Here is a 72,089-nt window from a genome sequence, read left to right as displayed (position 1 = left end):
GTTTGTGCTTCTTGGACAAACTTTAAAAGTTACATGAATTCCTTTGTATTTTAAAAGCTTTCCCAAAAAGGTACATATATGTTTACATTTTTAGGACTATTAGACCCTTGGTCCCCCCAAATGGTAGCCATAGTAAGTCATTGCTGGTGAGCTTGGCCCTGTGTGTACACCAGAGAGGACATTGAGCAGGTGAGATCAGTCTCCCTTCCAACATCACAGCTCAGCTGGAATACAATGCCGCAAACAGACTAATTCACATAATTCAATACAATAAGCCTAATATTCAACGCTCTCTTTGTTACGTTGCAATTTCTCAAAGATAATTGCACAAAGGCCTTTAGCTCTTTCATTCAGCTCCATATATCAATAGTAGGAATTGATGCGTTAAAAAGGACCTTTTTTAATCTGTGAACTTCCTCTAGTCTCACCGCTAAACAGCATAATTCAAAGTGAGGATACATTTCATGGTAAAAAAAAAAACAAACAAAAAAAACACCAATTTGCTTGAACGTGAAAATAAAATAATAATAAAATCAATAATAGTTGGGTTTTATCCAGATCTGCGCGCACAATCAGCCCCTGAGCTCAATTTGCGCTCGTTTCCTGATAAAGCAGAGCCTCCATCAGACCCCCGAGACTCACAACTGTTGCTCTAGCAGCGCTCCCGACTCAAGCCGCTCCTGCTCAGGCTGAACAGGTGGAGACGAAGAAAAAACCCCCCACAAAAACAAACAAAAGCTGGGGGAGAAAAATCAAGCTGAAACTCACATGTCTAAGTTCCTGGATGCGGTCCTTCATGGTTCCTTATTTCCACCGATGTGAATCCTCGTGCTGCTGTCGTTTTTTTTTTTTCCTGCTCTGGATCGGCGCTGATGATGGAGCGTAGGGGCGGAGACCGACCGGATGATGCGAGCCGTGCGAGGAGGTGCGTCTGGCGGCAGGGAGACGCTCAGAGCCCCCTTCTCTTTACTAACAGGGACTACTTTCGTGTGTAAAGGTGAGACAGAGCCTTCCGCCGATTACCTATTAAATACACACCTATAACTCACCCTTCAATACATCCGCAAAAAACAAAACAAAAAAACAAAACAAAGCACACTCTGTCACTTTCCAGTGAATTTTGCGCCAGCAGGATGTGGGATAAGGTAAAATGAACCAGCACTGTATGTTTGCGGAACTGAGACGGGAATTGGTGTTTGCTCAGGTTATCGATTGAGCAGGTTAAAGGATAACGCCCAGGTGTCTTCTAGTGAGCAACAGCGCCCTCTTTCGGGCAGAGGCGAGGCCAACATCCAAATAGAAGCCAAATCAAAGGACCTCACTAAAAAAAATAAAAAAGTGTGTGTAGATATATATATATATATAGAGATATATATAGATATATATAGATAGCTATATATATATATAAATATATATATATATATATATATATATATAATATATATATATATAGATATATATATATATATATATATATATATATATATATATATATATATAAAAGAAATAAGAAATTACTTTTTCCTAGTAAGGACTCAAGAGTGTGGGAAAGTATTTATACACCTTTGAGTTTTTTTTTTTATTTTGACACATTAAGACCATAAATTTCAGTTTGTGTTTTACTGTGATTTAGTGTCATGCACCAACACGGTGAAAATTTGTAAAGTGGAAGAAAAAGGTTGTCAAAATGTTATACAAATAATGAAAATCTCAAAAGAGTGCAGGCATATGCATTCATACACCCCCAAGTTAACGCTTTGTGGAACCACCTTTTACTGCAATTACAGCTGCGCCTCTTTAGGGTTGTGTTTCTATTAGCTATAGACAACTTCTGCTCTTTCTTTGCAACATAGCTCATCAGATTGGACAGACATTCTAACAGAGCTTTGCTCTGGTCTCAAACATTTCATTGTAGCTCTGGTTTTATTTTTACTGTTGTTGCCCTGATACAAGGCTTCTGTCTCATTCTAAAGCACCTTTCAACAACTTTGTTCCCTTGGATAACTTTTATTTTTCTCAATCTTCCCATCAACTCTGACCAGCTTCCCTTCTGCTGCTGATGAAAAGCATCCCCAGAGCAAGATGATGCCACCACCATGTTCTCAGAGTGTAGGCTTTTCATCATCAATGTTTTGTATGTAGCCCAAAATGTTATATTATGGTCCCATCTGGCCATATATCACTTTCTTACACGTTTGAGTTCACATATTTTTCAGTACATAAATGCATTCCTCAGTAGACTGGCATGTCTCTATTAAAATGGTTTTGTTTAGTATGTAATATTCAAATTACATAAGAATCATCAAAGTTGACAGAAATAAACACAAAGCATACCGATCTGTGTATAATGAATATATGAGTTTCAACAATACTGTAATCAATTGAGATAAACCTATATATCATTACTTTCCTATTTTTTTCACAACAAACCAACGTTTATGGAGCATTTATGTAAAATACAAAAATAAAGAGGTACCCCTTGTATACATATAGTGATAAGCCACATAAAGCACAATGTCTGGAAAATGTTACACATTAATGTTCTACAGCAGGAAGTAGTCATTTTTGTTGAAAACCAACTATTTCCTCCAAACTTGAGGACTTTCTTCCTGCTATTTTGTGGATTCAAACCTACTTCAATAAGAGGGCTTTTACATTAAAACGGTTTATTCCCTATTAATGTATCCATGCATTATGCATTTCTCATAGAAGCAATATAAAGAATTCCATTAAAGGTAACTTACCCCCAAATCAACTTTTTTGTCAATAAACTGTTAACATGGTTGGCTTATAGTAACGTCTACATATCCTAATTATTTTGAAAAATTAGTCCATATTTGTTAAAATCCTGCTTTGGTGTCTAAAATTGTCAGTGTGGCACCCTCCTAGGGTTAAAAGGTGGTCTTGCATTAAATTTTGAATTTGTATTACTATTGATTTAAAAGTTTTTGTGACGTAATTTGGAGAAGCTGACGTCATTAGCTCTGCTGCTGTGGTGGTATGGCAAGCTGTTTTAACATTTATTTAGTAAGTTTATCTATCCAGGATTACCATTATAGACATCTATAATGTAATCTGGACTACTCGTAATGTCACCGACTAGTATGAATTGTGATTTAAGATATCTGCAACATAAGCAAAATTATGTTGCATATATCAGTAACTAATATCCAGTTCAGTGAATAAATGTTAATCGTCTTGCCCACAGTGTTGTCTCACAGGCAGACAGCTGCTGCCTCGTCCTGAAACACACAATCCAGTCAGAGCAAAGAGAGCCGAGAGATCAACCACACTCAGTTTCCACACTGCAAATTAATCTTGCATGAGCAAAGCCGTCAGTGATCCCCACCTGGATTACAAAGCAGGAAATAAATGTAATATATTGTTGGAAAGATCCTGTCCTCCACTGCGTCGGCAGTACTGGCATCAGGCATTGCTAAGTCAGCGCCTTGATCCAGCGGCTCAATTTGAGCGGCGGATCACCCCCTTCGGTGATGAGGGGGTTAAAAATTCTCCACATCAAAAAACTGAGCCCTGGTTTAATTACCAGCATCACTCTGCTCACTCTCCATGATATTATGTGGCAAATCAACAAAGACCCCTCCCTCCCGTTCCTAAGTATCTCCACCTATTTTGATGGAATTTTTCAAATTTGTCTGGGGGCAGGAATATGCTTTCACATGGGGGTAAGTTACACTAAGTTTGTTTTAAGAAAAATTAGGGTTAACAGCAAAGAAATGAGAAAATGACGACATATCCTTTAAAAGTTGTTTTATTCGTATAACATTTCCTCTGCTGTCTTTTTTTTTGTTGCAGCACATATTCAGTCGTGTACTTCACCTCAAACTCAAAACCCCAGCTCCTCACAGCTTGTTACAAACCAACATCCGAGCACTTGACCAAATATAAAAAGCGATTTGCTGTAATTCCTCGCTTGCCTCTCTTCCACTTGAATTAAAGACATGAAAAGTCCAATCACGACGCAGCTCCAGGGGTGACCGCGTGTGTTTATGTGCGCGCACACGAGTGCGGTTCAGCCGGGCACTAATGAAGGCGCAGCTGCATGAGTCACAGCTAGAAGTGAGGTCTCCGCTGACGTCCAGTGTATTTTGTGTCGGGTCGAACCTCCCTGCAGGAAATAGCAGTCAAGAGGAAGCAGGGGACATCAGCCAATCAGAAAGAGATTTCAGTCAAAGTGAAGTGCGTTAAAATGTTCAAAATCATCATCATGTTTTAAAATGAAATACTTTCATTTATCACGTACTTTCCTTGACGTCGTCTTCTCTCCTTTTTCTCCATTATCCAGTCTCGCCCCTTCTTTGCTGATTTTCCTTTCATGTTGTTAAACCGACATCTTCACAAAAACGAAGAAAAGCTTATTAATGTACTCAAACGATGTATTCAACAAGGGACATTCACACCTAAGCATCTGACTGAGAAGACGTTGAACATCTGAATGTGAAAGGGAGAAAAAAAAAAAAAAAAAAAAGAATGTGAAAGGGAGGAAAAGCTGCCGGACAGAGTTTTAAGTCAGGCAGCACAATGACCCTTTGGGAGTTTCTTTTGGTCTGTTGGCTTCAACAACACAAGTATGACTAAACCTGCACTGATTGACGCCCTGACCTGCTATATAAGACTTGCTTTCAAAGGCATCCAAAATAAAAGTGACTAATCACATTAGGCCTTTATGACATAATCAGATAATTACTACTATTTTTTTTTTCTAAAAGAAACAAAATAACTTTAAAAAAAAACAAGTTAATATTGGGAGCGATATCCTTAAATTGAATCCAAGGTGACTGTTTTTAAAATAAATTAGGCCAAGTATCCCGATTGTGAGCTTCAAGCATCAACAAAACAGGAAAGTATATTAAAGCTATTTTTCCTGCAACCCCAGAAAGGCTCAGGCAGCAACTTCACAATAAAATACACCAACAATAGTGACTGAAATAAGCTGTTAAACCCAAAACGCTTATCCAGAGCACTCTGTACTCAGTGTCTCCAGTAAAAGATGTGGTAACATGTATTTTACTGCTGTAGCATAATCTCACAATTACAGCACATTTATTCAGTGGGGAAAATAAAGCCACATCAGAAATATAATCTATTATATGAAATAACGTGTGCAACAGTTACTGCCCCCTACAGGCTCTTCTCTTAGGTTTTCTATAGAAATAATCAATGTGGACCGAGATGCCCATGGCAGAAACTCATCTTATGGGTTGTGAACCATTTCTCTGTTAATTTGCCCAGCAGTTGGGTGCTGTACCAGAAAGGCCGACCCAGTTTTCAAGGGGCTCTAACAGAAAGGATTGATGAACAGCTTCAAATGCTGCACTGAGGTTCAATAATACCAGCACAATGGTTCTTCCACAGTCAGTGTTTATACAGATGTCACCAGACACCTTGACAAGGGTCGTCTCGGTACTGTGGTGAGTGCAGAAACCCGACTGAAAACGTACAAGGCCACACAAAAAGAATAAAACCCTTTTTATTTCTGTTTTATTACGCAAGGCTGAATGGGATTTTATTTTGAAAACTGTTCTGAATCTGATTACATCCGTACATGGCACACTCTTGACGCATGTCTTAATCACATCAACCAATGCGCTGATTGTGCTATACTTGGTGGCTAGCCCTATTGCTAAGGCCAAGAAGCCGTTCACTATTGGTGAAAATCGTATCCTTCTGTCACCAACGACATTTGCTGTGAACTTCTATGAGAAGCTGCACAACGAGGACGGCCTTAAAGATACGTAAGGAATGTAGAAATTAAGAAGTAGACTGGGCAAGCAACACACTTTAGTTGTCATTAGCTATGTTTAAAAGAGTGAAATTCCTTGATCAGATTGAAATGTTCAGGTTAGAAACAAAAAAATAATCAGAATACATATTTTTTATGGGCAGAAAGTCAGTCAATTCAATCATGATAGATGTTTACTTGCACCAGGCTTTATTCAGAATAGGAACACTGACAAGCGCAGAAATGTCAAATTTCCTTAAAAAAAAAGTTATATTTCTGAGTGTGCAGGAAAGAAAGAAATCTCAGACTCCGCCTGCTCAATACGTGTCTGGTGGCGCTCAACTGTGCCCTCATTTTGGTGGCACAAATATAACGCCATGTTTTTGCGTTACATGACAGCAGATATCAGCCACAGATGCGCAGTCAGGGAAGTTTGCCTCAGTCCAAGTGATTTGGTTGGAACAAGTCAGATGGACGCTGTTCAGATTATGGCTCATTCAGAATATACGATTTCCTTTAGATTTAGCTTAACCTGATTGGCGCGTTTACGTGAAGCATTTATATTCCGATTACTCATGTCCATGTAAACACAGCTAATGTCTCCAATCATTCCCAGATGGGGCCGCTTTGCTGCAGAGAATCAAGCTCTGGGTTCCCATTGATTCAGCGTTATAGGAAGTTCTACTTTCATGCACTTTATATTTGTGAATATTTATGTTATTTAGAACCTGTATTTATGCCGGCCGCATCATTTTATCTAGTTGCATTTAATCACTACACCTCGCCTGACATTAGGTCTGTGCCACAAAAGAGATCGGGGACTTCTGCTCTACGGTACTGAACAGTGAGCTTAAGGCGTTTATGAAACATTTTCCTTTTCCCTTTTGCCATGCTGTTCCCTATGGCAAGAAAAACCTGGGTCCTTCTCCAGTTTTATAACATCCAGCTCTGTAGGTATCAGGAATTTTTAGGTGAGTAGCCATTTTTACTTTGTCAATAACCAACTAATCAAAACACACCTGGCTTAATTTGAATGGTATGTTCTCTTGACTCGTTTTTTTTCTAAGAGGGAATAAAAGAAACTATTTATCACATCAAATTCAAACCCAAAGGATACAGAAAGTCATGGTTCGCTTATTACAGCTATTAAGACACTGGGTGAATTACATAACGTCAGCCAGAGGGTCGCCCCGGAGGAAGTGATTATGTGGGAGGTGATTACCTCTTAAATGGTAAGAAAAGCTTTTGTTGGTGGAGTGAGGTCACAGAGGACCTATTGGGGGGTGGCATTTCATAATCTCCAGCTATCAATGCAAATTTGTCCAGATGAAATGTAACCCGGAGGCATAAATCTGGAATGCACCATGTTCTGTCAATTTATTGACGTTATTCCTTATTTAAGAAAATAATTTTTTTAACCCTCGAGCCACTGGGGGGAAAACATTTCTTTACTGGGGGTGTCGCTACTTTAACCAGGGGGTCTTGCAGGGCTGTCTGGGGTATGAGTCGAGAAACCTCGACCTCCCAGTGCACTGCTTCCATCACTGGGAGACAAATGGGACACGCCCACTGCCATCCACTTCAAAAGTGAAGCACAGCTAAAGTAACAATTTCTTAATGTGGGATTTATTTTTTTCCCAACTGAACAAATGTACTCAAATTAAATGTTGATTTTTTTTTCTAATTTTTTTTTTAAGTTTGACCTTACGCCGCTGCAAGAAAAAGGCTTTTAATGCATCTTTATCAATGGTTTGAAACCTGTTTCTGCTTAGAGCGCATTTACCGTTGTCCTGAGTATTGAACCTGGTTGCCAACAGTCCTGTCTGAAGTTTCTGACCCCAAACCCTGAAATAATCAGAATTTAAAAAAGGTAAAAATTACTGAGACAGAAAGTAATAAAAAAAAATTATAAAAATCACAGCTATCGTATATGTTCCTTACTTTGGGAAGCACCCCTGTCCCACCGGCGAACAGACACAAGAAGAACCTGGAGGTAAACAAGAAGCGTGAGGGTGAGATGATCTGTTTTCATGTTTCAATGACAGACTGACTTCCTTTCTAGTTCAACTTTTATTGCAAACTGATGCCAGTTTCACACATTATTACAGAAAGTACCAACAGCACAGGGAGGAGGCTGAGCATATCTGAGCAAACTGACTTTTTAGCCTTGCTGCTGTTGGGGTAATCCACCACCATGCCTCCGGTGAACCCTGCCCTCATGGCCTGCGAGGTAATGAGCTGAAGCTTTATGACAGAAAAATAAAAATGGGAGGACAATCACAGATAAATAAAAGCACAAGACAATTTCAGACTCCAAATAAAAGCATCTTATCGCAAAAATGAGGCCGTAATTTCAACCTGTTCTGAGTTTTCAGGATAAAGTTGAAAAACTGCACGAGAGCCTCTGGCCTAAAATAACAAAGACATTAAAATTACTTCTCAGAAATTTAGGAGACTGATTTTTTAATGGTTAGGTCAACGATAGTAAAACTTTACCAAAGATGAGTAGAGAGTACTGAAGAAAGTGTAGAGTCTCTTTGGTGGACTGTGTGACCGTTTGTCAGCGTTACAGAGCCACTGCAGAGCAGAGATACTGACAAGAATAGAACAGCACAAGTTGAACTCAAAAACTCAGAACTCTGTTTAAAAGCTTAAAATGAGTTTGATGCGCCGCTGCGTCGTTTACCTGATGCAGCCGTCGAAGGTGCCCGGTCGGAAAGGCATCCCCTGACCCATGTCCCCCAGCAGGAGGTCTCCTTCTACCTCCCTGTCCAGAGCAACATCTGTTCACAGGAAAATGTTCAAGGTTTGGTCTTAAGACCTTAATCCACTATAATTAGTGACATAATAAACTAAGTCTGTAAAAAAAAAAAATAATATTAATAATCTCACAGCTGTTAACATGCAAAACTACTCGGTACCTGGGGTGTAAACCACCAGTTTTATCACCATACCATCAATTTGATTGGATGACAATACAAAGTTTGCCATTATCACAATATTTGTCACAATATGATTAAATTCCATTCACAAGTCTGCAGTCAATATAATGAAATATCATCTGCCCATCTAACACAGTTATTTATTTCTATAGCACATTTTTAAAAATGCAGGGGTGGCCAAAGTACTACACATAAAAAAAGAAAAGAAAATGCCATACACAAAAAGATCACAGTGTATTACAAGCCAGAGAATAAAAATGGATTATTAAAAGAGATTTAAAAACAGGAAAAGAGGAAGCATGTCTGATAATCAATGGTAAATTATTCCACAACTTGGGAGCAGCAACACCGAATGCTCTGTCACCTCTGGGCTTCAGCCTAGTTTTAGGGACTGTCAGCAGCAGCTCATCAGCTGATCTAAGGGATCGTGTCAACATCAAGGCTGAATCTGCTCACATCTATATGGTGGCGAAAATTTGTTCAACCATTTAAAAACAAATAACAAAAGCTTAAATATAATTCTGTAGCGCACAGGGAGCCAGTGAAGGGACGCTAGGATGGAAGCGACATGCTCACGCCTACAGGATATCAACTCTGTTACAGGTATTTAAATCAATACAGAATTCTTCTTCTAATAATAATAATAATAATAATAATAATAATAATAATAATAATAATAATAATAATAATAATAATAATAATAATAATAATAATAATATTATTATCATGCCTTGCGGATTTCAAAATAAAGGCGTATAGATGATGAGGTGAATCCATATTTTCATTTTGCATCGTTGTAATTGTATCAATCGATGTATTAATGTAGACTGCTGTATTGTTACACCCCTGCTCTGTACATTGAGTCTAAAATAAAACATTTTGCGCTTGTCTAATAGTTTCTTATTAATGATGTTATGTAGAAGTATAAATATTTATTAAACATGAAAAATAGCACTAAAATCAAGCCAAAAGTCCTAAATCGAGTCATTACCTTGCTAGAAGTCACTCGTTTTCCTCATAAACCAGATCTGACTCTTTTCTATGACTATAAAGTATTAATCAAAATATTTAGAATAAAAAACATTATTTGACACATCAATATTAATAATCACAATACTTGTAGCTTAAACAAGAAGCTAAGGGTTCCAACATTTTTTCTGATTTTAAACTAAAAAAACCTGAAATAAAGGCCGGATGGTTGACGCACAAACATACAGATTGATCAGATCCTCAGACAATGCATGGATGGACAAAGGGATGGATAGATGTGTGAATAACTAGACGGACAGAGAGCCCATGCCTCTGCTGACCCAGGCTGGTCATGTCCTGTGGCCACTGCCCCAGAAATGAGGTGCATAGTTAACCCACAGATAAAGAGAAAGATGCACAGAAATACAGACGGATGTTTGATCAGATAAATGGGTGGATGGATATTTATGATCATTTCATCAGTAAAATCCCAACTCTTATCTACACCTGAAACTCATCTATTTTACCTGTTGAATTGTGCATCATAAGGGTGACTTTGACAGCCGCTACCTCATCCTAAATGTTTCTATTTAACAGGAGAGGGAAACAGTTTTCATTCGAAAACTGCAGCAGTTACACTCCTCAGCTCCCGATAAACTAAAACTTAAAACGGTGTTGTTTAAAGTTATTACTTCATACTGAATTAAAATCAACAACAGCTTACATATTCTAATTACATCTCTGTATTACACCCAAATATTGATACATCTGTGAAATAAATTAAGGTTAAAAGGAATTTTAAAGGTTACTTTTTTTGTTTCCATTTAAAAACCTGTTTAGTAATTCTCTTTGTGGGCTATGAGATAAATTTGATTTCATTACACAGATCAATCGTCCAGTAATAGCTATTCTTTACATTTAATTATTAAGCAATAATTGAGGAAAAGTGTGTGAAACAAACCGAGCATGGCAGTGCTGATGTCGACTCCGACCCAGTGGTGTCCCTCCTCTGTGAGGTAATCTCCACTGAGACCAGATCCACACCTGGGAGGCAGAACACAACATCCTGCCTCAGATTTCCCCCTCTGGCTCTCATAATGCATCAGATTGACATTTAATATAGTACAAATACACCACGATGTAAATGTGCTTAAGTTTAATGGCTAAACTAAATTATTTTAAAACATTAAACTGCTCTAAATACAGAACAAGTCAGAAAGAATTGCCATCTATATATAAAATGTCCTATAACATAAATATGTAATTTTATGCGAACCTTTTTGCTTCCCATAAACAACCTAACTCTGCCTCTGATCCCAGTCGGTGTAACTTACTCACCCAACGTCTAAGAGGAAGCAGGCTTGTCCCTCTGGCAGGCTTAAAAGCTCCACTGCTCTCTCTGACATCTGAGTCTGGATCTCAATCATCCGAGAGCTGTGGATCAGGAAGGTCAGCTAGACTTTAGCGGGGCTCAATGTTTCTACACAAGAAAACAATCTGTAATTGACAGCACCTTTCAAAATAGAACTCTAATTAATAGATAACATGCTGATATAGTATTTCTATATATAAACACTGCTAAACTGATACAAGAGGAATGTGTCTTTGCATTGTAACACAAGTTAGTCATTTGACCTACTAAACCTTTTGTGGCACAAATTAAATGATAAAGTCTTATTGATTCGTTTAATCAGATAAGAAAACACTGATTCATTGGCTTTGCATGAAAAACCCAGCGTCTCTAATTTATCATATTTTTCAGACTGTATGACGCTCCGGAACATAAGTCGCATCAGTCAAAAAATGCGTCATAAAGAGTAAATAAACATAAGACGCACCGGACTATAAGTCGCATTTATTTAGAAATTGATTTCACACAATCCAAGACTAAAAACTGACATTTAATCTGGTAAGGCAACTTCTTCAATTCAAGACTTTTTCTCTAAATCCAGAGGAGACAGAGCAGTTTTGGCTCCTGGTCAGGCAGGGTCTACTCATTTAACAAAATTATATTTTTTTCTTCTTGGCTTTTCACCCAGAGTGAGTTGGAATCGTTATCACATTTTTTGCCCTTCGTATATACCTTTACTACATTAAATTTAGGGCCTATGTATAAACTTATAGTTGTTTAATTCCTGTTCTCTCTTCCATTTTTCCTATAAAACCTTTTAGATCATAACAGTCCCAATCTATACACATATAGTAGTAGGCCATAAAAGATTCAGACTTACTTCTGGGAGTACTTCCTTGCTTCTTCTTCACTGTAGAACTGCAGAGATGAAAGAGGATCAGACAATATTTCAATACAATGCCGTCTATTTATATAGCACATTTTCCACCACATATATCATCCCAAGGCATTTTACAAAGTCAGTCATATAGACAGATTGGTTAAAAAAATTCCTATCGAGGGAAATCCAGCAGATTTCATCAAGTCATTGACTTGCAGCTCTCCTGAAAGAGACTGGAGCAGCAGTGGACCGTTACTCGCATTGTGTCATGGAATTTGCAGCAATCCCTCATACTTAGCTTGCATCTAGTGACAGTGGAGAGGAAAACTCCCCTTTAACAGGAAGAAAACACCCCAGTGTGAAAGGCCAGCTATCATGGCCGACGGGTTTTGAGAAGACAAAAGCAGACTACTACTACATTTATAAAGCATTTTAAAAAGCCAACAATAAACATTCAAAATGGAAAGAACAAAAGATTACATTAGAAACATGAAAAGGAATAGGAGCAAAAGTCTCAACATTTGTCACACAAAAAAAAACATAGAAGCACTGATCCGGGAATTATTTCCTATGAGGTAGAAAAGTAAAAGGATAATGGTAGTAGTAAGCAGTAAGTGTTCATTATGTCTCCAGCAGCCTAAGCCAAAAGCAGCATAAGTACAGGATAACCTGAGCCACTAACTATAAGCTTTGTCAAAAAGGAAAGTTTTAAGCCTAGTCTTAAATGTAGACAGGGTGTCTGCCTCACGGACCAAAACTGGGAGTTGGTTCCACAGGAGAGGAGCCTGATAGCTAAAGGATCTGTCTCCCAGTCTACTTTTAGAGACTCTAGGAACCACAAGTAAATCTGCTGCGTTGGGAACAATCTCTGATGCATGATGACGCTTGCTTATTAAGGGCTTTGTATCTGAGACGGAAATCATAGAAACCGGTTTAATATCGGATTTAAATGTCAATTTACTGGTCAAAACAAAACCAAGGTGTTTTACTTTATTACCAGGAGCCAGTTTAGTGCCATCCAAATAAAGTGACTGACTAGACAGTTTATTTTCTATAGAGAGCAACTTCTGGCGTGTCTGAATTCAAAAACAAAACCTTTAAATTCATCCACATTTTCATGTCTTCAAGACATGCTTGTGGTCTAACTAATCATAAAACTCTAAAAGCGAATCACATTTCGGCAGATTGCTGCTGATATACTTTATCGAACAGGACGAAGCTACAAAAACACTGACATGTGAGCACTTCAAATTACTATTTTGATAAACGTGCAGACGATAAACAACCACAAGTATAAGTATCACTTTAAAGATATTTTGTTTCAATTAAGGACGCAAAACAAATCCTTGCAGATTCCCACATTTCCTGAAAAGTCAGAGAGTTACAGCGGCTACAGGAAATAAAGCCGTCAAACTAACCACTTCTGGTGGAGCTGTGTGTTCGGGTCTCCGGCAGCTGGAAGCCATACTCCTCCTGGATTTCTTTATTTCTTTATTTGTTGTCTGAAAATCAAGCTAAACGTTGTGTTCGTAGCAGGCTATCCACATGTGATATACACAGCTCTTATTCTCTGATTCTAAATAATGGTACGCTGTTGTGGAGCGGCGCTATACCGCCACCTGCTGTTCATTCAATCATACTCAGTTTATCTTGATAAACTGTGTATATCTTGATCAGGAAACGATATTAATATAAATATAAAAATAACAATAATAATAATAATACTTATTATTATTATTATTATTATTATTATTATTATTATTATTATTATTATTATTATTATTATTATTATTATTATTATTAGCAATTTAAAGACTTGGTAGAGAAAACAAGATAATCCATACACTTTAACATTTGTATCTCTGAGTTGCTTTCTTCCTCTTTCTATAAAGAATGCCAAGCGATATTCAAATAATTTCAATTTTGTTGGTCTTTCTAAATCTTTTAAGTCACCCACAAATGGCTTAAATCTCACCAGGTATTTCTAAATATTAAATTTAAAATTTCAAAATATGAATAACGGCAACAACCTCATTAACATTGTTTAATTTGCTTACAAAATATATTACTATTTTAAGAGAGGAAACACGACGCCTGATGCATTCGTGTTACCTCGGAATTTTGACAATCCAATTTTAGATTACACAACTTTCGAGTTTCCGTGTACGTCAATGTAAAAGACTAGGAGGAATTAGTATATCTCTTCTAGTACAACCAAATAACCACAAATAGTATTTCAGTCAAATCATGAACCCATAGAGAGGAAATAGCACAATATGTATTATTTATTCTTAACCTACCAGTAAAATGTTTTAATTGACCAACAGATTTTGTTTAAGCGTTAGTCACCTTTCGGGGAATTGAAGATATAATTCTGGGTTAGACCCATTGCCGGACTGACAGATATCCAACATGTTCATCGAGACCCTTTCTCCAATGTTTTTGAAATTCCCAGTTACCTCCTAACGCGGCATTCTCGAACGTATTATCTCGGTAAAATTGATTGGTTGATGATCTCGAGTACTTCCGGTAAACATTACACCTGATTGGCTCGTTGCTCTGTAACGCCCGGAACTTGTCCGCGTTCGTTCACCGGCTCGGTGTTGGTAAAAATGGCAGAGGTCAGCCAGCGGCTCGGGACCGGAGCTTACCGGCTGGCAACCGCCGGACCCGGCCAGGTTCGGACGCTGTGCCCCAAAGGAACCAGCGGACTGCTCCCGGTAAACGACGCGCGCAACCCAAGGCACTTTACAGAGGAATCCGCCCAGCTGGCTCAAAGAAAAAGAGCACCTCAACTCAATTCTGAGAAACTTTCCAGAGTGAGAAAAACGAATAATCAACAGAAACTCGTGGCTTTTCTTGGTTGCACTTCTTTAAGCAAACCGTTAGCTCGTCTATTCTGGCTCCCCGAAGCCAAAAAGAGCCAAACAGCCGCCAAAACAAGCCTGCTGATGCCGCCTGGGCGCCATCACGAAAAGCTGTTTTCATGCATGAACCCACCCTGGACCAGAGGAGCTGTTTCAACCCATCCTAACGCCTGTATGTCCACTCAGCAGCTCAGGACGCTCTGTACTGTCCTCTTCATCCTCGCAGAGGAGAGATCAGGGTGTGGAGCTTCACCGAACCGCCTGAAACTCCACCCTGATACCTTCAGAGCCTTCACAGCAGCCAGAAGTTACAGCAGGAGTTCAGAGGAGGTCCCTCTGCTCCACAGGAGTAAAACCGCCTACTATGACATCCTCAAAGTGTCCCCCAGTGCTACGCAGTCGCAGATCAAGACAGCGTACTACAAGCAGTCCTTCATCTACCACCCGGACAAGAACCTGGGCCGCCAGGACGCCACGCAGCGTTTCTCTCAGATCAGCGAGGCGTACACCGTGCTGGGCAACATCAGCCTGAGGAGGAAGTATGACCGAGGGATCCTGAGCCAGTCGGATCTTCAGAGCTCAGGGAAGCCATCCTCCAGATACCCATCAGGCAGATCCACGGGCTCCCAGCAGCAGCAGCAGCACTATCAGCACAGAGCCAGGCAGTTCTCCCGTACCGGTGGAAGGCCCATGTTTGACTTTGACGCCTTCTATCAGGCTCATTACGGAGAGCAGCTTCAGAGGGAGAAGGAACTGCGAGAGAGGAAGAAGCGGATGGAGGAGATGCACAAGGAGAAGGTTAACAAGTTCAAGGAGGAGAAGATTCTGGAGTTAACTTTGATCATGCTGGTGGGCATGTCAGCGCTCTTCTTCATCAGTCTGAACAGGCCTTGACCCAGCAGCAGCAGCAGCAGCAGGGGTGGATGTTTCTCAGTGGGTTAGACGGGGGCGCTACCTCCGATTGTTCAGGTGCTGCACAGTTTGCTGCAGGAGTTAAAGACTAACTGCTCTAAAACTGGACCTTTGCAGTTTGCATCTCCCAAAAAAAAAAAAAAAAAAAAAAAACTCACAGGCATCAAATCATCTTTATCGATGGGGAAATTGTTGTACACTTGATACCATGATTGGACATGAATGAGAAGTTGTTCTGAAGTGCAATTCAGCTTTAAGCTATCTGTAATAAGCTGTCTGTTGCTTTACGGCCTTTCTTAGACCGTTGTTTGTTTGAAAAACACCACAGAAATAAACTCATGAATGGTTAAAATAAATAAAAAAACACACAATTTTAACTGTACAGTAGGTTTTTGATGAGACAGATGGTTCAAATTATTATTTCTTCTTGAAGAAATAACCGTTTTCCTTGAAAGGATTAATGAGTCATAAATTAGTTACTACAATTGAATGTGCGCTAATAAGTTATTTTGAATTTTGGCATCGTTTTATTAAATGCCCCTAACAATAACCAACACTTCTGATTATGGGTCATCATTGTTTCAGCCAGATATGATCATGTACTTTGTAAACATGTTTGCTTTTCTTATTTGCGGTCTCAGCTCTGATGCTGGACAGCTTTTGGCACCTTAAAGTGATTGTTTTCTCTCCAAATGAAGCCTAAACATAAAAAGAGGATTGCTCTTTTCATAACAAACAACGGTGCTCTTGTTATTCCTTTTACATTGGATCTGTTATCGGAAGATAAAGTGCACAGTTTAAATATTATAGGTTAACAGCAAAAGTAAACACCTGCTAGTTTCACTTCAGGTGTATAAATGTATATAAGTCAATGTACTGTACATACTGTATGATTGACAAAGTATTAAAATCTAAAAATATTTCATGGGTGGCTATATTTGAGTTTTTTTTTTTTTTTATTAATTCAGATCATGCACAGGAACATTAATCTCACAAGAGCAGAGACACATTTGTATCAGATACAGCCGCTAGAGGCTTATTTCCATTTGTAGGCAGGTGAAACATCAGATGCATACAACATTAAACACAACAATAAATCCAGGAAACACAAGTGCAATGCTTGATACAACTTAACCTACACTTTAACGTATAGTTTCCAACCGTTTCATTTACAAACAGAATTAAAATGCAGAACATGACTTCTGAAATCTGTTGATGCTGATTGTGCTGCTTGCCTTAGATTTATGGGTTAAAATACAGAGGAAAACTAATCCCAAACTCTTATAAAGTATGATTCACGTAATTTATCCCAGAGAATGATATATGATGAGGTTTTAGCTGTAATCATCTAATGGGAAAATCATAGTTTGATAGTTATTGTAACATTTTATTGCTACTGTTTAATAACATGCATCTCAGGTCTTTGCTAAAGTCAGATTTCATGTATACTGCAAATAAATCATTTCAAGTTTGACAAACTGGAAAGTGAAAAAATGTTTTGTTAAATTTGGCATCAACTTTCACAAGTTTACTCCGGAAACTCCTGCCTGCCTGAGTAAATCAGAGAAGGTGTCCCGTCTCCACAACCTATTTACAGCAGGTACCTTCTTTAGGCCTTTATCCCTTGTGCTTTCTTAAATGTGATTCTGTGGTCCTTACTAGTTTACTCACATTTAGAGCTCAAAGCACGAATGGTCCAGGTTCCACAAAGAGATGTGAGCTATAATGAGGTGACCAGTGGGTGGTAGACTGGCTCCAAACAACACCGGGCTGTTTCCCCCCAGGATTTATCTGCTGTACCTCAAATTCCTAAACAAATTTCAACATATTGCAAATGTTAACCAACAAAGTCTCCAAAGATCCGCAGTAAAAGTTCACAAGTAGGTCTGGGTGCTTGGTAGGGAAAATATAAAATAGTGCAGAAAACCTATTGTTACAGATATGCAATACTGTGCAGGTAACTATATATAAAAATGGAGTACAGAAGGTCAGAACATTTAGAACTTTTATGTTTACATGTCCACAATTGGAACTCCTGTTAGCTATAAAATCTGTTTTAACTCTAACTCAAAAAGATGTCTGAAGACAACTTGAAGCCTTTGTTTAGATCAGTAAAAAAAAAAAAAATCATTTTTTTTTTTTATGTTTTTATTCAACATATCTTTAGTAAATGATAGATGCTGTGCTCCAGAATGTTTCTGTTTGGAAACAGAATCATCAGGAAAATGCATCCAAAATAAACCATAAATTAAGAGAGCACATTAAAAGGTGAGAATTGTGTTATAACTGTGAGTCGTGTAGGCAAATTAACTTTGTGAGCAAACTTTTTTTTTAAAAGCAAAAATCTAGGAGATTGTAGAATAAAAGTGGTTCTAACCCCAGTAGATACTTTTAATTAATTTGTTAAAAAAAAGCATAAAAATTGTAAATTAAATTGTCATACAACACATATCAAAGTCTTTTCAGCTGCTCCCTTGTTACACCAGATGCCCCTCCCGGCACAACTGGGATTCAAACCCAGGTCCCCCAAATTAAAGTCATAGATTTAATTCTTAACGTGTTTTATGGGGTTGTTCTAGGACCAAAATGCAAACAAGAGACATGAAGCAGCATGATGTGGTGAAGAGTGGTTTAATACCTGAAAAAACCCTCGGGCAAAGAACTGGACCGGCGCAGGAAATAAAAAGGTGACTGCCAGAACAGAGGGTATCATATCTGAAAATCCAACAACTAGGGAAGTGACAGGCGGTTTAAATAGAGGAAGAACAGAGAGGAAAAAGGGAGGGCAGGTGAAGGCAATCAATCAATAATTATCAGTGACGTGAAGGAGGAAAGATGATAGGCCAGACAGGGAGGAAACAGAAATCTCCAGAAACTACTAACCAAATCACAAGATCAAACACTAAAGGCTAAATAACTAAAGAAGACGTGATCAAAAAAGAACAACATCCAAAACACAACAGCCAGGGATCATGACATTCCCCTCCATTTTATTCTAGTTTTATTGTTAAATCTGCCCTCCAGGGGGCATCTGAATATATGAAAATAAGTTACGTGTCAAGGAAACCAGAAGAGGTTAGGACTGTGTTGGACAGATATAAAGCATGTTATGGGGGTCTGAGCGTGAACAAACTCACTACTTATTGTTGACTGTAAGGCGGATTAACATGTCCCATTGTCCTCGAGAGCAAACGTCCCAAAAGTGGAAAATTAATATGCTCTTTAAAACCAGCAAAGTTGTAGTTAAGTTAATAAATTTCTATTTTTTTACCCCCCAGAAACACATTACTTTAGTTTTTGGCTGATTTATGGCCCGAATATAAATATAACATAAGTTCAAATGAATTTAAAAGAGATATTTCTGCACAGGTAAGGCTTTAAATCCGGGTTGGGGGGGGGGGGGGGGGCATAACTGGGTGGATCGATGGAGCATGCACAGTAGGAAAGGTAACAAAGTCTGAGAATACTATTATTCTCCACACTTACCTTTTTCATACATGTCCAGAACCCTTGCAGGGTGGAGGGGGGTCTGGTGCCCATGAAAAGTGATCAGTGGGTCAGAGGTGGGGGTACACCTTTGACAAATCGGCAGTCCATCACATAACACAGAGACAGCCATCCATGCGCACACGCTAAATGGAGGCCAATTAGCCTAACATGCATGTTTTTGGACTGTGGGAGCAAGCTGGCTTACCCCGACAGTGGAAAATTAATCTGCTCTTTAAAACCAGCAAAATTGTAGTTAAGTTAATAAATTTCAATTTTTTTACCCCCCAGAAACACATTACTTTAGTTTTTGGCTGATTTATGGCCCGAATATAAATATAACATAAGTTCAAATGAATTTAAGAGATATTTCTGCGCAGGTAAGGCTTTAAATGTGTGTGTGTGTGTGGGGGGGGGGGGGCATAACTGGGTGGATGGATGGAGCATGAACAGTAGGAAAGGTAATAAAGTCTGATAATACTATTATTCTCCACACTTACCTTTTCCATACATGTCCAGAACCCTTGCAGGGTCGAGGGTGGGCCTGGTGCCCATGAAAAGTGATCAACGGGTGAGAGGTGGGGTACACCTTTGACAGATCGGCAGTCCATCACATAACACAGAGACAGCCATCCATGCGCACACGCTAAATGGAGGCCAATTAACCTAATATGCATGTTTTTGGACTGTGGGAGCAAACAAGCTTACCCAGATAGAACCCACTCCATGCAGGGAGAGCCTGGGCTTTGATGCGTCACACATTTTCTGTCTTTTAATTACTCGACCAGTGTTGTGAAACTTTGTGACTGAAATAACTGCACGACGCGTCCAATAGATTCACATTTTAATCACAGAAATATAAAGTAGTATGTCAATTACATCACTTTGTACAAAATTGCACAGACTCTTTAAAACTCAGTCAGACAACAGAAAGTTCAGCCGTTGGAAAGTTACGTAAGAACAGAAAGAAGAATCCGAGAGCGACTGTTGATATGTGGGACGGGTCGTTTTTTTTTCCCCCACTGTTTTATAAAGAAGAACTGGTAGTACATAAATTAGATTCAATGGGAAACATGTAATTTACATGGGTGAAGGAATAATAGGATTTGAAAAAATAGGATTCATATTGGCACATGAGCTGCTCCATTCACCCGTTCATTTGGTGGCCATGCTTGAAAAGACACAGGCTGGCCTGTGGCGTCTTTATTCCAGCTGTTACAGGAGCTGATTTAAACTAATTTACGCTGAAACCTTTAACTGTGCACTTACAATAAAAGTAGCTTATTCTCTGTCGCTTACTTCAAGGGGAAACCTTTGATGCTACATTTAGTGAAAGAACAACGTGACAAAATGTGGTGCTGCAGCACAAGGACATAAAAACTCTGCCATTTATATTTTGTTAGGTAAACAGAACAAAATTCAAATTAGTACATTTGATTCTGGCCATCGCCATTGCCTATACATCCAAAACAAACTTTGTAAACTTTATTAAAATGTCCAGTGTATGAAATATTCAAAATGTAGTACATATGTCAAGAATAATTAAATAAAGATGAAACTTTGTGTATGAAGTTTTGTCTCAAAGACACAGAGTGTTCTGTTGAAGCAGCTAATTTAAAGCTGCCCTGATAGGATAGACCAAGGAAACTAGGCCTTTAAAGATTTTAATGATTTATCACCATATCTTGGTTCACATAACTTCTTTTTTTCCCTTAAAATTATGCTTTCTTCTCAGCATTTTTTCTTTAGTTTTGATGCTCATTTTCTAAATCAATATTTAGATTTTTGTTTCGTCCCTTTTGGCTTTTCCTCACTTAAGCTAACGTTAGCTTTTTACTAGCTAAGTAGCTAGCACAAGCTAGTGCTATGTTCACATACTGGCCAAAGAATAGGTGATAAAGCTAATATTGAGACACTAAAGACTTTTATTTCTACTTTAAGTTCTGTTACAGCTGTACTTCAACTTTCAAACTGTTTAGTTGCATTGAATCCTAAATTGATTAATGAAACTTAAGAGTTCTTCCTATTGGGGTAACTTTGTCAAGATTATTGTCTTTATTTTAATCAATGCATTTTTTTAAATACAGAATAAAAATAAAACAATTACTAATTATGACCCAAATATTCGTTTTTGTTAGCCTTAACATGAGATAATAGTCACTTTATCTCATTTTTTGGGTTGAAAACCTAACCCAGAGTGCTGACCGGTCTTTATTTGACCCAGGACTAGGTTTGCAAAATAACCAAACTGGGTTGTTTGTTTTTAACCTGGAACTGTATTCATAAACACTAATTTCAACATATTTTGGACATAAATCAGGTTTTCCTTTACATAATTTGGGTAAAGCTCCAGTCCAAAGTCAGCAGAAAATAAAGCAGCAAGACACCATCTTTCTATTCAAGCATGGCCACCTTGTACACTTTGCTTCTCTTTATGTACTGTTCTAATTAATACCCACAAGTTTCTCTGCAGAGCACATTAAACAGTACCCAATGCTGCCTTTCACAAAAAAAAAAAAAGGAAAGAAAGAACATGTTGCAAGTCCCTCCACATAATGCTGGATTTGGTTTAATAATATCCCCAAGGCGTTACTTCAAAGTAATCTTATATTAACAGAGTATTTAATCTACAGGTTACCACTGATGATGATGTGTACAGAACCATCACCAGACGTAGGGACCCAGAAAAGCATGTTTTAGAAACGCCACTGCAGCACGCACGCACACACACACACACACACACACACACACACACACACACACACACACACACACACACACACACACACACACACACACACACACACACACACCATTAAAAATATCTGGACTCTATTACACCACCACACATTCATAGCAACAACCCACTAACATGGGAGCCGTCCTGTCCCTTTCATAGAAACTAAGTTAAACTTTTTTGTAAAACAACACCTGACCGTGTGTCTGCATGTAGTGACCTCAGCTGAAACTTTGAAAACCATTTACATTTGGCATTTTAAGTACAGTGTCTTTCAAAACTAGTCATATCCCCTAAACTGTTTTTCCCATTTTGTCATGGTACCAACAAAAACCTTTATGTTTTTTTGTTTTTTTTAAATGATTAATCAACACAAAGTTACACATAAAACACGTAAAGCGAATTGAATGAGCATTTGTAAAATGCTCACACAAACACAAATCTGTAAAGTGAAGCTTGCGTTGGTGTTTATCTCCTATGAGGCCACCGCCACTTGTTGCTCTTATAGCTGTGGTGACTTAAGTCTGCACCACCTTTGTATGTATAGAAAATTAAATTTTTGCCCATTGTTTGCAAAATAGCTCAAGCTCAATCAGACTGGATGGAGAGGATACTGTTCCGTTGTGTAGGCTGTATGTATCAAGACTTTCTTCCAGGATTGCTCTGTGTTTAGATCCATCCATCCATCATCTCTGAACAACCTCCCTACCCCTACTGAAGAAAAGCAGTCCCACAGTATGATACTGCTGGCACTCTGTTCCTCATGGGGGTACTGTGTTCAGTCAGTGTGAGGAGCAGTGCTAAGTTTTCCATCACATATGGTGTCTTGATTGGCTGTTTTGTTCTCCTTTGACCCTTCCATATGTCTGCTCTTTCTCCTACATGGCTAGATTTGTGGAGTTCACGAGGAAACGTCTTCCTGACAACCGATTCTCCAACCGAGAGTTTTGGATTTGCAGAAATCCAAAGCCTCTCCCTGCTTCTCCTTACACTTTAAGTGAATGATTTGGTTGGTTTGCAGTGGTGCCGTTCCTCTTTCCATCTTCAGATTATGGATTGACCGGAGCTGTGTGAGATCTTCAAAGCTCGGGGTATTGTTTTATAACCTAATCCATCTTTAAATGTCAAGTAGGAGCAAGGAGGAGCAGCATTTAGTTCCTATGCTCCACTTATCTGGAACAAACTTCCAGAAAATTGTAAAGGTGCGGAAAGCCTGAGTTCCTTTAAATAAAGATTAAAAACACATTTGTTTAAGATTGCCTTCAACTGTTCTAGTTAACTGAATCACCACATCTACATTTTATTCCTACTTGCTTTTATTCTGTTTTATTTTGCTATATTTTAATCATGTAAAGCACTTTGCATTGTCTTTGTACTGAATTGTGCTATACAAATACATTTGCCTTGCCTTGCCTAAATTTCTCCACACTTTTATCCCTGACCTGTCTGCCGTGTTCCTTGGTCTTGTTCCGCTAATGTTCTCCAACAACGCTCCGTGGCCTTCACAGAACAGCTGGATTTATGCAGAGATCAAATGTCACGCAGGTGGACTCTGAAGGTGGCTGGTTACAATTTTATCGGTTTATAAGGGTAAATGGGACAGAGTGCAAATGCATGCAGCACATTCCAGATATTCACTTATAAATTAAAAAATATATATAATTTTCCTTCCACCTCACCATTATGCGCTACTTTGTGTTGGTCTGACACATAAAATCTAATGAAATAACTTTAACTTTGTGGTTGGGACGTGACAAAATGGGGACAGGTTCAAGGGTTATATGAATACTTCTGCAAGACACTGTAGATTTTAACCAAAGATTGAGCAGATTTATCACCTGAAATTACATTTTTTTTGGGAAATTAACAAAACTCCTCCTTGTCATCTGCTTCAGTCTGTCACAGTCCAGGCTAACTGTCAGGCACCAAAGCCCCTCAGGCAGTTCATGTCTAGGAAAAATATCTCTCAGCTAACGCTAAACGCTAACGCTAACACGTGTGATAGCTGTACCTCGTGTTAGTGTAAAGACCCAGAGCAGGGCTCTGAAGAGAAAACCCCGCAGGGACAGCAAGGATATCCGGGACAGATTCAAAGCAGCTTTACAAACATTAACAGGATGCTCTGAGGAGCTGAGGGGGGGGGGCGGGGTTTCTGCAGGGTCATTTCAGACCCTCAGTCCTCTGGCAGGGCGGTGACACAGGCTCCGCTCCTGGGGAACTGTGGGTAAGGCTGAGCAGGAAATGGTTAGAGGAGGTGAATCGAAGCCATATGACTCCGTTTGGATAACTGCCTACAGTCATCCACACCTTTTGAGTTTGTTGTGCATTTTAACCTCTTGCTTTATGTCTGGTGCATCCTTGATATCTGATTTTAACCTCTTGCTTTATGTCTGGTGCATCCTTGATATCTGATTTGACTCAAGCAACAGGAATTTGTTAGTGTGGAAACACCGCTTGGCATCATTTGCTTTCTACTTCCAAGATACAGGAAACTTCCTTGAAAAAAAAAAAAAAAAAAAAACCCAAACAAACAGAGGAAATGAGGAGTGATTTGGACCATTCTCTCAATGTGCATAATGGTCCACGATGCCTTATATTTTCAGGATAAAAACAAGCCAAAGCCCTGTTTTTGGGTTGTTTAGTAGAAAGAGTACTGGTTCTCCACGGCACGGGCTCTCCGGGTCCCGTCGGCGTCGTGGTAATCCTCGGACGCTCCGCTCGAGGCCTCCAGAAGACGTTCGGAGCTGTTACTCCGGCTCTGCAGCCCCCCTCCCACGCCCAGCCCTGTACCGGGGTCACTTCGGGAGAGGGACGGGAGGGCAGTGGGTGAGGAGGAGGTGCTCGAGGACAGGGCGCCGTCAGATGCCGGGCCTGCAGGAGCGGCGGTCCCGGGAGGATGAAGAGTCGGCTGAGCTGGATCCGTCCTGCAGGATGCATCCCTGGGAGGAGTGAAAACTGGAGGCACGGTCGTATCTGTAGCAGAAGAAGAAAGACATCTTTTAAAAGTGGACAGATACAAAAAAAAAACTGTTTGTTGGTCCTACTGGAAAGTTATGAGTAAAAGGCTCCTTCATGGAGTGACGTGTAAACACAGGCAGTGTGGGCTTCCTTTATTATCCTTTTTTCTTGGTGGGCGAAAACACCAACAACACTGAGGCCAAAGACACGCCTGACCAGCGCATCAATAAAGCCTTTTAAACTCGGAATCAAACCCTCATTTTATTTGCATGCGTGTGAGAGTAAGAGTGTGTGAAGGTCCTGCGTTTGGAAAAACAGAGGGCCTCTTTGTGACCACCGGGGTGGAGTCAGAGTCTCAGCCTGCATGCAAAACTTCAGCTGCATAGTTGCTCTCCCCCCCTCAACCCCACCCCACCCACCCCCTCTCTGCTGCAAAGGAGGCCATTTATCCAAGGACAGTGGAGGGCAGGAGCAGTGGTTGGATGAAGGAAGGTCTTTTAGTCTCTTAGCACACATTCTGCTATCCATCAACACCAGCAGCCACCTGCAAGTTCTTCCTAACTTAGATTTAGGGGGTAAGAGGTTTAACGGACATATTTATTTGTTGGAAATCACATTGAACTCAATAGCTGCACAGGACGAACAACACAATCATGGGAATGTGCAAAACCTGGGATCCAGTGGATTTAGTCCAGTTACAACAAATTGCAACGTACTTTAGTGGGATTTTATGCGATAGACAGACCAAAAAAACAAAGTAGCACATGATTATGAAATGACAGGAATGGATTCATGGGTTTTAACCATTTTTTAGCCCTTTTTGGCCCCTGGATTTGCAACTCACAACTTAAAAATGATGCAAATATTTTCCCACCAGCACAGATGATTGATGCAGAAGGATGTTTGAAGAAACTTATAATCTTCTTTAACGGCACAAAGTGTTTTGTTTACCCTGTTATTTTTCATTTACTTTATTCTAATTTCATTGTAAGTAGCAAAAACATTTCTTTTTTTTATTTAATGTCCTCTTTCTTTGATCAGCCAACAGAGTTATTTTAAGATATTGAAGGGAGCCGAATACAAACATACACCAGACTTTTCAGATTTTATTTTGCAAAGTATGTTAAACACCATGAAATTGCCTTTGGAGGGCCCTCCACACGTTCTATGCAAACTGTTTAAATATGTGGTTAAGATACCTGCAGTGGAGCTTCGCTGAACCTGCACATATGAGCGTAATGTGATGTCAGCGGATCCTCCGGACTCCAGGGGAATCGGGTGGGCGTGGAAGTGTCTCAGCATATCTGTTACCGTGTGGAACCACAAGTGGTGGACATGGCACTGCCCGTTCTCGTTAACAGACAGACGTAAATGCTGCCGGGAGGAAAAGGGAAACATTAATGAGAACATTCATTTAAATTGGTATAGGAAGGAAGTGCACATGATAAAGAAAGACAAAACGCCACAGCTGATACACAGAGACCAAGAAAGAGGGCAGGGCATTAGCCAAGAAGCGTCTTGCTGTGGGAGCAGACCGACAGCAGGCCAAGGCTGACACCGGAGGAAGTGATGGCAACTGACACTTCCTCAACACAGCCGGCTGGCAGGATGCGATGGTCAGGGATCGCGTTGCATATCAGAGCAAACCTTTTTTTGGAAGAGACTTCTCTAAGAAGATGACAACTTAGCTGACTGTCGGCTACAGAAGCTGCTGCATCAGGCTTTAAAAGAATTAGGCTAAAACTATTAGATCAATAATCATGAATATTTGATCGTTAAAGCAAAACACTATTTGGGTTGTTGCTAGTTTCAGGCAGAGTGTAAGGAGACAGTAGAACCAGTTCTCTGATAACAAAGAGCGCATGAGCAGACCGCGTCATCTCCTTACAGTCAGCTGACTAGTTTTGCGGTTTCAGACATTCATAATAATACTAGCTTCCCTACCGTGCCACACGATTTCCAGTGATAATTCTGCTTAGCAGCGTGATGAACCTCAATGTCTGTCGTTTCCTGCGTCTGTAAGCCCTGATTAGACGTTTGTTTGTCTTATCCACGTCCCAAAAGCCGACTCTGTCAAGTAAATTCACCAAAGGTTGCCTTCTTCGCCTGACTCTCCGCAAAAAGCAATTATAACCAAGCATAACTTCCTGAATGTTACGGGCGCCGCCATTTTGATTTGCTTGAGTCCCTCCTTCAATCCTAGAGAGCAGTAATACCATGGATCGTCACTAAGAGGCGAGGAACCAAGGAACTGAGATAGCGTGATGTGTAAACGGTCGTTAGAACCAAGCTCGGCACGGTTAACTGATCCAAGCTTGGTCCGAACTCGGCATGGATCGGTTTAACAAGGGTAGTGTCAATGGGGCTATAGGACTGCCTTCCTCTCCTCACAAAGTCTTACCTTGGCTTTGCCCTGGAAGTTGAAGGTGAGAACGTACTCGCCCGGCCTCGTCTCGCTCTGACGGATCACGAAGAGCCCGTGGCTCCTGGCCCCGCCGGCAAGCACCAGCTGAGCCGCTCGCACACGAGACAGAGTACCGTGAAACCACGGGTAGCCTGCCAAGCTGGCGTCGCCCTCTGGCTCTTTTGTTCCTTCGCCGCCACCTGAACACAGACAAAGACCTGGGATTTGTTTTTTCTGAAAAACTATTCCTGCATTTGAACTTGATGTCACGTTACAACCACATATATATTTAATGCAGTAGACCAACACTTACTAGTCGTTTAGAAGGAAAAGTACACATCGTTTTCAGGTTTTTGCAAACAAAAATTGAGTTTTCTATTCCAGCTCAGTCGGTTTGTTTGGGGGGACGTTAGTGAACAAACTGTGTCCCTGCAGACGGGTCACGCTGTAGAGAAGTTTATAGCAGGGGTAGGTTATAAAATATTACCCAAGCTTTGAACATCACACAGAGCTCTGTCCATCCACTGAGAATGGAAGAACTACGGCAACAACTGCAGTTTTAACAAGACACCTAGACTGACTGACAGGCTGAGTGAGGAGAAGCATCTAAGAGGCTCATAGTAACACTGGAGGAGCTGCACAGATCCTCAGCCCAGGAGGTATAAGCCATGCGCTCCACAAACCTGGCCTTTATGGAAGAGTGGCAAGAAGAAAGCACGTTTTAAAAGGAAAAGGTAGTCTGCTTTGCCACAATTCATATAGGAGACAGAGAAGACGTGAAAATCTGGTCGGAGGGAACCAAAATTGGACTTTTAGCCGACATGTAGAACACTATTCGTGCAAGACTTGAACATTGCAGTTCATGAACACTCTCCACTCAAGTTGACTGACTTTGAGCTATTTTGAAAAGAATACCGGCCATAAATTTCAGTCTTTATATGTCATAACCTATAGGACTTGCAGATGTAATTCCAACAAAAGCCACGTCATGAACGCGCATGCATGCCACACTTTACAGATTTGTAATTGAAAAAGACCTTGAGAACCACACGTATTTTTTTTTTCTTTCCACTTCATAATATCCCAGTGTGCTTTGTGTTGGTCTAGCACGTAAAATCCTGATACAATACATTCAAGTTTGTGGTTGAATTGTGGCAAAATGCGAAAGCGTGCAAGGTGTATGAATACATCTGCCAGCTGCTGTCAGATTATCCTGAGAGAAAAAGCAAAGGAACGCGTTGTTACCTGCAGAAGAGTTGGAGCTCTGAGCCTCCGGGGACTGCAGGAAGCGCTCTAAAGGCATGTGTGACGGGTGCTGAGTGAAAGGAGGCTCCCTGCATCGTACTGAGGAGGTACTGTAATGATCTGCTGCTGAGGGACAGGACCTCTCCGGAGCGCGGTACACACCTAAAAAACAGGTTTTTTTTAGAAATAAATATCAACGCATTTTTCAGGATCAAAAGCATGTAAACAGTGGTCAACATGAAGGGAAGGGTGAAGCTTCGGCTCACCCTCGGAAAGCAGCTCGCAGCTGCAAGAGGCCACCATGGAGCAGTCTTTGGAGGCCTGACCGTGAGGACATGATGCCAGCTCGATGTCATCGCCGCTGTCTCTATACACAAGAAGCCGGGTCAGAGCAACCGCAGGAGCGTATACACACACACGAGCAAACAAACATTAACTGTGTCCTAACATGGTTCTACGCGCAACCACTTCCTGCAAACAGGAACATAAAAAGTCTTTGTGTTTATATAACGACCCGTGTGGACAAACGTCCACTAATACCGAAAACTGAGCAGCGGAAAACGGCCAATGTTTGCGCTCAAACAGCCTGTCAAAAAGGCCACTAATTGGATGATTAATGTGTGTTTTCCTCTCCGTCCTCTCTCCTCCTCTCTCCTTCTTCAGTCAACAACAAATATTTATCTGCCGTTTACCCGGGGTCTATGCAGTCCTGGATGTCAGCAACCCAGGAGTTTTTCTGCAGCGAGTCGATGGTCTCCAGGATGTATTCTCCCCCGTTTTCCACCTGTGAAAGCAGCCAAACGCATCAATCACACGCTGAGCTTCCTTCACCGGATCATGCCGCCGCCCCGCCTGTTTCCCTGCGACCTCTTCTCCGGCTTAAAGTCACCTGTATGCCGCTGAGTTTTCCCATTTGTGCGTTTTAACTGACTCAGTTGGTGTGAGGGGAGCGTACCTTCAGAACAAAAGTGTTGTCCTTGTCGGGCATCTCCAGTGGCATGGTGGTCCTCACCTCCACTATGGCTGAGAGGGGGATGTTCACTTTAGGCTTCGAGCACTAGAACCAAAGGACAAAACTGAATCATTAAAGATCACTTATTGTTTGGCATACCTATTTAACAACAAGTTAAAGATTAAAGAATAAAAAAGAATTAGCAGCTGGATTAGTATCTTCAGGATTAAGTTTCCTCGAAAGAAATTTGAAAGTTGGACCTGGTTGAGTTTACCCTTCCTGTCAGGTGTTGGATGGATGGATGGATGGATGGATGGATGGATGGATGGATGGATGGATGGATGGATGGATGGATGGATGGATGGATGGATGGATGGATGGATGGATGAAGAGGACTGAATGACAAATGGATGGATGGATGGATGGATGGATGGATGGATGGATGGATGGATGGATGGATGGATGGATGGATGGACGAAGACAATGAATGACAGATGGATGGATGGATGGATGGATGGATGGATGGATGGATGAAGAGACTGAATGACGGATGGATGGAGGAAGAGACTGAATGACGGATGGATGGATGGATGGATGGATGGATGGATGGATGGATGGATGGATGGATGGACGAAGAGACTGAATGACAAATGGATGGATGGATGGATGGATGGATGGATGGATGGATGGACGAAGACACTGAATGACGGATGGATGGATGGATGGATGGATGGATGGATGGATGGATGGATGGATGGATGGATGGATGGATGGACGAAGAGACTGAATGACAAATGGATGGATGGATGGATGGATGGATGGATGGATGGATGGATGGATGGATGGACGAAGACACTGAATGATGGATGGATGGATGGATGGATGGATGGATGGATGGATGGATGGATGGATGGATGGATGGATGAAGAGACTGAATGGCGGATGGATGGATGGATGGATGGATGGATGGATGGATGGATGGAACTACTAGTTCCTGGAAATCCAATTTAAAAGTATTTTCTCCTTTCTTATGTGTTTAACAAAACAAACATTACTGTGGACATTAATGCCAGGAAGTAAACTGAAAATGAGTTAAAAGCAGCCAAAAAAAACGTCAACATTAAAATAAAGTCCAGATCACTTAAACCAAAACAAAGAAATAACTTTGGATCCATAATTAAAGTTTTAATTCATGAGTACAAACAATATATTTACCTTTAAGCAAAACAGCTGAGCCTAAAAGTGTGGATGTAATAGAAGAAGCAGGATAAAAACCTGGCCAACGACAGGAATAAGGAAGAGCTAAAAAAAAACTCTAAAAAAACACATCTGCTCTAAGCTAAAGTAGTCCGTTTCCCTCAGTTTCCTTTTTCCCACTTCATCACAGCAATTACTCCTGCAGGCTGATAAATAACACGTTCAACAGAACAAGTTTACAAGAGGGCGGATGGAGAGAGAGCCGGTCCCAGCAGACCGTCTGCAGAGAGACTCATCCACATGGTAATCTTCAATCAGACTCCATGAGCATGTTGCAGCCAGCAATTTATGTGTATTTTGTGCTCATTTAGTTGTGCGTGTGTGTGTGTGTGTGTGTGTGTGTGTGTGTGTGTGTGTGTGTGTGTGTGTGTGTGTGTGTTTGTCAGGAGGGGAGACAGAGCAAGAAGGAGGCAGAGTGATCGTCTGGCAGAGGCTTATCAGCTGATCTGCCTGGAGTAACACTGTTTTGGTCTCAATCTGCCTGTGTGGCTGGCTGCCATCCATGCCACAATTTTTATTTTTTTATTTTTTTTTGTGGATCAAATGTAAAACAAAAAAAAAACACTTCCTGTATTTAACCATCAACTACTTCCTGTATATTTCAATTGTGATGCAAGTCTCAGAGGTAATTATCCGCCTGTGTGTCTTTTCATAAAGTAATTATAAAAAGGCATCTCTGAATCAAAACTTTATTCCAAATATCTCACAGGCACATTTTTAAACAAACTGTTGTAGATAAATATGAGAAACAGCTGAAAAATAACCTACTGCAATAAATACATAAAAGTATAATTATAACACAACATAGACCATCTCACTATAAGCGATATACTCTCATTTTATATCTCTTTTTTTGTTAAATCTCAATATTTTTTAATTTTCTATCTATTTTCCAGCCCTATTACAGATCCTCCACCATACTTCACAGGGGGAATTAAGTTTTTTTCATGTTTCCATCCTTTGTGTTACTCCGGACTGCTGGTCAAAAGCTCAACCTTAGACTAAAGTTCCTGATTCCAGTTAAAGTGCCGGTAACATTTAGCAAACCGCACACTTTTCCATTCATGATGGAAGGACATAAAGTACAGCACATTTCCAAAAATATGGGTCGAAACTAATAGTTTTCAAGGAGACTTGGTGGACCCCAAGATGGCACCTTTGCGGAAGCTCTACCAGTCATTAAGCTTTAGAGAGTTTTTTTTTTATTATTATTTCATCTTCCTCACCGTCTTCCTCACTGTGGGGAGCAGCAAGTTAAACCTGGGGTCTGGTCAAGCCAGACAGGAGCAGCTATTATCACGTAGCAACGTCCTGACTTATGAAACTCAGTTTGAGAAAACAGAACATTTTATAGGAACCATTGTAGTTGCTATAGGATTGGCAATGTCATTAAAATTCAAGGCTGGCTTTTTTTTTTTTTTTACATTGTGTAGCTGGAAATTATGCTGCTGTGATAAAAGAATAACTTTTAATTTTAAGACTTTTTTACTCATCTTTATCAGAGTTGAGAATACTTTAAGTCAGTGGTAAAAAGAAAAAAAAGGACTTGGTCAGTTCAGGGTACCTTGTATAAAAAAATGGTAGAATGTCAATTAACTGATAAAGTTTAAATAGCTTTCATGAATCACCACTATACATTGTTTTCCTAATTTTACAAACCTTACAACTTGCACTCCAGACCAGACCTTGAAATAATAATCAGATTTATTTATGATTTATTAAGAGCCGTCTGTTAATCTTGAAGGATTTTTGTTTCACGGTCCCCTCAAACCTGCATTTATCCCTGTTGCTTGTGGACCATTTTCCCATTGACGTTTTCCTTCCACCTAACTTTCCATTAATACTCCTGGATACAGGACTCTGATCGGCCAGTTTCTTTAGCAACCAGATTTTTCTGACCTGGGTGTCAGTGACAGCTTGCTGTTCCATCTGTCAAGTCAGTAGTGTTGGTTATAATGTGCATTAGACTATTACACTGTGCATCCATCTGCTGTGGCTACATGTTATTTCGGGTGCTGTTAACCGGATTGCGAGTGGGTCACCCCAGCGCCCTTTGTCGTGTCATAATGCAGACAGTTGCTGCAGTGTTGCCGTCTCTGCCGCGCAGAGCAGCCGGCAGATTGCTGACCCCGGCAGGAACCAAGCCAGAGCCAAGAGCGTGCACAAGTGACCTTTTTTTTCCAGTCAGTTTATCTCTTCAGCAACATGGAGTGAGCACTGCTGTGATTTGTAACATGTGAACAGGACGGTGGAGGTAAAAGAGCTCCGTCCGGCTGAGATGTGTTAAATTAAGCTGTCGTCAAGGCGCCTCCTCCTCGTCTTGGCTCCGTCTACGGAGAACAGCGGCTCGAAAAAAAGATCGACACCATGAGGCTAAATCATTCCTCTTTGTTTGTTCCTCTTGTGGTCCTCACTGACTTGGCAGAGTTTGAGGTCGCCGCTTAAACTGTTTTGGTTCCTTTTTTCCTGTTTGTCACAGCACCTGTCCAGCCAAAGATGAGGAAGCAATCAATGCGAACATGAAAAAAAAACTTTGAGATCCTCTTGCCTTGTAAAAATCAATGAAGCAGCCTCCTTTCTTTGTCCCCGTCCCCCCCCCACCCCTCTCTCCGCATTCCCACCACATTCCCACCGGCTACGATCAAAAGACGGCGGCGGATTTACACACACTCAGCTGCACAGCCTCTTGGCCTACTTAAGGTCACGGGCAGCGACGTGGAAATCCCATGAAGGCAAATCCGAAAGGTGCATGCATTGCTCGGGAGTGTGAGGTTTCGACCTGCGCTACTCAGCGAGACCAGGGGCTGGATCGCATAGCTGAATTTTAATCTGGCCTTCAGGAGGGCTGCGGCTCACGCTACTTCCATCATTGATTTTTTTTCACCTCTAGTTTAACCTGAAAACTGCACAAACCTTTGGAAAATATTTGATGACGTTGAAGTTTCAAGCTTTCTATATGGACACGTGCACATTATGCATTGTGAGCGCCAAAAGTATTGGTACACCTGGAAAAGATGTTTTAAAAAAACCCTCTAAATAAATTAGTTTGTTATTACAGCTGCATGATCTCATCCCACCAGTCCCAAAATCCTTGAATTGTATTACACACTTGACTGGTTGTAGTTGATCAGTGTTAGATTTCCCCAACTTCCTGTTTCCCTTAGAAATAAAATCTAAGTAAGCTTGTTAGCTACTCCTCAAAATGAGAAAGACAATAGAACATGCCATTAAAGTAGCAAAGTTAAATATCTGTTGTTGCTGTACGGTTTGTGATTCTGTGTCAGCTGTGCCAAAAGGGCAGGCGAAAAAAGTATTATAGGCTTTACAGATGATTTTTGTCCGTGCAACAAATCTTTTTTTTTTTCTCGTAATCTAAAGACCCTTTCATTTGGTTTCTTGAGCTACATGTTATCTTTACATGGCAAACTGAAAGGTCCTGAAGTCAATTCGCTGATATTACCTCCCAGATCCACCTCAGGGGGTAATCACAAACCTGTAATCACGATGAACTGTAAAGGGTGAGACTAGCCATGTGTCCTTCCAGCTATCATGCAAATTTTGAACAAACCTCTAAAATGTCTATAAAAAAAAAGATGAAGATGAACAAACTCCCAGAAATCTGTAAAAGTGCTGAAAGCCTGAGTTCCTTTAAATCAAGGTTAAAAACACATTTTGTTAGAGTTGCCTTTAAATGTAAATGTTCAATTTAAACTGTTGTAGTTCTCTGAAACTTAATCTAATTAAGTTTGTATTCCAATTCATCTCAACCTGCTGCAACATTTCCACCTCAATGTGCTTTCCTCTCTACATTCTCTTTTCTTGTGTACTGTTCATGTACGGCACTTTAAATTATCTTGTTACTGAAATGCGCTATACGAATGAACTTGCCTTGCCTTGCCTTGGTATATTGCATCGGGAAGACAGCTGTAGAAGCTGCAGGCGGTGCAGAGGCAACACATGATCATCCAGGGTGTGTCTGACCTGAGAAATGGGCTGCTCAGCAGAACCCGCTGCAGTTTAAAACATGCTGTATTGTGCTCAACAGTTTTGGTTGTATTTAAAGCCCTGAATGTATTTGAAAAGCCTGCATGAGAACCGTGACATAAACTCTGCCCTTTACGCCTCGCACGCAGGCGAATGCTGCAAATTGGAAACCACGCCCCTTCGGTTCTGCAATCTCAGAGCGTGCTGTAAAAGCACACACAGACTGTCATCTCAACAGATTGACTTGTACGACGGTGAAGGAGAAATTGATCCATACTGGGGGGGGGGGGGGTACGTGGCTGCATAATTATGGTGGAAGAATGATCTGAAAAGGGTTTAAGTGTTTATCACCCTTTACAAGGTCATTTGTGGTGAAAGAGAGACTGTACTGGCAGCTGCAGCTCCGTCTAAAACACAAATAAATAAACAAAAAGCCCATTTGCAAATTAAATCTGAAGCTGCAATTACTTTAGTTTACGTATGATAACTTTGCTGATTTGTTTGGATAGATCTCTGGGAAAAATCCCATTTACATTTTCCCCCTAAACCAAAAACTGTCCAATAAAACGAAAACAAAAAGCTACTTATAGCATTCTTATGAACTTTTGTGGGTTATTTCTTTTTTTTAAATGTGCATTAGTATACCTTTGGAGGAACGTAGAACTCCAGCAGGAACTTCTCTCCTCCTTCTTCACGCTTGGTCTTCCTGAGCAGCAGGCGGCACTTCTGCCACTGCGCAGCACCCATGCAGTTCGTGTCGTCGGCCACCATGTATCTCAGCGCCCCCTCCCTCTGGATCTCCAGCAGCTCGGCTTTGTGGCCCTGGGAACTCCGGGGAAGCCGCAGCTTCTGAGACCACTTCTCGCCCGCTCCCGTCTCGCCGCCTCCCCCGTTGGCCTTCCTGGTTCCAGAGGGGGCGTCAGGCTCGGGGGAGGCCCGTCTGTGCCACATCTCCTTCACCCCGTCCACAACACACAGGCTCATGTTCCTCAGCGAGAAGCCTTTCTTGAAACGCGCTTTAGGGTGGCTGACTGACACGTCCTCGGAGCTGCGAGATTGTCCCAGGATTGACATCTTGTGCGTCTGTGGACCCCTAGAGGAGGTGCTGCCACCGCCTCCCCCATCTATCCCTCCCCCTCCACTGTCCATGCTGTCCAGAGACTCGCTTGAAGCCCCAGTGTCCTTGCGCCTTTGGTAGAGGTCGTGACCGTAGGACAGCGGGCAACCCTGGATTCCCAGGAATGGAACGATGCTGTATTTCGTAGCCGCGTTGCAGCCGTCCTCCCCCGGAGAGGACGCCTGTTTTTCCTTTGCCTGGGTCAGCGCCACAGAGAAGCACTCGAGGAAGTGGTTGGCGAAATGCTGCGAGAAGCTGGCGTCGGCGCCGGGCGAGTCGTAGCACGGGTTCTCCGAGAGGAAACGCTGGAACTTGTCGGCGAAGTCTGCGGCCGAGGCTCGAGCGTGGAGCTCACAGAACTCTCTCCAGTCAGGCAGCGGGCACGAGGAGGAAAGCTCCGGGCTACCGGGCAGCACCGCTCCGTTCATCACTGGGCCATGCCAACCCACCAAGGAGAGGCTGCGGAGAAGGAGGACGAGAAGACAGAGTGGATGAGACAAGGGGGGGGGGGGAACAAAACTGCTGGCTTTGAATCACTTAAAAAACACAGCTGTGGAACAGCCTGCGTGTGAGATGGCGTCAAAACATGAAAGACGTGTGAATGGAGCAGACTGTGAACCAGCTTGTTTGTATCACCAAAGATGTTTCTATGCAGGGAAAAATGGAAAATACAATTCTAGCTGTTTGCTGTAGCTATTTAATGCTCTTTTGGACACTGAGAGGAAACTAGAATTAAAAAGTACATGGTGAGAACCTACATGTGCATATAGCAAAGATTCAATCTCCACACAAAAAGACCCAGGATTCAAACCTAGGACCCCACACTGCAAAAAATAATTAAAATGTTAAAATTGGTGTTTTTGTCCTAGATTTGAGCAGGTAATACACACATGAGATCATCTGACTTCTTTTGTATTCTTTTTCTTTATATTTTTATGTTTTTCTCATTTTCTTTTTGACCCACGGTATATAATTGATGCACCCTTTCCTACTCCTAAATATTGACTGACTATTGAGCCGATGTGACATGTGAATTTCTCCAATGTGAGATCAATAAAGACTATCTCATCTTATCTTAAGTAAGATGATCTGCCAGTGCAATGAGTATTTTGACCCCTAAAATAAGATAATTAGATATACTCCACTTGAAATAAGATGATGGAGATGAATTGTTCCTATTTTAAGTGCAAAAATCTTATTCTATTGGCAGATCATCTTGTTTGCCTGCTCAAATAAAGGAAAAATACACTTGTTTTAACAACATATTACTTATTTTTAGTTCTGTTTTTGCAGTGCAATATTACCAGAGAGAACTAGCTTTATTCTGCCAGATATCATTGACACAATAGATGCACCAGAAATCTGCCCTTGAGTTCAGAATCTGCCCATTTTATGCTTGACCAGTGAACCGCTTAAAACTAAAAATCAGTGAAGACTCCATTCATAAAGCTCTCACAGATCATGCTGATAACAAATCTTTTATGTTGAAGTTGTTACTAAGGGAAGCAAAGTTAGCTAATATCAGAACCACTGAGGTGTTTAAAATGAAAGCCAGAAGAGGAAAGTACAGAAGCTCTGAGAAGCTTCCAAAAAGGGCAATTTATTTTCTGCTGCTTTTAAACATGGAGTTAAACATTAGCAGATAACCAGAAGCTAAAGGTTTCTGGTTTCTCTGTTTTATCACTTTAAGAACTGTAGTTCTGTCTTTTATCAAACATGCTGGATTAGAAAACGTTGACCTATTATGTTATTGTAAGGATCTATTAAGTTAGGTTTAATACACTGAAGCGACCATATTTTGATATGCAAAAAAAACAGAATGAGACTATGTAGACCGGGTCCTTCGTAGGATGCAGCCCCTGAGTCTGGACACAGCCGACACACAGGGACAAGTCAAAATAATTTCATGCCTATGTGTTCTGTCAAAAACAATGAAAACCAGATATTTTTTCATTGATCTATGGAGTGAACGTAAAAAAAATGGACCTCTCCGGGATAAAGAGGACATTTGGTCATCCTATAATGCACACAGAGACAGAATTTTTCCACTAGTCATGCTAATCATGCTAATCATGCTGATATAAGAAGCTAAAGCCACAGCTGTCATCATTTTGTCTTTGTTTTGAAATCAGTGATATGTAGCCTATTAACTGCTTTCTAACAGACTGATGATGGCTTAAAAGCCTTTATTTGTGTCAATTATGACACAATTTTTTTCCCAATTCAAGGTATTAAAACGCAACATTTAAGATTAGAATATTGCATCAGACCAATAAAAAAAGCAACGTTCATGCATGGCTTGATGAAAAGTATGTATAACACCAGCTTAAAGGTTGTTTTTATCAAAAGATTATTTTAACCTGACAAATAAGCCACTTAGAAATGCATATTCTAGTATAGGAAATACATTTCTGTTATATATATATATATATATATATATATATATATATATATATATATATATATATATATATATATATATATATATATATATATATATATATATATATATATATATATATATATATCTCCTTGTGATGTTGGATGTTGGATGAGGAGAGTAAATGTGCTGCCTCCAAATCATGAACACCCACCATAAAGTTTTACATCAGCATACCAAGGAAATCAGTGAAATCACAGATCAGAGGGCTCTCATCCACAAAGCTCCGTCATTTGTGAGCAGTTCCAGTTTATGACATACTTCATTGCTTTCTGTCCAGCCTTTATTTTTTTTAAACATGTTAAATTTCTCTGGACAACAGTCACTGTCATCCAATGTTTCTTCCGCTGCTCTCCAACATGTTAGTTTGCATGAATCAGCTTCTTTCCCTTTCGGGCTCCGGGTCTGCCAAACCGCATCACATCATGGCTAAAACTTTTCGCCACACTGGGAATCTAACACAAAGTCATAATGACACTCTGTCAGTGGACACATCCAATCAGACATCTACGCACATGCCATCCTCTGTCTTCTTTCTCTCCCTGCATCTGCACATCACTGACTAACACGGCATCGTCCCACAGTGCCTAACTATCCCACGCATGTTGGTTTGTTTAATACCGTAAATCTCTCAGATAAGAAGAAGATATTGCGTGAGAGGACAAGAACGGCACAACACGCAGTGGGACAGCTAGAGAGAGCAGATTATAAGAGCTGCTGGGCTTCTCCTGCATCCGCTGCAAGAGGTTTGCACCGAAATGCTTCTCTGATGCAGACTTTCCAGAGACTTTTCTACACGACGCCTCTGAGTTCCAATGTGGGTTGACGATTTAACGGGTTAAAAATAATGCCTTTAAAGTAATAAGGCCTTATATGTGCGTGTCTCCTTTCTTTTTCTCCTCAGCTAGCAGATTTGATGAAACAACAGACCAGATTAGAGAAAGAAGAAGCAAACAGGAGCACTTTGAGGAGCCATTACGGAGCAAAAAGGTCCTGGATGCTGAGACGTTGTGCCAAAACACTGTGACGTTTCTATACACTTTAAAGTGAAGGAAATAAGTGAGATGACGTAATAAAAATATAAGACAAACAGTAAATTAAAACCTTTCTTAGATTTACTTAGTCTCGGGGAAATGGGACTTCTCTTCTTCCCTTCGGTGCAGGTCAATAGCTGCAGAATTATGACTTTAGGATAAATAAATAAGATATTTGATCATTTATTAAAGATTCAACATTAAAGTTTTTTAAGGTGCATTTCAATGTCTGATTTCTGTGAAGTTTAAACCTGCAGATTCAGACATTGGATGATTCCTGTTGCTCTCTGAAATCTACAATTAATAGCATAAAGAGATTTTTTTTTAATTTCTGGATAAGGAATATTTAAAAAACTTTGTTCTGCGAAACCTACAAATAATATACATTTGTTATCAAACAGACGTATTTCTACTAAGACAACCCAAATATTTCGGTATAATTCACATTATAGCTGTTTTTTGTGCAAAACTCAATCAATCAGGCGTAATATCTTATTGTCATGCATAATGTGCATTCATGAATCTTGGAATATATCAGCCATCATTCATAAAACTGTCCTTATTAGTACTGCACACACTGATATTCAGATGATGATATGTTGAGCTGCCCTTCAGCAAACATTAATGAACTGGAGCAATGATATAAGAAGTGGGTCAAAATTCTTACGCAAGTATATGACAGACATTGTATAGGTGGCATTGTGTGTTTATTAGCCCTATTTTTCTCTGTATTATACAAATAAACTAAGAACGTGTCAGACTCTAAAGGGGTCTACAAATCTGAATCTTGGAGTCTACTTAGTTCCCCCCTCAGGACTGTAGATTGTTTCAGAATATCAAATATAGCTGTTCTGAAATGTTTTTAAAGTCTGCGCGCTCCCACTAGCTGAGCGGTGAAGAAACACGAACGAGCTGCTCACACGTTTCCTCTTATTTTTGTGCCCTGAAGCTGAATCACGACACCGTGTCCAGAAATAGAAGCATTTACATTATCAGTCATCAGGTTACACAATCGCATATGTTTGCCACAGAGGAGAGGGGCTTTGGTTTCTGAAACCAACACTCAAACAGCAGAAGATCCTTTTCTTCCCATTCATGAACTGATAAACTCATTCATTAAAAGAACTCCATCCATTCATTCCTCCAAGCCACACAACCGGAGCCAGGCTGCTAATCGCCACGTGCAGCAATAATTACGCCCCCACATGCCTCGGTGTGACTGAATGTGTGGGTGTATCTGTGCTGCTGATGCTGGGGAGCAGGTCAATACCCATTCAGCTATTTAAAAACGTGCACTCTGCCAACTTTCCACCCATTCAGCAGAAAAACACAACGAGGTTCTTCTGAAACTCCTGCCCTTCCTAGTTCAAGGATATTGAACTGTCCGCTGTCTCACACACACACACACACACACACACACACACACACACACACACACGCACACGTTCAGTCATTGAGTCAGCATGAAACTCAAGCCGCGAGGCTCTGGAGGAAGTGGACAGCATTATGCCTTTTTTTTTCAGCCTCAGCAAACTACTGAAGAGGCGAACAGGGATGAGGAGTTAAAATGATGACGAAGAAGGCAGAGCGGAGAGGAAGGAGAAGGAGAAGGAGAAAGGAAGCAAGCAAAAGCCTTCCTACCAAGTGGACTTCTCCACATTAGTCCGCATTAGTCTACATTATTTTATTGGGAATTTAATGTTAATGTCTTAATGTTGGCTCCTCGTTACCTCTCTGAATGACTCCAGCCTCGTTTAGCCCTTAGATCAGCCAACCAGCTGCTTTTAGCTGTCCCAAAAACCAGGATGAAACTCAGAAGGGATCAAGCCTTTTCGGTGGTGGCTCCCAGACTTTGGAACTCATTACCTTTAAATATTAGATCGCCATCTTCGCTTCCTGTTTTTATATCTCTCTTAAAAACTATTTTATTTCAACTAGCGTTTGACTCTGTGTGTGTGCTGATTTGCTCTTTTATTGTAACCGAGTGTTATGTCTGTCTTATGTCTTGGTTTTTATCTTTTATCTTTTACTTGTACAGCACTTTGGGTAAACTCGTGTTATTTTTTTTTAAACCTTCTTTATAAATAAATTGGATTTGGGAATTTATGCAACAGACAAATACAAAAGAGTGCATAATTGTGAAAGGGATGTAAAATGGTTAAGAAAAAACAGAATATTGAGCCTTTACATGTAGTTAGCCATCATTACTCTGACAATCCTAAATAAAGTCCTGTTTCCTTCAGACGTCAACTAATTTACACAATAGTTGGCATATACATCCAACTGTTCTTTAGGCGTTTTGATAGAGAACATAAGTCAGCAAACAGCGTCGCAAAGTCCAAGGAATGCAGACGCCTAATCAGGGAGAAGGATTTAAGCAGGTTGAGGTTGTAAAATAGTCCTAAGAGCCTTGATCACCACACAGAACACTGTTCAATCTGTTTGAAATACCAGAACATGGCCGTCCACCTAAAATAAAAAAGGCTGTGCCAAGGAGACCTTTAATCAAAGAAGTAGCTAAGATGCCCACGGTGTCATTGGTGGAGCTGCAGGGATCCACAGCTGGGAGAATCTGTCAACCAAACGTCGTTGAAAGAGAGAACCCATAACAAGTAATTGTTGCTGTTTGTCATATAAAGGACTCCAGGGAATAAAGCAAACAGATGGGACTAACCCTGCAAGTAGGGCTGGACAATTAATGGCTTTGCCATATACACGCAATAAAAAAAAACAATTTTTTTTTAAATTGCAGAGGTCTGCTAGTTTTGGCTATGTAACAAATAATGGATAAGACATGTCCTTTAGGTGTCGGTGATGTGTTTAAAGTGGGTTAAAGTGCAGCAGTGAGATAATCTAATTTTATAATTTGTTTTAGAGTTTATATAATCAATATTTTTTTACCAGAAACTTTCAGGAATCTCACCATAGCATTACGTACCGACCAAACTGTTTAATACACAGACTTGTTTGTTGGTGGCACTTTGCACTTTATGTTCTATAGGCCATTTTTGTTTGTTGATTGTGGTTGATGATTGTGGTTAATGCAAAGAACTGTCAAAATTAAATCGCATTCACATTTCTGGTTGAAATATATAGCAATTTTGATTTTGGGGCAAAATCGTGCAGCCCAGCCTGCAAGTATAACGTCACATGGAGGAAAACCTGCACTGCACATCAACCTAAACACACTATCCCCTCGGTGAAACATGGTGGTGGCAGCATTCATGCCTTGGAGATGTTTTTTTTTTATTACAGCAGTAACAAAAAAAAAGCACAGAAACCTGCATTGTAAAATACTGAGACATTGGGAGGGTCAACAGCCTTGTTTAGAGCTCACAGTGGAAACGCTCAGAAAAACACAGCCTGATGGTTCTGGACAAAAAAAAACGTTCCAGGCCTCAATCGAAACCCTTACTTTGCTTAGCATCAGCTGCTAGGCATTTTGTTGAAGAGGACTACTCTTATTTATTCACTCTGGATGTATGTCAAAGGCAAATAAAATTATCCTTGTGCAGGGGTGAAGTCCAAGATTGTGATATTTATTTAAAAATATCCCCACTGAACTTTCACTTCCTTCTGCTGCGAAATGTTCCAACATGCTAATTTTCACTTTAAAATTGGTATAGTAATTACTATTAGACATCTTTACAGTAATCATTAAGACCCGCAGCCATTTAATCCTCACATATCAGGCTAGTTTACGAAGCTAAATGAAAAAAATTACACTTATGAGTCTGTGTATGCGCATAGATCTGCAATGGAGAGAATGGTCCCTTTAGACCAGGCGTGTCCAAAGTGCGGCCCGGGGGCCATTTGCGGCCCCTGTGCTGATTTTGTGTGGCCCTCTAACTCCATTTTAAGAAAGATTTGGTCCACCAGCACAGGTGGCTGATGCAAATGGCAACTTTTTATTCTTAATTAGGGCAAAATGATTATAGACAAGTGAAAATCTTGCAATTTAAAATGTTAGGTAAAACAAAGAGTGATTATTTTTAATAACCACACTTTTTACATCCTATTTAAATTCTTAATAAACAGGACCACATCTGTCCAAGGACATTTTCTCAAATTCAGACTTTGGTTTAATTTAGATTTGAATTCATTTATTAAAATTGGCTAAATAGAGCAAGTGTTTTCAAAGAAATACTGAACCAAATCCCATTCTTAAGTTGCTAAATAAAAAAGAATAATTTGTTTCCCCTTTGTTTTTTATCAAGCCCAAAATAATTTGCTAACTGGATGACCATCTTTTGAAAAGACAAATGAGCAAAAACCCTTTTAACTTCGGATCTATCATGATTTACACATCCCTTTCTGGCTGAATTTCTAACTAACTTGTTAAATAAAATGATCCTGTGTTGTAGAGCAGGTAAAAAAAATGTACATAATTTTTTTGGTTGTTTATTCATTATTTATTTATTCATTTTGTGGCCCTCGAGGACCTCTGACTTGATTAATGCGGCCCATGTGCCAAAAAGTTTGGACACCCCTGCTTTAGACAATAACACTGCAGACTGACAACACAATCCAGTCCCTCAAGATCTACTACGGACATATTACGCTCTCCTAGTGGTATTAATATGTTTAGAAAATAGAGTAAGGTCGTTCTCCAGCAGCGTAGGAAAGGGGCCATGTTTTATACCACCTGCTAAAGCGATCAGGGAGTCTGTGGATGTGTAGGAGACGAGGGGGCAAAAAGAAAAGCAGATATACTACAGGAACACGAGACAGCAGAGGCTCCATGTAGATTCCCACGCCGACATGAATCCCTTCGGAGGTTTGCAGCTCCATTGGACCAGAAACAAAGAGAAAAAAACAGGCAAACCGAAGGAGAGTCAAGGGGAAGCTGGAGGTGTTCCCGTCCATCCTTCAGGCCTCAGAACTGTGGTCTTTCTGTATCAGCCGCCTATCTGTTGTAACAATCTACCACTACTGTCCTCCTCCTGCTGGTTTTTGGCCCAGGGGAGCGGGGCCGATATCGCTGTCAGATGGTTGGGAGTCGTGTCTGTAACAGTAAACTGAGTGGGGAGGAGAGGAAAGAGACATCGCTGTGCATGGGAGAGCAGTCAGCAGAGGCCTGCGAAAAACACATCGTCCAACGCCCATTCACTGCGTGAGGTGAAGAGGCTGGAACGACAGAGAACCGACCGTGCTGCAGGTCCCGCAGGTGAAAAGGCAAATATCGGGAAGATAGTACAGTAAGATGCAAAAGAGAGGCACGCGGGTTCGTGTTGCACACTTTCCCAGACAAACATTCTGCACGCAGTTTCAGGGTTGCCTATGTCTTACATGCTGCGAGCTGCCTCGTGCCTGCAGAACACCCTCTGTGATTGGCTGACGAGGATGATTGGTGATGCTGCGCTCCCATCCCCGGGGAGTTCGAGCCTAGCCGTGTTTTCTAAGATTAGCCCGGTCCACAGCACGACACGCGGCTACGGAGCACGCTCAGTGCAGCCCGGCAACAGACACACGCAACATCCCTGACAGCATAAGAGCCCAGCAAGGGTGTGAGTAATGTTTAGACAGGCAGCGACTTTAGACAGTTTATTAGACAATTAGAAACCTTATTCCAGCCTCTGGGTCTGAAATAAAACACGTGCTGTCATCGAAAAACTAATACTTCAAATTTTACAGCTGAGGTTGGTGTTGTGTAGAGCTCGACTGTGGGTTTACTGAAGCACGTATAATCTTATTCTGAGATTTATCTAAGAATAAGACTGACTTTACGTGAGAGAACGTTTGCCTGAGCGTACAAACATAAAACACCGCCTACTACTATCACCATCGTCTGTCAGGTCTTCTGTAATGAAATGACTGAGATATGTAATTTTTAGTCTGGTGAGAACACCACAGGAGTTAGGAGTCTCACAATGTACAGAGATCCAAAGCTGTAGAGGCATCAACAAAACCCACAAGTGTGCATTTAACTCTTCCTTAAATGCATCTTCAATATTTCTTTAAAAACATATATGCAAAGGTTAGAGCCACGTTTAGCCTTAAAGCCAAACTGTTTTTCTTAGAGTTGATCAAATAATTTATCCTGAATTACGAGATTATTTATAGTACTTTGACACAATGCTAGCAAGGACTGTAGTTTTTCAAACTGCCCACTTCACAATATACACAACACTTTTTACAGTTAAATAAAATACTGTAATGCTGACACAGACGTTCAGCAACACTGTTGGATCCTGAAACTATATCTGTAGTGGAAGGTTGGGTCAACTTATTTCTATTTTTTTAAGTCCTGCAAGAAACCATTAACAATATGACTTAGCAGCTTCTGAGCCCACCGCATTTTCTCATTCTTCCTGATAAAGTTTATATATATATATATATATATATATATATATATATATATATATATATATATATATATATATATATATATATATTATCCATGCCTGGGTCTACCTGCCTTGGGCCACATATTTATTCCAACCAGACCTAAAAGGATGTCTCTTATATTTATACTTGTGAAAAGGGCTTACTGGCTGCATTCACTATATCATTATACATAGAGGAGAGAGCTGATTGGTTCACTCAACATCCCTACAAAACCATTTGAATAATGTTGTGTCTGTATGATCAGAATAAGCCTTGAGGCCCGATCTAGTTTTTCTAAAGTTATATTATTTCTATTTCTAATAAGTGCTGGCAGCTGTTCCATGTTTGCTGTTAATACAAGAGGAATATGAGCAGCTACTGCAAAACAAACACGTTGCTTGACAGTATTAAACTATTGTCTTGACAAAACTGTTCCTAGTGGATGTGAAACAATGAGCATCTGGGTGACATATCTCTGTTCATATCCCCAACAGCTTAGACACACCAGGAGGTTTGGTTCTGGATAAAGGAATAGTGAAAGCAAGCCTGTTCAGATAATCGTCCTCATTCTGACGACATTTATATGCTGCATGTACATTTAAGACAGTAGGTTCGTTATTACTGTGAGTAAACTTTGATGCAACACACTAGGCAGCTATTAATAGTTAAAATATAACAAATTAGTTAAAAATAGATTAGCAAGTAAGAGCATACTAAAGTTCTTTACTTTAGTAAAGTTCTTTACTAAGAACAAGCAGAAGCTGGGCAAAAGAACCCGTTAGCAAAAAGCGGTCTATTTAAAGTAAATTTTATTAAGTAGTATATGCTTTTAAGCCTAAGTATTAATGTACTTAATCTTAGACTTCTGTTTACACTTTTCAGTATAAGTCAAGTATACTTTACCATACTATTGTTAAGTATAAGAAATATAGTTTATAAAAAGTACATTTAAAGTACATTTTAAGTACGAAATGAGTATACTCGTATTACACTTGAATTAACTACTTTTAGCTAACGGAAGTATTAGCTGGGCGGGGCTTGGAGCTGGCCTAGGAGACAAGTAGGGCCACATTTTTTGGTATTAAGGTATATCAAGGTTTTAAAAACTTACCGTTCCCTAACCACAAACATATTTTGAGTTTCTATGGTTTTAAAGTCCTTTAAGGCCCTAGAGACCAGCTTCTTCTCTAAATGTATAGAGATGGAGTAACATGGTGCTGTGCATGGGTAGCTGGCTGAGAGAATGGTTCTTCACTCTTTACCTTGTTTAAAAGAAAGATTAGGAAACAGCAGAAGAAGTTTATAGCAGGTCTATATTGTAGATTATAATACAATATCCCAAACTTTGGACTTGTCACAAAGCTCTGTTTAGTCCATCATCTGAACATAGAAAGAACATGGCACAACTCCAAACCTACCAAGACATTGTAGACCATAGCTAGACAGCTAAAATGGTCCGTGGTAACTCTGGAGGAGCTGCACGGGTCCAAAGCTCAGGTAGGAGAAGCTATTAGCAGGACTATCAGTCACCAACTCCACAAATGTGACTTTTATGGAAGAGGGGAAAAGAAAAAGGCCATTGTTGAAAGGGAGACGTCCTGTTTGCACTCCGCTACCAGACATGTAGCAGACATAGCAAACATGTAGGAGAAGGTTGCTCTGGTCAGATAGGACCCAAATCAAACTTTTCAGGCCCACAAGGAAACTCTGTGGGGGAACACATACACTACTCTTCACACTGAGCACACATCCCCACTGGGAAGATAGACAGGGCTGAATGCAGGACAATCCTCCGAGAAAAACAACTACAGGCTTTTTTTAGGCCGCAGAAACCTTAAGACCGAGATGGAGGTTCATTCTCCGGCAGGACAACAGCCCGAAACATTCAAATTAAAACTAATTCACACCACACTTTTCAGATCTGTGTTCATAAAAACTGCAGGAAAGCATACATCCTTTTCATTCCACATTTGAACATTTTTGTGTCGGTTTGTCACGTGAAATCCCTTATATAGGAAATTTTTGACCAATCTGTATAATATGATTGATTTTGACTTTGTAAAGTGCCTCAAGATGACATGTTTCATGAATTGGCGCTATAAAAACACATTTAATCGAAATCCCCCCAAAAAACCCTGAAGTTTGAGTTTTTACAAGAGATGAAATGACAGAGCTGGAATGAAAACTTCAGGAGACAGGGAGAGAAGATAACTATCCCAGGAGTGAGTGATCAAAGATAGAAATCATGAAGGGTTTTTTTTTTTGGGGGGGGGGGGTCAGAGGTGGCAGCAGGAGAAAGAGCAGAAATAGGGGTCAGCTGAGATAAACTCCCACCTCCGTTTAGTCTTAGATCTGCTGACCTCAGAGCAGTCAGCCTGCAACCTTTAACCTGATCGCTGATAACCTCGTCTCTCCTTAATGAGCCTGAATCTGGGAGCGTCGCACCGGCAACCCTGACGCAGAGGCACCAGAGGACGAAAAAATCCACTGTATTTTTTTTATTTTTATTTTTTTCCCTGGGACAGCCAGTAACCATGGCAGACATCATGAATGGCAAACAGCCCTGATCCAGACACAGATACACCCAGCTGCATGCAGCAACTGTGCCTGTGCAGGAGACCATGCATGTGTTTACAATACGCGAAGGCGAAGCGGCGATAAGGATCCAGACATGATGAGGAGAGGCAGATCTCCACCGCACCAAATTACCTAAGTGCTTTTCCGGTTTACCTGTGGGGGATTTCCATCCTCTTCCAATAATGTGGAGAGCAGGGCCTCATCACACACATATTAAACACATTAATTAGCCTCTATACAGGCAGACTATGCTCTCCCTCCCTCCGCTCTCTCGCTCGCTCTCTCTCTCTCTGGGAAGCTTTGACAATATAAACGTGGAGTGAGCTCCGGCACCCATATGGCAGCCGGCGATAAAGGACGGACTGCGTGGGAGATGCACATTGCATCACTGACTTGTATTTCCTGTCTTTCACCCACCAGGTTTAACTTATTCACCAGATGACCACAGGCCTCTCAGAGAGCCGCGCACAAGCAGAGAAACGATGGACAACCTGTGCGAGGGTTGTGCGTTTCAGTTTCTGCTATTAAATTCAGTTAATGCAGAAAACAGCAACAGGGAGTCAGTTCAGCCGCTTTGTGTCAGATTTTGTTTCCCCATTTTTTAACACAGCATATAAAGTCTTGGTTTTAAAGTGATGTTGAGCCATATTCCTTCAGGCTTTCTGGAGGATTTTTAAAAAAAATATTTTTATTTTTGTCTGTGATTGCTTTACGTATTAATCTTTCAGACATGAAGAGGCCTGAAAAACTTCAGAGATGAACCCGTGTTGCCTCTGCTGCCAATCTGGAATTTAATCTTTCCGCGTTTTGTTACCAGCAGCGTGTCACAAAGGTACCGCTTATAAATCTGTGTAAAATGACAGTGAAAGACAATTTCAGCAGCAACAAGGAGCTTTTGGCTTAAAACTTGCCGCACAGTAGATAGTAGAACGACTGAAGGATGATAGATCTCTCAGGTTCATCTGGTGCTTTTACATTTTGACAAGGTTACTGGTCAGTTTCCCCCCATCACCATGCTGTTCTTTTGCATTGTTGGTCGTTTTCTACGACTTTTTCAAGTGTGAAATTAACCCATCTCCTCTGGCACTTTACAAACCGATCATGTCTCATCTTGCATCTGCGTTGGGGACATTTTCAACAGTTTTTGCACTCTTTTACACACACCAGTATGACACAAAACATCCAAACAAAAAGCACAGATTGCATTCTCAGAGTTAAAATGTGAAAAGTGTTGCAAGGCGATGCACTTTGATAGATTCCTGCAGTTCTTTGGCTGTTAGTCGCTAATCGCTACCTGATCAGAGCCTGTTATCTGTCTCTCTAATAGGCTAAAAACCAAAGGTGACAGAGCCTTTGCAAGTGTAGCTCCTATACTGTGGAAACCCCTTAATCTGCGCTGATTCAGTAAGGCAAGGGCAAGGCAAGGCAAGGCAAGGCAAATTTATTTATATAGCACAATTCAGTACAGAGACAATGCAAAGTGCTTTACATGATTAAAATATATGAAAATAAAACAGAATAAAAGCAAGTGTAGTCACATTGGTCAAAAACCAGCTGTAGATTCATCTGTTTAAACTGGCCTGTGTGCAGCATTGTCTCCTATTTAAATTTACTTCTATGTCAGCTACTGATTTTATTTCAATTTTTATTTGATTTTATCTTAGTCAGATACTTTACTGTAAAGAATGTTATGATTTTTCTTATTGTAAAGGTGCTATATAATAAAAATGTACCCGTCTGCTGTAAAGGAGATGGATCATTTGACTCCACTGAAGAGTAGTCAGGGATCAGAATTGCTTCAATAGCTTTAAAATCATCGGGTCCCAACAGACATCACGACGATCAATGGAAATAATGTGTAATAGAAAATAATATTAACTTTTAATAAATTTTAATATAGATTTGAGCAACCTTTGTCATGATTTATAAAAATGCTTCAGCTCTGAGGGAAATAAAAGAATTGCAGTATAATTAAAGGCGCTGCTATAAAAGGTTTGTTTACAGCTGGTACTAAATGATGGGTGTGAACTGGCAAAGATTTCACTTAAAGTGTAACTCACCCCAGGTACCAGAGCCTTACTCTGACCAATCTCATCCTTAAAAAATGTGCTGAGAGGAGGTGGCACCCGGCGAACCAGGGCTACCGTCTGGGCTACTAGTAAAAGCTACATAAATGCCAAATAAACTAACTGAATGCTAAGCTAATGAATCCCTAATCTGAAAATCAATAGAAGGACCGCAAAAAAATTTACTATTCAAACTCCAACTCGCCATGAAGGCACAAGGCGAAGCTACTTTTATGCCCCACAGCGGCAGAGCTGCTGACACGTCAGTTTCTCCAAATGATGTCACAAAAACTTTTCAACCAATAGCAACACTGATTCAAAATTCAGTGCAAGACACCCACCGAACCTTAGGAGGGCGCCACACTGACAGTTTTAGACACAAAAGCAGGATTTAAAGGCATACTATGCAACATTTTTCAGTTAATTAATGTGTTCCATACCGTTTGGGATGATTAAATGAGTCATTTCAGGTCGAACAAAGGTTTTCTCGACCGCCCTGGTGGTCTGTAGGGGAAATACCTCGGCCAGCACTCACAGGCTCAGAAGTCTGGTGCATCGCGAGAGTCGGTCTTGCTTTACGGCGAGAACTGCTACACGCCCGCAGTGAAAGGTGTGCTCGTTGCTAGCGCAGTGGCGATATTTGTGCATTTATCATGGCGGAACCAGCGAGAAAACAGCGAAAGCCCATGTTGGAGCAGGCAAGAAAGAGGAAAAGGGCTCTGGACAGAGAGAGTAGTCGTACACGGGTGAACATAGAAGGCTGCAAGGCTGACGCGGACCTCGCGTTTCTGCTGATGCGATTGTGAGTAACATTGGAATGGTTTCTCTCTTTCTGCGTGCATGTTCATACTTTCACTGTGTTAGTCATTGTTTGTACTGCTGTTTTTTCCACTTTTCGTTGCGTTCGCCTGTCTGCTAAGCTCAAAACAACCGCGCCTGGCTTGACGGAGAAACCAGGAGAACAGCTGAGCATCTTTACGACAGTGCACTTTTACTTTCGCCCTCTGGGGGGAGCCTCGCTGGAAAATCAACCTCGGTTGCATAGTATACCTTTAAACAAATATGCAGTAAATTGTCATAATAATCACCATGTAGGTACTATAAAGACAATCATGTTAACCGTTTATTAACAATAAAAGTTGATTTGGATGTGAGTTACCCTTTAAGAGCTGTCTGACATGTTCTTTTATCTTTCACATGTTTTTTTAATTCACTAATTAAAGAACAAGCTGCTAAATGTGTTTTTTGGTCAGATATTGGACTGAAAATGAGTAAAGGTCAGATAAAGTTCAAAGAAAACCTGTGAAAATGCTTACTTACTGCAACTTGTAAAAAAAAAATATTTTATATAATATATAATATCGTAAAGAAATATGTAATTTTCAGGCAGAAACAAATCTGAGAAAAATCCTCCAAACAAGCCTCTTTTGATTCAGGTCGTAACATCTGATCCGTTCTGAAGCCATTAGGAGACATTGTTGTGGTGATGTGTCACGTCTCACCTTAGTTGAGCCATTTTTTGTATTATTTCAGCGAATACAGCTCTAGAAATATCCAAACGTCCCACAGAGATGGATTTCCCTTCCATCCTTATCATCAACATCACTGGGCTGCATATTAATATAACACCTGCCTGCTGGTTAATTTGGCGCTCTTCAAACAAGTAATGAGCAGCTGCTCCGCTCGGCTGACCAATAACCGAGAGGCTGTGACTTCTGAACGGATGATTTTAGATTTTATCAAACAAATTTGGACACATTTTAACAATGCGTAAAGTCTAGAAAAATGCACAATATAATATATTATCAAGGAAATGGTTGTAGTCAGGCAGCGGCTTAAAATGTTCAAAGGTTTCATGAAAAGCTGAGACGTTTAGAGGTAGGGGGCTTGAAACCACAAAGGCTTGAACGTCTCAATTTATATCAAAGCTCAGAGCGAGGGCTTCTGGACTTGCTTCTGGGTAAATCAAGTCCTTTAAAATAAGATAACTTTTGTGTGATTTATTTATGATGTACAGTGTAAACATATTTTATGCCAAACACCCAAACTTGTTCAAACTTGAGCTTCCAAAATGATATTTCAGCATAATGCAGGCTTTAAATATAAAACCTGCAAACATCAGAGACTATAAGGAAGCAGATGGACAGAGGGGCGGACGGATAGACGTCAGTGTAGGATGGATGGATGATACTTATACTACACAGCCTGGGCTGCAACCCTGTGTAATCTGCGGCATTAACTGTGAAACATGCAGTCAAACACTGTGATGCTGTGTGGTTGTTTTGTTTTTTAAAAAAAAACCTCTGCTGATAGTGAGTACAAAGTGTCAGCAGGTCTCATCTGCAAGTATAAAAACCATTCACAGCACGTTTTGGTGCATTGGGTTTAAAATAAACCAATCATATTAAAATATTACCCACTTATAGATTATAGTGTCAACTCCGGTGATTCAGAGGCTCACAGGATGCAAGATAGGCAACACATTTGTTGAGGTGACTTCCCCCACGATGATTAAAAATAAGCGCCTATTTTCACAAACCCCTCAGATAAAAGCTGGGAGGTTTTTACTTTTAAAACAACGCGCATGTTGCAGCACATTGCAATCACATCTGAGCGCAAACGACGCCGAGCACAGCCTCGTTTATGGAGCAGCCAGCCCTCTCCCTGGTCATTGTGCCCGGGACGCACGGCCAATCATCGGGCCATTTAAACGCCTTCCAGTGAGAAGGCCTCAATCGGACTTATTAGGCACGATATTAACTGCCTGTCTGCTGACACATGAGAGAAAGTCAATAGCAGGCCTGAAACAGGGCCGCTGCAGGCCTATTTAAAGCTGACACTGGGTCGTTGTGCAGCCTGCGCACTGGGCTTCATGAATGGGAGTCGGCTGCAGCCAGCCTCCTGCTGAATGGCTGACAGATCCGGGTCCGGATGAATGGTGGGGGCCTGAACAATGGTTCTGGATCATCCGGAGCGGGCCTTTACGGCGCATAACATCCCAGCAGGCCCTCGCTGGACCGAACCACACTGTGTGACTTCAATTAAGCATCCTAAGTGGATTATCGGAGAAGCCCCTCTTTTTATAAACCATGACCCCCCCCCCCCCCCCCTCCTCCCACCTCCCCTCCCTGTTTATGCCATGCCGAGCGCGATGCGCACTCGTTCTGATCCAACCTATTGCACTTGCTCTCTGCCGTCCGGATCTTTTCTTGCAGGTTCATCCCCACGGCGGACGCACACCGCGCGGGGATGAAGCGGGTCCAACACCGCAACAAACTGATCATCCGCGGAGCCCGCAGTTGTTACCCAATAATATTATTATTGTTGTTATTGTTATCATCATTATCCTCCGGAAACCGCGGTGCATTTTCTCCTCCAGGAGGAAAAAGACGCGCGTCAGGATGATCCGCTAATAGATGAAAAAAAGAGGTCGAAACGCAGCAGCGGCGGCGGCAGCGCTCACCTCAACACAGGGCTGGTTTCATTGGATCTCCGAGGCGATCCCGGGGTCTTCCCGTAGAAATGCTCAGTCTGTGGTGTCGGTCATGGTTGTTCTGTCCCCCACCGGGCTCCTCTGCTGTCTCCTGCCGGGTTTAGAGGAGCTGAGCGGCGGTCAGCTCTGCCTCCATCTCCGCAGGGCGCACTGGGCTGCAGCTGCTGCTCAACGCCGGGCTCCGTCGCTCCACAGACCTATAAAGCACCAGGACCTGAAACGACTCACACGCCACTTCCGGAGGAGACTTTCAGAATAAAGGCAGGTAGCACCCCCTGTACGACAAAGCAAAACCTTCCACGCCCCGTGGATGATTTTTAGATTTTCTTACACTTCAACACCAATTATTTTATTTTATTTATTTATTTATTTATTTATTTATTTATTTATTTATTTATTTATTTATTTTGGGGGTGTCTCTGTGCGACAAAGCAACTAACTAATAATAATAATAATAATAATAATAATAATAATAAAAAAAAAAAAAAAAAATAATAATAATAATAATAATAATAATAATAATAATAATAATAATTGAACTTTTTTTTTTTTGCTCAAAGTAGCAAATAACGCTGAAGTGTAAAGAAAAATTTGTCTGGTTTTCTGTTTTCTTTTATGACCCCCCTTAGTTAGTATTTTGCAGATTCATTTGCACGTCTATAACAAATAAAGCATCTGCCATTCCTTCTCAAGCTCAGTCCTATTGGATGGAGAGTGTCAGCAAAAGTCAACCTTTTAAGCCTTTCCTCCAGTTCCTGGTTGGATTTAGGTCTGGACTTTGACTAGGCCATCTGAACATGAATATGCTTTGATCTGAAGCATCCGCTGCAGCTCTGGCTGGAAGGTGAACGCCATCTGGAGTGTCGTCCTTTTAAGCCTCTGTGATGAGCTCCATCCATCTCCTGATCGACTCTACCTAGCTTTGCTGTACCTATGATGTGGAGTTTTAGTTTTTCTACCAGACATTTGGTTTGCACTCAGGTCACAAAGTTCCATCTTGGTCTCATCTGACCAGGGCACATGCTTCCACATGTTTGCTGTGTCCCCCAACATGGCTTGGGGGGCAACATGCAAGAAGGACTTCCTACAGCTTTCGTTCAATAATGGCTGTCTTCCAGCCAAGTAGTTAAGATTTAAAACAGTATTGTGGTCTGTCTCTCTTGGCACTCTCACAGCTCTGTTTTTATTCTTGTCATCTGAGGAGGCAGAAAGGAAGATGACTTTATTTTTAAACAAACTGAACAGGCTAAAACAACGGAGACCACTCAGTCAGAACAACAGCTGCACTGATTGCATGAGGATCTGGCCAAGACAAGCGAAGTTAACATTTTCTTAATGTTAGAAATGACTTTAAGGACCAGAGACCAAACTAATGAAACATGAGACATGAAAGAAACACACAGGGCAGAATTAAAACACATAATGCAGATTGTAGAAGAGTCAAAATTCACAGGCAGTGACATTTCTGACATTGCGCTGCCCTGACTAAGAAGGGGATCTTCCACTTTAAGACAACCTAGATGATTGAGAAGAGGGGATAAAGATGAGTACAACAAAGATCTAAACATGAAAATCTTTATGCAGCACATATCAGATAAAAATCAAACACTAAAATTGTCAGATAGTATGAAACTGTGACCTCAACTCTGTTAAACTGAGGCTTTAAGGACATCATCGAACTAAGAAGGAAGTGAAACCCACTGGAATTAGGAAAATTCGTCAAATGTCCATTTATTTTCTGTGAAATCAGCTTTTTGCAGGCCATCTTTTGTTGATCTCACATTATTGAGCAGATGGGTGACGCTGTGAAACATTGCAGTTTCCATGAAATTTTGTGATACAACACAGCAGCAGCTTTCTGTTCAAGTGCATTATTTTTAGCCGAACAGGTTTGCTTCACTGCCAAGAGTTATTGGTTCGTTAATGGGATTCCTATTGCGTTAATTTGGGATGTCTACCAATACTTGTTTTTTTTTTATATACAATCACTCACAGGTCCAACCGCTGGTTAACTCCAGCAAAGTGAATTATTGGATTGAGACCTGGTGACTGTGGAGGCCATTAGAGTACAGTGAACTCATGCCCAAGAGACCAGTTTGAGAGGATCTGAGCTCTGTGACATGGTGCAATATTCAATTCAATTACATTTTTATTTATCTCGTGCCAATTCACAACACATGCCATCTCAAGGCACTTTGCAAGTCAAATTCAATCATATCATCCAGACAGATTGGTCAAAAAGTTTCCTCTCTAAGGAAACCCAGCAGATTGCATCAAGTCTTGACAAGCAGCATTCACTCCTCCTGAAAGAGCGTAGAGCCACAGTGGACAGTCGTCTGTATTGTTGATGGCTTTGCAGAAATCCCTCATACTGAGCATGCATGAAGGGACAGTGGAGAGAAAAATTCCCCTTTAACAGGAAGGAAAAACCTCCAGCAGAACCAGGTTCAGTGTGAACGATCATCTGCCTCGACCGACTGGAGTTAGGGAAGAGACAAAAAGCACAGAAGCACACATTGATCCAGGAATCCTTTTTATGTTATATTGTAATAGCAGATGATCTGCCTCCCCTGGATAGTGTCACAACTAACAGAACGATGAAGAGAAAAGACAGGGAGAACATATAGTTAAAAGCTGAAATAACAAACAAGGCAAACTGGACAACAGTAGGAGAAATCAGTAGAGTGAGTAAAATAGACCCTGATGTCCTCCAGCAGCATAAGCCTATAGCAGCATAACTATAGAGATAGCTCAGAGTAACATGAGACACTCTTAACTATAAGCTTTGTCAAAAAGGAAAGTTTTAAGATTAGTCCTAAAAGTAGACGGGGTGTCTGCCTCACGGACCAAAACTGGGAGTTGGTTCCACAGGAGAGGAGCCTGATAGCTAAAGGATCTGCCTCCCATTCTACTTTTAGAGACTCTAGGAACCACCAGCAGACCTGCAGTCTGAGAGCGAAGTGCTCTGTTAGGAACATACGGGGTAATCAGAGCTCTGATATATGATGGAGCTTGATTATTAAGGGCTTTATACGTTAGAAGGAGAATTTTAAATTCTATTCTTGATTTAACAGGAAGCCAATGAAGGGAAGCTAAAATTGGAAAAACATGATCCCACTTGTTGATTTTCATCAGGACTCTTGCTGCAGCATTTTGGATCAGCTGAATGCTTTGAACTGCATTTTGTGGACTTCCTGATAGTAAAGAATTACAATAGTCCAGCCTTGAAGTAACAAATGCATGGACTAGTTTTTCAGCGTCACCCCTGGACAGAATGTTTCTAATTTTGGCGATATTCCGGAGGTGAAAAAAGGAAACTCTGGAAACCTGTTTAATATGGGATTTAAATGACATGTCTTGGTCAAAAATAACAGAAAGTTTTTTTCCTTTATTACCAGGGGCCAATTTAATTCAAAGCAGATTGGAAGATAGGTTCACAACAGTCACTGTGGTCATGAAGAGAAGAAGATGGTCAGAAACAATACCCAGGTGCTGTTTACATGATACCTGGTTGGTACTAGAGTACCAAAGAAAATATCCACCACACCATGATACCAGAACAACCAGCAGCCTGAACTATTGAGAAGAGGCAGGATGGCTCCATGCCTTCATGTGGTTTATTCCAGATTCTGACCCTTTTATTTGAATATGATATAATTTATTTCCAGTCTGTTATTGCCTGCTTCTGGTGAGCCTGTGTGGATTGTATCCTCAGTCTCCTGTTCTCAGCTGACAGTACTGGCACCTGGTGTGGTCTTCTGCTGCTGTAGCCTAGCATGTTGTGCATTCACAGATGGGATTCTGCTCGCATACCTTGGTTGTAATGAGGTTATTTGAGCTACTATTGCCGTTCTATCATTTCCAACATCCTCTGATGTCAACAACTCACCTTTTTCCACTGAACTGTCACTAGTCGCGTTTCCATCAAAGATTTTTTTTATGCGCATTTTGAAATATCGCATTCAAAAGGATTGACGGAGACGACAAAATTCGAATTGAATCGATTACTAAATTTTTTTTTAAATGTTTTTACGCTGCTGCCGGCGTCTTCCTGAATGTTCCCATAACGCTCAAACACAGGGCTGGAAGCAACAACAGGTACGAAACAACTCAATCGTTTGATTCACGTTTTTATTTTTTACGACATTTTAAAAGTTAGCTCAAAATTTGCACGAGAATTGGATGGAAACATGGCTGTTCACTCCTTAATTTATCCTTTTTTGGGGCATTACCTGTAAACTACAAATCATCAGATTCCGAATTATTCAGACCAGTCATCTGCTACCAATCTTGCCTTCTTCCTCTTAGCATTTTCTCTACTGCTGAGAAGACACTGACTGCTCATAAGCACTTAACAAAACCCCAGACCCATCCCCTACAGAATGCACAGTGTAAACCTACGTCATGACAAACCGAGGAATTAATCTGCTGAGAAAGCTTAGCTTCACGTCAGACTTTAAGATTTCACTTGACACAAGGGAAATTTGTAGATTTTTTAACTTTTGTGAGAAAACTGACAACTTTTCTTTAGAATAGAGAAGCAAGAACGAGTGTTTTGTGGGGAGACAATTCAGGAAGTAAAACTCCTAGAATTAAATGGCTTATGAAATAACCGGAAGTTTTTTATTTTTTTATCTAGATTCTCAATGTTAAATGGAAAATAACAGAATCATCTGTAATACTTGTGTTAAGTTTTGTTTTCACCAAAATAATTTTGATTTGAAACGTTACTGACCTCAAACAGAAACCTTCACTGACTAAGAAAGTAGAGAACATCACCCCAGTTCTAAAGTCCTTACACTGGCTCCCTGTATCTCAGAGAATAGACTTTAAAATACTTCTGTTAGTCTATAAATCCCTAAATGGCTTAGCACCTAAATACATCACAGACTTGTTATCAGTGTATCAACCCTCCAGACCACTCAGGTCTTCTGGCTCCAGCCTGCTCTGCATACCTAGAACCAGAACTAAACAAGGAGAAGCAGCATTTAGTTCCTATGCTCCACTTTTCTAGAACAAACTTCCAGAAAACTGTAAAAGTGCTGAAAGCCTGAGTTCCTTTAAATCAAGACTAAAAACACATTTGTTTAGGACTGCATTCGAATGCACTAGTTAAACAGTCAAATGCAAATGTCTTTAGTTTTTTTTTTTATATATATAATCCAACTGCTTTTTCCTACTTGCTTTGTTTCTGCTTTATTTCCTGTATTTTAATCATGTAAAGCACTTTGCATTGTCTCTGTACTGAATTGTGCTATATAAATAAATTTGCCTTGCCTTGCCTTGCCTTGCCTCAGTCCCTCACATTACAAAAAAAAAACAAAAGCCTTCTGCGCAATTACTGGACCCAACGATTGGGCCGTGAGCCCAAACAAGAAAAATCTGCAGAAATCTCAGATATGTCGGTCCTGAATGGTAAAAATGTAAATGGCTTGTACTTGTAAAGCGCTTTGTCAAGTCCGACGACCCCAAAGCGCTTTACGCTACAGTCAGTCATTCACCCGTTCACCTTGACGGTGGTGAGCTATGTGTGTCATTGCTGAAGAGCAATGAATGGATGGTTTTATTTATTTATTAATATATATTAATAATATATAAATTACTCAAGAGGGACAGTGGGCTTTGATGAACATGAATAACACAAACGCTAATGTCGCCAAGTGCAGCCAGAGCCTGATTTCTGTTGTTTGTCTCTCTGCAAGGTGATACAGGCTGAACAACCAAAAAATCATAACTTATAGTCATGTGAAAATAATCAGGAGACCCTGAGACTGCCTGTATATGTGCAACATAATATACAGCCATATAAGGTGTGAATAACAACAATAAACTGATGTTTGATATAAATTTAAAAACATATTGAACAATACAAGGGGTAAAAATAAAAGAGACAAACTCGAAAGAGTACTTTTCTACATTTCAATCTAAATTTAAATGAAAAAAAAATACAGTTTTTACGGGGTTGTTACACCAGGTTGACATGTTTTAAATAGCATTACCTGACATTTTGAGATATGTTTGCTCTGTTTAAAGCTCAAATATTGAGCTTGGGGTGCTCCTGGCTGTTGGAGTGAGAGTCAACATCATGTTGAGGTCCAAAGATCTCTGGGGCCTTCAGGAAGAGCCTGGTGTCTGGTGAGGGATTGAGAGAGCTCTCAAGAGAAGCTGACATGAGCTATTCCTGTCTACAAATAGGAAACACTCAAAATAAACTCCCAACATGCCCAGGTCGAATCAAGTTCACCCTGAAAGCACGGCAGAAGATACTAAAAGAAGTCTCCAAAACCCCTAAAATATCAACACAGGACCTGCAGCAGACTTCTGCGTTGATGTATAATTCAAAAGAGAATACACAGACTTAACTTTCATGGGAAGTGTGCAGGCAGGAAACCTTTGCTGTCCAGGAAAAAGGTTAAGTCAGGGTAAGACTGAAGTATGCCGTAGATAAAGATCAATGTTCTTTGGCCAGTTGAGTCTAAATCTGGATTATTTGGGCACAGAGGAAATGTTTGGCATAGACCAAATACATCATTCCAGGAAAAGCATGCAGCATGGAGGTGGAAGTGTCATAGTTTAGGGATGCTTTCCTGCAGCAGGAACAGAGCAGCTCACCGTCACTGGATCCATCGTGACTTCTTGTGTGTATCAAAGGTTGCTCGACAGAAAATGTGAGCCAGTCTGTAAAAAAATCAGGAAAGCCAGAGCAGAGCTGGACCCTGGAACATGGAAATGATCCAAAAACGTAGCAGTAAACCCACCAGGAACCGGCTGAAATATATTTATATCTCTACCTTGTGAGATGCTGTGGCGTAACTTTAAACAGGCTTAAGCAGAAACCCCTAAAACATGTCAGGATTGAAGCAACGTTTCCTCATGCCGGTGTCAGAGACAGGAATGATGGCTGCAAGAAGCTTCGCACTGATGTTAATGCCTATTTACACTCTAACTTCTCAGGAACGTCTGATTGCACAGTGCTGTATGTGAAGGTTTAAGATTACTGCACAGAATTTACTGCGGCCTTGAACGCATCATCGTAGGACCTTCCAGGGATTAATTAATGCAACGACACAGTAATTCATATTGTTCAAAAAGGGACTGAAATCAGACTATTTAACCCCGGTACGAGCCTTAACAGACCCTAAAAGACTATTTTGTACACTCACGCTTCTCAGGAAGTGTGTTTGGCCTGTGCAGGCAGCTGACTGACTTCTTTTATATAGATAAAAGAAATAAAAGTAAAAAAGGAGGAAAAAAATTGTGAAAACATTACTTCTGTTGTGTTTGCCTGTATATATTATCTGTGTACATCTTGAGTCAGTGTCTGTCTAAAAAATAAATGTCACCATGGCACCATGTGGTGACAATAAAGATTCTTGATGTTGTTTCAAGCCAAAAGTGGCAAGAATTAGCTATTAGAGTGGTAGGGTGTCCTAACTTTTGTTGTTGATATCGTTTGCTGCTTGCTGCACAAGAACAATCAAATAACTTTAATTTCCATAGATGAAAAATAACTTAGACTACACACTGAAGAACAGATTTTCTAACGAGCCGTCCTAATATTTCCCATGAGTGTAACTCTCCCAGAAAGGCAGACACCTCAAGGGGACATAAAACTGGTTTCATGACAGCAACATCTTAGCTGCTTTCAGATAAGCGTCTGCTGTCCAGCTTCATCTCCTCTTCTGACTGTATAGGGTCCCATTCACGGGCCAAAAGCTCAACATCGCTTGTTTACGTTTGACAAGCAGGGTTGCTCGGCTGATCATGACTTCTCATAAGTCTCTGTGCTGCTTTCCTCTCAGTAAGTGACACAGTGAGCTTAGCCTCGCCCTAATCCCCTCTGAGGGATTTGGATCTGTTGGGTTAAGGGCTAAAATAATCACCTGGCCCCCGGCAGCAGACAGGTGGTGCAGCGGGGATGATCGGCTGCTTAACCTCGCTCGCCGTTCAGCCTCTCGGGTTTAATCAAGCCACAAATTAATCTTGTTTTCCAAACTCTTTACTCAGCGGCTTTGAGTATATAATGAGCAAATCATTTATTGGCAGCACACAGATAATTAGATAAAAGCACGCGGCCTTAGATTAATGCACTCGGTCTGCGCTGAGATCTTTGTTCACAGGGCCGAGACAAATCTGAGGAGTAAGGAGACGATCTTCAGGGCAAACGGAGGGATCGATTGGACAATAGTCTGCTGACAAACTGATAAATCATTCATGATTACTGCAACGTTTCATAGTTTCTGATGACTTCTTAAAACTTTTTCAGCAGCCTCTCTAACGTCTTAATAAACTTGATGTCACAGAGTGTTTCATAAAAATGTACATCAGAGCAGCGGGTCTGCTGAAATGATCGACTTTTAGAGCGAACAAAACATTTCTACTTATTTGTAGAAAGTCCACCGCTGGCTTCTAGGCAACCACTGCAAAGATATGTCGACCACCCTTAAGATTAATTAACCTTCTATTGCATTAGGTTAATCTCACGCAGAAAAATGTTGATGAATATTTTCAGTGCATAACAAAACCAAAGGAAAATAAATGTCGGCCTGTCATATCTCCACAATACATCTCTTTGAATGATGCAATGCTTTTAAAAGAGGGAAGGGAACCAATACATTTGCTTTAATTTATTACATGGCTTTTAGGGAACCATATTTTTGCAGAAATGAGCTTTGCTCCACGAAAAAAAAAAAGCAGTCTGAAAACATAATTTCCGTTTCTATCTGTAAAAAATATATAAATTCATTCTAATATGGAAAGAAATCAAAATCTTTGAAAGCTTAATGCAATTCATCCACTAATTAAAAAAACAACTGAAACTTCAAGGAGCCGTTAAAAATGTAACGTTTTGCCTCATGAAACAAAGAAAACTGCAGATGTTGTCTCGAGGTAACTGTGAACCATTACCATGTTACCAGGGCAACATGACATTTTTGTTGGCTTGAGTTTAAGTTAGGGCTGGGCAAGTTAACGCGTTAATTTCGCGTTAATTCATTACCCTATTAACGGCGATATTTATTTTATCGCGCATTAACGCATGTTGCTCACATGCTTCCAGTTAGTGTCAGTCAGCACGCGCGCTGACTGCAGCGCGCTGTCACGGCAGCACTCTCCCGCTCCCCCTCCCCTCTCGTACATGGCTCAGCGGCGCCAGCCAATCAGCACGCAGGCTCAGCCTGGCCCGCTCACTCAGCTCTCACACAAACTTAATACACAAACAGCTGAGAGAGACCGCACCGCAGCAGCGAAAAAACATGATCAGGGGAAGTAGCACCGTTTGGCTTTATTTTAATACCGTAAATGAAATCAAGCTGTATGTTTTGTAAAAAGCCGGTTCATTTCAGTGGAAACACAACAAATTTATCTAAGCACGTGAAAAAACATGAAAACGTCGAGCCCCAGAAACGGAGAGAGGAGACGAAACTTCTCTCATTGCCCCGACAGACCCACATATATTAAAAAGTGTTATTTAAGATAAGATAACATTAGCTAATCCTTTTTTTATCCCACGACGGGGAAATTTATAGGATTAAAGCAACAGGCAGGTGCACACAACACAGACAAAATTACATAAGGATTGAAATATATAAGAGGTGGATTAGCGAAAAAACACTGAACATAACATTATTATTGTTATTATTATTATTATTATTATTATTATTATTATTATTATTATTATTATTATTATTATTATTATTATTATTATTATTTAATTGTAATAATAAAATAAAAACCACAAAACCCAAAAGGTCAACAGTTTCAGGATACATCAAGCTTAGGGACTGGCTAATATACAGCAGGTCAAAAAAGGCCATATTTTGGCTGCAGTGCTGCTGTTCTCTTATGAAGAAAAGATCAACTAGTGCACTAAATTCAATAGATGGGTTGAAAATATCCAGTATAAAATAAGTGCTACAAATGTTACAACACATTTGTTCATATGGCAGCAGAACATTAAAATAAAAGTGCTCTTTACCCTACTTTTGAATTCATTCTTGGAGTTTGTAAATACAATGCGATTAATCGCGATTAATCGCGATTAATCAGGGCGATTAATCGCGATTAAATATTTTAATCGATGCCCAGCCCTAGTTTAAGTATAAAAAAATATTAACTTGTGCTGGTGGCAGAGAAATAAAGTCCAGGGTGTTATTACACTCTGCAGACCCGAGCCTATCATTAGTGCAACCCTCGCCTGTCTTGTCTGTTTTCCACACAATTGATACCTTCTTTCTGGAAGAGGAGAGTGTGATAAATATTAAGTTAAAATATTTTTTTCTTTTACTCATGCACTGATGCCAGCAGGCAACGAACCCCCCAAAGAATCCATAGATTATGGTTACTACATCTAGTCTGAGACACAAAGACTGTAGACTGGGGATCCCCAAAATAACAGTTCCAGAGGCTGGCGGCCTCCTTTAGGCGGGTGGGACTGTTCTTTGTGAATAAAGTTGTAATATTATGAGAATAAAATCGTAAAATTATGAGAGTAACGTAGAATATTCTCTTACAAAAGAGTGCAGCTTTCCATCTGCGGTAAAATGAGGACCACTGAGCATCTTGTTAAGTTACACTTTGGCTTCGGTTTCCCAAATGACGAAAAACAAAATATTTTTATCACCTCAGCATCAAATCATCTCACCACCACCAAGAGGCGTCTTGTGACCCCCGCTCTAGACAACTGGTGTACCATAGAAAAAGTGTCTTTAACTAACCTAATTTACAGGAAAAGCTTACATTTCCTTTGAGACAAATGTAAATGTAAAAAGGGTGATTTTATAGTTTTTTTTAAAGTGAGTCTGAGCTTCTGAGGACGTCTGGACGCCTATTTATGTGGCCAACCCAGACAGTAAGCAGGATGCCAAAAGCTGAAGGGAGCCGGGAGTCTTTAGGGACACCTCCATAAAAAAAAAAAAAAAAATATTAGATGCTATGTATACGCTGGGCGAATGGCACAGAGTAAAGCCTTTTCTGTCCTACCATCACAAACGTAAACTGCCACCAGAACCGTGTGCTCTGGTCAGACGGCATTAAGACTGAACTTTTAGGTGAGAAATGACCCAATAAGGGTCTGTAAAACAAATAATAAACATGTGGACAAACAGCTCCTGTCTGCAGGTTATTTACGGCGGAGGAGCAGTGACGCTGTTGGCACGTTTCTCTTACAAAGGCCTCGGGAGCCTTGCTACAGTGCGATGCTACAATGCCATCGCATTTTAAATATCTGGCAGAGGTAAATGGAAATAGGCCGTCGCTGGGTGTCTCAGCAGGATAATGATCCAAAACATAAGGGCAAATCATCATGGAGATAGTCCACCAAACACAGAATCAACCTTCTTTTGTGAATTTTTAGAACGAAAAACTAAAAACCGGCACCTGGGCAGAGGAGGAAGCTCGCATAAACTATTACAATAAACAGCTAAATGACTTATTTTTGATAAAAGGGGTAATAGTTTGGTGTTTGTGTTTCATTTAAAGAAAATAAATCTGTAAACACTTATAGCTCAACAGGGCTTGACGCCTCAAGTGTTCGGGCCTGGATGGATAAAATCTTGTCCAGTCAGCTGATCTTCTCCAATATTCAAAGCATAAAACCAGAATCCAAACATTTTATTGCTTGAGCAGAACACTGGCGGACACACGGTGTGAAAACCAGACACATTTATCTACAGTGATAACCAAAGCCTTTGACGACCGAGGTAAGAACGCCCGTCTGGTTCCAGGGGAGGAACGGAAAGGATCCTTCAGTGGAGTGAAGAGATTTGTTTTTTAGTAAAGAACATCGGCGGGACTGAAGTTTTTTATTTGCACATCAGTGTGATAGTTAAGGAAGGTAGTGTGTTTGTGTTGCTGACAGGACAAACGTCTGAACTTGTTGTTCCTGATTTAAAACCCAGAACGGAGCGAGAGGGGCCGTTTAAAGAAAGAAAACATGTTCTGGCCGGTGTGACGGGGGCTTGCCTTCGTCTCCCTCCACAGAACCTCGCCTCCTATTGATCCTCAAACACTTCCTGCCGGAAGGACGGATCGACGGGAGCACGGAGGAGGGCAGCGGGCCCTTCAGCCTCCCGCTCATCCTCAGAGCCCTCCCTGCCGCTGCCACAGCTCCTCCATTCCTCAGCCGCCCTGTCCAGATTAACGTTGGAACTTCACGGCCTCTTCATTTCTCCCCTGCTGCAACAAAAACGTCGCCGCTGCATTTTTTTAATGCTTGAAAAAAAAAAAACAGCCGAGGAGCCTTAATCTGCCCGTTCACTGAAACAACATGAGAGCAGTTCAGAGTCTGTGTAGAGGCAGCAGACGGAGGGGGGGGGAAAGGAAGCATCTGAGTTGATTTCCTGTAAAAGCATCCAAAGTGGTTGAGATAGAAATTGGCCTCTTGGGGCTATTTGATGATCAGCGTGTTAGCAGCCTTTAATAAGTAGAAACGGCTCCTTCACAGTCTCCAGACCAGAAATACGGCGCGTAGATCTGCTGGGAGGCTTAGTTACGTGCCAACAGCTGGAAAACAGCCCGAATATCTCTGTCCTGCTTCCAGCTGCTGTTAATTTGTTTCTTGCTAGTCTATCATTTATTAAACTCTTATATGCATCATAAAATGGAGCTAAAGTAAATCTCTACAAGTTCTGCTACTAAAGTCCTCTTCATTATCTTATGGGGAGTTCTTATCTTTCAAGAAATACAGTCACTTTTTTACAATTTATCGCCTTAAAGGCACAAATTTCATTGTGTTTTATCTGGGATTTTGTCATGTAGACCAAGAAAAAAATAGAGCTTAAATGCACAATTTTCAAGCCATGGCACAGATTCTCAGATAGATTAGATCTGGACTTTGACCGAGCTACTTTAACCATTTCATTGTAGCTCTGGCTGTGGCTGTGAACCTCAAACCTTCTGCAGCCCCTCACAGCTTTTCTTCCAGGATTGTCCTGCTGCAGACAGGCATCTCCACAGCATGATACTACCACCATACATGTTTCACTGAAGGGATGTTCAGGCTGTTAGTTTTCCACCACACATATAGAGGGATTGTGCAAGATGCCAAGAGGAAAACTGTAAACAGGATTTGTTTTCTTGAAACAGCTGAACAGTCTTGCCGCTCTTCTTTGTGGAAGACGCGACTAATAACCTCCCACCTGAGCTGTGGATCTCAGCAGCTCCTCCAGATACCCTGTCAGCTTACATGGACTGCCATGTCTGTGCTTCCTTAATTCTCAGATCATGGATTGACTGGAGCTCTGTGAGATGTTCATAGCAGGGGATGACGTTTTGTAACCTTATGCTTCCCTACATCTGTACCCCAGACCTGTGTCGTGCGGATAGGCACGAAAAAGGCTCGTTTCAAGCATAAGGCTTGTTCATTTCGCTCCACTGTCGTTTGATAGGGCTATGAGAGTTATTACCGCATTAATGTGGAATATTAGTGTAGATTTAAAGGCGTTTTTGTTTAACATTAGGATTAGACGATTTTAGCGACCCATCGCTACAGCGACCCCTAGCCTCCCGGAGGTATTAATAAAATCAACGTCCCTAAAGTTAATGATTTTACTGAGAAAATCTTTCTTTTAAAATTTTATTTTGTCAAATTGATTAGGCAACATGTGACATGTTGCCTATTCAATTTGACCTAATTTTTCTCATCATGGCTTTAACGTCATGGCACACCTGTCTGCTGGGCTCTTTGGTCTTCAGGATGTTGTTTGTTCACTAATGGACTCTAACGAACATCTAAGAGCCTCACAAGACCGATGTAGTTATACTGAGATTAAGTGACACACACAAATTAACTGTTTACAAATTTGTTGACTTTGGGAAGGCCTGGTTTTTATTAGGCACGGCGAAATAATTTGTGCCACACTTTTCAGATTTGAAAGATTTCAAAAGCATAGATTACTCATGTTCCATGTAACAGATACGCTGTTTTGTGTTGGCCCAATAAGATAAATGCAAATGTTTTGTTTGTAAGATGTGAAAAAGATCAACGGGTATGAAAAGATTTGCTATTGATGGATTTCCACAAGCGCAGCCCCACCCCTCAGACTTGACTTGCCGTGGTCGACCGCTTCATGAGGACGAGTCAGAGTGCAGACAGTGGACACAGGACTTTGTGGACTGGTGCCAGCAGCACCATTTCCTGACTGCTAGGAGGTGGAGGTGGACTACTGCAGATGCAGACCCACCACACTGACACTGGTGACCGTCCGGAGAACTGACATTGAGATAATGGACTCTTCTCAGCTCCTGGGTGTTCACCTGACCAATAAACCGGACTGACATCATAACACTGATGCTCCGTACAGGAAGGTTGGAGGAGCAGCTTATCTAAAGCTGAAGGGAAGCGTTTAGATAAGCTCATGGAAGGTCAGCTCTGTCTTAGGATGCCCTCTGGACCCGGTGCAGGTTGAGGGAGACAGTGGACAGTGTCTCTGACCCCATGCATGAAGCTGCTGCAGAGCTGGAGAGCTCATTCAGAGACAGACTGCTGCATCCTAAATGCACAAAGGAGCTTCATCGCAGATCCTTCCTCCCAGCAGCCGTCATACTTTATAACCCTCACTGCTCCCAACAAACTCAAGAAGTGTTGACATCCCTGCTGCTTTTGTAAAGCTTCTTCACTGTTTTAATCATTTTGTTGTTTTTCTGCATAAATACAAGTGCACATTTAGTCATTTATTTCAAATCACCCTACTGTTTTTCTTTAATCAGAGTATGCTATTTTTAGTAGCTGTAGAATTTTTTTTTCTTATGTAGTTTTCCCCCGCACTGTACAGTCTCTTATTCTCATATTTTGAACCTTTGTTTCCATCTGGATGCTTTCGTTTCAGTTGATGATGGTATAATAGTAAAAAAACGAAACAATAAAGGGTATTTCCATTGAGTCATATGTCTATATATGTGTGTTAGGTTGCAGATTGTCTTCATACTGAGTCTTAGTCATGCAAACTTTCATCTGCGACAGCTTCAACGAGGCGCCGCGTAATAAACGATCCTCAGACGACCTGCTGCAGGAGCGCCGATGTGTGTTCTCCGTTTGCATCCTCCCTGCAGAGCTTTCAGGAGGTGATGTTTGTAATGATGTCATCCCACCCAAGCCGGGGGGGAGTCGGCCCAACATAGCACAGGAAATAACAGCATCAATGACACGGTAAACAACACGAGCGCACAACAGGAACGAAGGAACATCAGAGGCAGCCGTGTGCTGCATAGATTAACAATCTGCGTTACAGAGCAGAGGGCACAAAGAGCTACAGGAAGACGGCAGGGACGTTTAGAAAAGAGCATCGATGGATTTCCCCTTCTGCTTGAATCTCTGTTATTGCATCAATATTTTCATTTTGATCAAGCAGCTGTTTCAAAATCTATTCTGTGTCAGCTTGAAACACGTTTCACTACTTCAGCACATAAAGAAAACCCCAAACTGTTATTGGGTAGCAGTTTGTAACTGTCTTACATGTCTAAAATCAGCTCATTTAAGAAGTTTTAATATTCTAACACTGCTGTCAGTGGTGGTTTTCATGTCGGCTCACCATCCAGGGCAGCATGGCCCAGGGGACAGCAGGAGGAAATCAGCAAAAATCTGAAACAACAGAGATGAAGCTCATCAATATGACTTTAGTGGGTTATTCATTGAATTTACCCGTTTTTATGCATAATGGCCAATGTGGGGGCGTGGCAGGAGGCGTTGATCCGAGGGGCTAACCTATGATGCCATTCGTTCAAAGGTGACCTATTATGCAACATTTACTTTTTGTATGTTTTTGTGCTTTCGTTTGAGTCTCTGCTGCCTTTAGAAACAGTCCAAGCACTAAAAAAAAAGAACATCCTGCTGCTTTTTGGGTATATGTGATGGAAAACAGCCTCATTCTCTCCCAAAGAGAACATCCAGGCTGGGCTAAGTTCTCCCAAAACATGGCTGGAGAATGTTTTGTGGTTTGATCAAACATAAGTTTAATTTAAATTTAAAAAAAGGTACATTTTATGGGAAAATAAAAAAATGAAATAAAAAAACACGATCAAGCATCACCAAAATAACACCAAACCCACTGTGAAACACGGCAGTGCCAGAATCATGAGCAGTGGTTTTGCCTTCAAAGCCCCAAAGCCGATGTGGATTTTTTAAATATTTATAACTAATATTATTTTTTTTTTTAAAAAGTAGGAATGACATCACACAAAATAAATATAAAAAAATTATAAACAAACACAAAAAAAATCATATCAAATGGTCAAACCCAAAATCTTACTATTATTAAAATCAACCAAAGGTGTCCCTACCTCTTCAAACTCTTGAGCTTTGCCTCTTATTATATGGGTCAGTTCTCCTAGTTTAACGCTTAATGCCGTCACTCTTAACCTCAGGGATGCTGAAGATATTTCTGTTTCTTTCCAGGACGGCAGCATCATCCTCCTTGATCAGAGTCTTCTGTTTCGTACCAACAGTGAAATTTTCTGGATTTATCCCCAAGATACAGAGTCTGGTAACTCATGGTATTTGTATAATTATAGTTTTACTAATCGTCTGCGTTTGAGCTTTTAAACAGGTTGACGCCAGCTCAGCTTCTTCATTTTCCTCTTTAATATCCTCACAGCACACCCTTATTCTATCCATGCTGGATTCCTTATGAGACAAATGTTGCATAGAATATTGAGATTTGCTTTTTTTTCTTCTCATGTTCAATGCTTTATCATAATCCCCTCCATGCATGACAACGGTGGCTCGTGCATAACATTGCAATGCTTTGCAGAAATAAAATGTTGAAGTTGTAAATAATTCAAAAATGGACTGGTGGAATTGAGAATTTGAGCCTAAAATCACTGAATATTAATAAAGTAGCTTAGTTATACAGATGCCTCACTTTTGAGCGCCTTTTGTGCTACTGAACTCCAGAAGAAGGTACAGGACCCCCTTGTGCAAACATAACAGATGTAAACATTAAAACTTTAAAACTTGTTAATGAGCGCATGGTTTGTAATGAGAAGCTTAACAGGAGAAGTGCTGGGACACACAGGTAGCCACATTTATGGTCGATTTGCACGGTTTTAATGATCGTTTTAATCAAATTGTGATTCATGAACTGTTTTTACTATTGTATATTTATTATTTTACTGAGACTCCTTTTATTAGTGATTGAATATGTAGTGCAATGCAGCTGATCCTTGCATCCAAGGCAAATTTCTCTCAAAGGCAGACTAATAAAGATACTTTGACTTTGACATTACTGGCCTTGAACCCTCCCAATCTGCCCCGCCCACATCGAGCTGTCTGTTGGGAGAAAATTGAGAGATTACCATTGAGCTTGGGATACCTGAAAATTTAATTTGTCTTTCAGCATCACAGAGAGTTTGAGTATTCATCAAAATCAACAAAAGAATGACTTTATTTGGGGGGGAAATGAAAGTTTAAGATTGGTTTTGACAGAGTTCAGAACTGAATCTGACAGAACCAGAAGACGGCTGTGGACAAAAGATAGATTTCTAGACCTTTTGCAAATATTAACACGTTTAGATGTTTTATGAAGAAGCTCTTAGATTCCAAACAAACAAGACTGAACGCTGAAATTTAATTAAAAACGGCTTCAACTCAGGTGTAGTTTAAGGTTCTTCACGCTTTACTTTTAATCCCGTTTCCTCAAAACATTTTTTTTTTTCCCCAGTGTCCTGTCTAGCAATGTGGCAAAAAGAATTGATGTCTTAATGCCAAATAGAGCTCGACAGATTTTACTTTCACAAGTGGAGCAAACAGCTTTTGCCATAATGCTCCGCTTGATTTGTGCATGTAAATAGCTTTATTGTGATTCCTGCAGGGAGAATTTCAAATTATATGGACACTACAATGGGAAAGTAGGAGAGTAAAGGAAGAAAAAAAAGAAAGAGAAGAGGTGAAAGAAAGAAGAGATAAAAGGAAGAGAATGATAAAATGTCCTCTGTCCTCAAAACATATTTGCTGATTTCCAGCTAAATTGTTCAAGCTTTTGAACAATCATGCAAACTTTTAACACGCCCCATTATGGGAATAAAATCACTCATAATACATTTTGATGTATTTAAAGCTGATTTTCAGTCTGTAAGGGTTTCTTTTAAAAGCAATCTGAACTATTGAATCTATAAACATGTTTTTATGCTGTGGGTAAATAAAAAAAGCGACGTTAAAAACGGCGATGCTCCTCCAGCAGTCACTTCTCATCCGTCCCCCGCTGGATGTCGGGGTGAGGGGAAGGTCGAGGGCAGAGTTTTGGCTTTGGTGGGATCACGTGTTGAAGTGAATCAGCCAAGCGATGTCAGAGAGAATCAGAGAGCAGGGGAGCGTTAAGCAAGGAGTCACCTGACAGAGGAGGCCTGTTTCCATCG

The 72,089-nt window shown here is 40.7% G+C and overlaps 4 protein-coding genes across 6 annotated transcripts in view; 1 reads left to right on the top strand and 3 right to left on the bottom strand.

The window, feature by feature from the left end:
* The window catches only part of stx1a (syntaxin 1A (brain)), a gene marked incomplete in the record, with an annotated part of 89,545 nt that extends 88,309 nt beyond the window's left edge, over positions 1-1,236 (bottom strand). Inside the window, 1 exon segment of the mRNA XM_036149937.1 lies at positions 769-1,236. Within this exon segment, the coding sequence (XP_036005830.1) occupies positions 769-798 (30 nt within the window).
* A 2,520-nt stretch (positions 1,237-3,756) lies between these two features.
* bud23 (BUD23 rRNA methyltransferase and ribosome maturation factor) lies at positions 3,757-17,357 on the bottom strand. Of its 2 annotated transcripts, none has more exons than XM_036149935.1 (12): positions 17,336-17,357; positions 11,886-11,923; positions 10,993-11,088; positions 10,616-10,698; positions 8,430-8,526; positions 8,240-8,336; positions 8,102-8,152; positions 7,902-7,987; positions 7,685-7,730; positions 7,527-7,588; positions 4,265-4,354; positions 3,757-4,129 (listed from the first exon to the last, which is right to left on the bottom strand). In XM_036149935.1, exons 3-12 carry the CDS (start codon positions 11,079-11,081, stop codon positions 4,075-4,077), a joined length of 756 nt encoding a protein of 251 aa, XP_036005828.1. In that variant the 5' UTR covers positions 11,082-11,088; positions 11,886-11,923; positions 17,336-17,357; the 3' UTR covers positions 3,757-4,074. The 2 variants fall into 2 exon arrangements, with proteins under 2 accessions (XP_036005828.1, XP_036005827.1); XM_036149934.1 differs by lacking the exon at positions 17,336-17,357 and adding an exon at positions 13,304-13,466.
* On the top strand, positions 14,469-16,589 carry dnajc30b (DnaJ (Hsp40) homolog, subfamily C, member 30b). Its single transcript, XM_012871851.3, has one exon. The coding sequence runs from the start codon at positions 14,498-14,500 to the stop codon at positions 15,644-15,646; it is 1,149 nt and encodes a 382-aa protein (XP_012727305.2). The 5' UTR covers positions 14,469-14,497; the 3' UTR covers positions 15,647-16,589.
* A 5,977-nt stretch (positions 17,358-23,334) lies between the features above and the next one.
* LOC105932610 (SH2B adapter protein 2) lies at positions 23,335-53,962 on the bottom strand. Of its 2 annotated transcripts, XR_002428702.2 has the most exons (10): positions 53,712-53,962; positions 35,333-36,263; positions 29,450-29,551; positions 29,187-29,278; positions 28,761-28,861; positions 28,495-28,656; positions 27,247-27,449; positions 26,045-26,219; positions 24,264-24,860; positions 23,335-24,220 (listed from the first exon to the last, which is right to left on the bottom strand). XR_002428702.2 is itself a non-coding variant. In XM_012871846.3 (9 exons), the coding sequence occupies exons 2-9, from the start codon at positions 36,230-36,232 to the stop codon at positions 24,526-24,528; spliced, it is 2,070 nt and encodes a 689-aa protein (XP_012727300.2). In that variant the 5' UTR covers positions 36,233-36,263; positions 53,712-53,962; the 3' UTR covers positions 23,335-24,525. The 2 variants fall into 2 exon arrangements, 1 of the variants encoding a protein (XP_012727300.2); XM_012871846.3 differs by having other exon boundaries at positions 23,335-24,860.
* Between the last annotated feature and the right edge of the window lie 18,127 nt (positions 53,963-72,089).

Source organism: Fundulus heteroclitus, chromosome 18 (genome assembly GCF_011125445.2).
Source record: "Fundulus heteroclitus isolate FHET01 chromosome 18, MU-UCD_Fhet_4.1, whole genome shotgun sequence".
In the NCBI taxonomy this organism is placed as follows: domain Eukaryota; kingdom Metazoa; phylum Chordata; class Actinopteri; order Cyprinodontiformes; family Fundulidae; genus Fundulus; species Fundulus heteroclitus.
The sequence above is the reverse complement of the archived record's forward strand: the minus strand, read 5'-3'. Positions and strand labels throughout refer to the sequence as shown.

Coding starts and splice junctions, on each gene's coding strand:
- bud23 (XM_036149934.1), bottom strand. CDS start 13,351: ATGGCTTCCAGCTGCCGGAGACCCGAACACACAGCTCCACCAGAAGTG. Junction 8,527..10,615: donor CATCAGCACTGCCATGCTCG/GTTTGTTTCACA, acceptor TCCTGTGAACAG/ATGTTGCTCTGGACAGGGAG. Junction 8,337..8,429: donor ACCTTCGACGGCTGCATCAG/GTAAACGACGCA, acceptor TATTCTTGTCAG/TATCTCTGCTCTGCAGTGGC.
- dnajc30b (XM_012871851.3), top strand. CDS start 14,498: ATGGCAGAGGTCAGCCAGCGGCTCGGGACCGGAGCTTACCGGCTGGCA.
- LOC105932610 (XM_012871846.3), bottom strand. CDS start 36,232: ATGAACGGAGCGGTGCTGCCCGGTAGCCCGGAGCTTTCCTCCTCGTGC. Junction 28,657..28,760: donor CTGCGAGCTGCTTTCCGAGG/GTGAGCCGAAGC, acceptor CCTGTTTTTTAG/GTGTGTACCGCGCTCCGGAG. Junction 24,861..26,044: donor TCAGCGAAGCTCCACTGCAG/GTATCTTAACCA, acceptor CTTCTGCTACAG/ATACGACCGTGCCTCCAGTT.